Genomic DNA, 72,089 nt, shown 5'->3' with positions numbered 1-72,089 from the left:
AGGTTTATGAATCTAACCAATTATTTTGTTTAAACAAAGTGTTACGAATTTGCCCAAATCTTGCATTGGAGAATTCATGTGTATTACAATCTCCATATTCATCAAAGGAAAATCTGTGCTTTCATATTATTTATGCCATATCCATTAATGAATGAACCCCCAACACTTTTCCTTGATATTTGTTACTATAATGGTCAGGCAGATTATGGATGTTGTTTTATTCAGGAATATCTTGGAAACCTGACTTTAATATGGCAGGCTTGTTACACAGCTATAGCTGGATTTGTGTATTAGATTTGGTTCATAGTGAGGTGGTCGTGACTGAAAAGCCAGCCCAGTGTAGGAGGCGTAGGGCTACGGAAAGCCCCATCCTGCCTGCCAAATCTATCCCCACCTAACGTCTGTGTGTGTGTGTGTGTGTGTGTGTGTGTGTGTGTGTGTGTGTGTGTGTGTGTGTGTGTGTGTGTGTGTGTGTGTGTGTGTGTGTGTGTGTGTGTGTGTGTGTGTGTGTGTGTGTGTGGATATTATACATACAAAAACTCTCTAAATCTCTTTAATGTTCTAAAAGGGTAATTGCTCATTTGAAAAAAAAGAGAGATCATGTTGCAATCAATCAGGGTTAGGATTCTTCACTAATTGAATTGTAGTAGCATCAGTCAGTATAGGCTGACCTCAGGCCAGGGTGTGTGTGTGTAGTGTAATAGCATCAGTCAGTATAGGCTGACCTCAGGCCAGGGTGTGTGTGTGTAGGGCTGTACTGCATGACTAATGGACAGTTGTTCTCAAAGTGGGGTCCGGGATACCCCAAAGGTCCTTGAGAGGGTCCCCGGCAAAAAGGGGAATAATTTATTTTCACTATAATTCCATCCATAAGTAACACAATGACAGAATGTATGACTATTTTGGTCATGGGTTGGTCAGAAGGGGACCCTCGGACAAAACAAGGCCATTTACACCTGGCACTAACATGCGTTTTCTGTGATCAGATTGCAATGGGATAGTGCTTGACCACTTGAAAGTACCGGTGTAAACGCCCCCAAGACACATTGAGGACGGATTGCGATCTGATCGGCCGAACCACATCCAGAGGTGGTCAGGGTGTGTGACCACATTGAACACAAGTGTAAATGCAGTGTGTCCTCTCAAACCACATACAACAACAGTCACCACTGTTTTTCTGCTGCTCTACTCTATGGAGACCCTGGAGACACATATTAATGCCAGCTGTAAATGTAATCAGGTTAATGTGGTCAAGCAATCTGATCACAGATGCCAGGTGTAAACGGCCTCAACATCCGTGGTCTAATTCGTGTCAGTTTAGAGGTCCTTGACATGAAAAAGATTCAGAACTCGTTATAATAATTTCATAATATGAAACATTAAGTTATAGTAAATACTTCATTTATTATAAAGCATTAGTAAGTAATTTGTGCCTGGTCTTGTTTTCTTTTTCTGTTATGAAAATAATTTTGAGACTTGTGAGTTACTTGAGGTACTGCTGGAATGGTATACTTCAGGTATTGCCAGCCTCTCAATCTCATTTGTAAATGCTTTTTAAGGCATAGATAGTCCTAACTTTAGATGAGGTCACGCAAAATACTTAACTAACAACTAGTAAATGCTTTCTAACACCTTATTAATGTGGGGAACAGGCATTATAAATGATGACGCAAGTTTTTACCAACACTGAAATAATGCTTCATAGCGTGCAGTTATTATAAAGTGTTACCGAGAACGACTGTCATATAAGACACAGGTCCTGTTCCTTCTCCTACTGTAATGCAGATGGCAGCCTGCAGAAGCTAACAGTTAACAGAGGCTAAGCAGCAGAAGCTAACAGACAGCAGAAGCTAACAGCTAAAAGAAGATAACAGCTAACAAGGCAGCAGAAGCAAACAGCTAGCAGAAGCTAACAGGCAGCAAAAGCTAGCCGCTAACAGAAGCTAACAGCAAACAGGCAGCAGAAGCTAACAGCTAGCAGAAGCTAAGAGGCAACAGAAGCTAACAGCTAACAGAAGCTATGGGACTAGCTAGAGGACTACGGATGCAAATGAGCTTTTAGCTAAATCCGACATATTTACTGTTATCATATAGATGACTCTGTAGGCTATAGCTAACTGTTCATTAATGTGTACGGTCCTGACCAAATAAACAAATAAAGTAAAGTAAAGAAGCTAGCAGCTAACAGAAGCTAAGAGGCAACAGAAGCTAACAGGCAGCAGAAGCTAACTGAAGCTAAAAGCCAACAGGCAGCAGAAGCTAACAGCTAAGAGAAGCTAACAGCTAACAGAAACTAAGAGGCAACAGAATCTAACAGGCAGCAGACGCGTGTGGGGCGTTCCTCTTGCAGGTAAAGGCTGGTTAAAGCAGAAGCTAACAGCTAGCGTGTGTTGTGTATTCCTCTTGCAGGTACAGACTGCGTAAGCGGGCGGAGCTGGACTGTCTGGAGGAGGAGCTTCATGGGCTGGAGGGACAGAACCGCGAGCTGCGGGACAAGGCGGAGTCTGTGGAGCGAGAGATCCAATACGTCAAAGATCTGCTCATCGAGGTGTACAAGGCTCGCAGCCAGCGCCTCAAACAGGACGGCAGTGCCTAAAACACCAGCCAGGCTCCACCCACACTCAGCCTGTTCCTCATGATGAGTCTTGGCGTAGCACGCCGTATATGCGCTGCGGGCTCCATTCACAAAGGCCCTACATGTTTATACATGTAGCAATCACAATAAAACAACACTTGCCATATACACGAATCCGACGGCCAATTTGTGTAGGCTGCCATCTAGTGGGGACGCCATTACTGCGGGGGTAGGTCCCCGCAGCTAGACTGCTGCTGCTGGCTGCTGCAGAGTGCCAAATGATAACAGCGTCATGAGCTGGATTGATAACGTGAGACAGTAGCCCCCAGTTACTGATGAAGGTACGACCTTATTATGGATGGGGATAGTAATTATTCAAATTGTAAATAAAAATACCACTTAACGAGCCGCATTTCAAGTGACGTTATTGTTACACAATAACGTCTTGTGAATACACAAATTGGCCGTCGGATTCGTGTATACACAAGGTTGTTGTCCGTTGAGTCGGGCTATTCGTGTTCTTAAATATTGCGTAGTTTCTAATTCCGAGACATCATGAGTCATCACCAGTCATGCCCGAGCCTGTAATTTCAGTTCTTCCGGATGTGTAATTACGGGTTTCTACCCGTAGCCACAGCAGAGAGGGCGCTATTTCCCCGCTGGGAAGCGGAAGAACAACAATTTTCAATGGAGGAACACAAATGACAGGCTCTGGCATGATTACATCGGCTCGGTATCAGAAATGACGCAATATTTATGCGCATGAATTTCCCGGTTCGACGGACAAACAACCTTGTGTTTAAGGCAAGTGTTTTATTGTGATTGCTACATGTATGAACAAGCTTTGAATGGAGCCTGCAACGCCATATTGGGGTGCTCCTTTGAGACTATGATTGAGTGTTCAACGAGTGAGTAGTCGAATTCTGAGGCTACAACCTCCCCAACCAGCACGAACTAACCAATCAACAGCACCAAACTGGTTTTGTTTCACACAAATGAAATGGTAGTTGCATGATTTTGGTAGTTCTTTTCTAAGAAAAAATATTTGTTCCGAGAGGATAATCGAACAAACACATACCTTTCCAAAAAGAAGAAAAAGGGAAAAAAACCACACCTTTCCAAATGGGTGACTACACTATGTTCCAAGCCTTAGTGAGGTGGCTTCCAGAGGAGATGCCCAACTTGTCCGTGACCACTGTGAACCGAACTGCACTCACAGCCTCGTGATGACTGAGTTTGCGCTTGCAATGATTGACCGTTTACAAAATGCTCTTTTGAATTAGTAATAGTGATTGAATTTGCTTGTGGTTTTTGTGACTCGCATTGGCGGCATCAAGACAGATCCATAATATAATTATATTTTATTCTTTATTTTGTACTTTATTTTGTTAATTTACGCATCGTTTGCTTAAAACAATCAACTGAATAAAAGGGATTGCTGGAAAAGTATGTAACATGCTCTTGAAATAATCATCAAATGTCGCGAAACATTTAGAAATTTGTATTGCTAAAATGTTGAGTATTTATACACTTCTTTACCCCACTGAAATACCCAATGCATGTTTGATTTTGGAAAAGCATGTGCGATTGTTATTTGATGAAGGCGATATTCTGTTTACTGCATGGCTTCAAGATCTCCACCACGTCAATTTGCCCAGTTGACTTTTTATTCTCATCGACTGGCGACAATCAGTGAGTTTCGCCCGTATGTGTCCGTGTGACTCCTCCCCTCAGGTTTTGGTTTGGTGCTGTGAGAAACGCAGCACGTTCACTGGCTCTTTCCTTTCCTTCGCTCTCGGCTGTATTTGCGAACAAACAATCACCTGTTGACGCAACAATAAATAGTTGTTGGGTAACGGTACGACTTCATGGGAATTCTGTTTTCAATTCATCAATCGATGTGTCTGAAATTCAGGTCCTTTTAATACGAGATGTCAATGTTAGGAAATCCTATATACATCAGGTAAATTTCAGCCAAATAAACCAGTTATGTAGTATCATTCACTGCCGCCTTTGGACTGTTTTTCAATGCATGCTGTTATTATAACGTCATTATGATGCCATCCCACAGCTGTGCGACCTGTGTCAGAGACCACAGACAGACAGACAGACAGACAGACAGACAGACAGACAGACAGACAGACAGACAGTTTCTTTCTCCTCCTCTGAGCCAGAAATCTCCACGTCAGTAGCCCTTACATACACCAAACGTTTTGTTTCTAACTTTATTCTGAAGTTGTTGTTTGTTCATCTATCATTCATAGCCTGAATTTATATAACATTTTATTAGCAAAAATTATTTATTCTGCGAAAATTTATTTTTTAAATGACTATTGACAGTATTTTCTGATTTATGGAGTGATCAAAACGGATATACAAAATGCCCTCTGTAAAAACCTTTGGCTCTATTATGTCAACAAAATGAAACATGAATTTTGAACCGGGCTTTATCCAATGTTCAGATTTCTGGAAATGTACGCAAATTAGTGCATATTTAAATAGATAGTCCCTCATTTACATATTTAAACATACGATTTCAGAAAAATTGTAATACAAAAACTAATTGTCTTAATGAAAGTAATCAACTGGGGAAGCTTCATGGTGATAGCTATTAATTAAAAATGTTACCCTATTGACCTGGGGTGTCTGGCTTTAAGACACGGAGAGAAAGATAAGCCGTAGAGAGAGCACTCTCTGGTGCCCTGCCCCATGCTTGCTGATTCCAGCCCTCTTTTTGGCTGCATTGCAGTCAAACTCCCCGCCACTTCACAGCACTCACCACTGGGAGGCAGCCTATCAAAGCAGGCCAGGCAGGCAGGGGGTTTTGACTGGCAGCTGCCCAGCATGGCATCCACACCCAAAGCAAAAAGTCCTTGTCCAGAGACGCATGCGGTCACACACTGAGGGAGATGGAGACATAGTGAGGAGTGTTTGGCATGTTAGATAGTATATCAGGGTTCCCATGGTCATGGAAAACCTGGAGAAAGTCATGGGATTCCAGGCCTGGAAAAGTCATGGGATTTGATTGTGTATAATGAATTAATTGTTAAAGTAATAATCTGTGGATAAGCTTCCACGCATAGCACACATTTATTTTCTGCAGCTGTTGACATGACATAATAGGATTTTAGTGCTTCTTATATTTTACAGGAATATTGTTTCTATGGAAAATTCACGTGTTATTTCAATAGCGTTAATGTAAGGTGACAGTGACTCTAAAGCACTCAAATCCAATATAAAGAGGTGTGTCCGATTTGTCCAGTGTAGCAATCATTTCTAGTATAGACCCTTTTCACATCAGCTATTTTGACGTCTCAAAGCATGGTAAAGACAGGTGGCAGGGGCGTAGTGGAGGGTAAACACAAGTATAAACGCAGTTTACCCGCAGTTTAGCCACCTCTTCGAAACAAAGCGAGAGAGTTTGTTCACCTATTTTAATGATGGTTCCATTCAATTTAGGTGATCCAGTACCAGGGCCCTCATTAATGATATTGGTTACACCTGTGTTTACCCTGCTTTGGCATGTCAAAATGGCTGCTGCGAAAAGGGTCTATTGATTCAGAGATTACATGGTCATTCTGTTATATTATGGATCCTTGAAAAGCCATGGAAAAGTTTTAAATATTATTATCCATGAAAGTGTGTGGGAACCCTGTAGTATCATCTTTTACATGCTGGCTTTCTTGCTTATAGCGTACTACACTTCTGCACTGTGATCGATCCCCACGGGCGGAATGGACTGATATCAAGCTCCGACCGGCAGTCCACAGACAACACAAGTTGCCTATCTCATCTCCCAGTTAGTGGAGAGAGAGAGTGTGTGTGTGTGTGTGTGTGTGTGTGTGTGTGCGTGCGCGCGCGCGCGCGTGTGTGTGTGTGTGTGAGAGAGAGAAACCTCTTGGTATCTCTCCTAGCAGTCGTAGGCCTTTCAAGTGCATGAGGCAATATCACACAATCCTTGCAGAGTGAGAGGAGAGAGATGTGCAGGGAGCTATCAGAGGATGAACAAGTACTGGCTTGACAGACCATGCTGCTACATTTATTTATTTAAAAGCTATATCAATCTTTTTTGTCTGTTTTTTTTTGTTTTTTTTATATAGGTGCAATGTGAAAGAGTTTTGTAATACAAAGATGGGATCTATTTATATAATATCATCTAAAATAAACAAAAATACTTAATGTACTTTTTTTGCTATGTGTATTCAATTGGAAAAGTGCAACTGCGCAGACTCAAATCTGTGCAAATATATATTTTCAAGCTTTCGCTCAAGAGACCTTCAAGGCTCTGGATCCATCGACAGGAAACAAGTGCATGGAGGCAGCAGTATGGACCCATTTCACAGCAACCGTTCTGAGGTGGTAAAGCAGAAATAAAGCAGGTGTAACCAAGTCCATTACTAATGATGGTTCCAGACCTTTTAGGTATCCCAGTGCCAGTGCCCTAATTAATGTGATTGGTTACACCTGCTTTACCACCTTCTCAAAACGGTTGCTGTGAAAAGGGCTGAGACAACATCACTTGATTAGCCTTAATGCACAACACTTGTGTCACTCAGTAGAACTTGTGGCTAAACATTAAGGGAATTGTAGTCGTAGATATAATGGACTACAAGCCATACACGCAGTGTCCACAGTGACCACCAAGAAACACTGAATACATCAAATTTACAACAAAATAAAATGAAAACAATAGAGAAAATGCTACGTAAACTTCAGGCAGCAGGCAGACATCACATAACATAGAACATAATAGAATGTATTATAATTTATTCTTAGCAAAACACTCATGTTGAAATCTTCATTTAGACCCAGTGGTTGGGGGAAAAATATCCAAAACAGCTCTCTTTGGCATAACCTCCTGTCAACATCACCCCCTCTATAAAGAGCAATCTGCTCTATGCACTGGAACCTATAGTATAGACAGTTTTAACTCGACAACAATAACAATAATAACCCACCTGAATATCCGGTTTACTTCCTGTATACATAGCTGAGCGCAGGCTGATATTCAGCTCATATTAAATGTTATCGTTAGGCCGTGTCTCCGACAGACACATTAACAAGGTAGCCTATTTCGGTCTTTATCTTGTAGTAGTTAGTAGTAGTTGTTGTTGTTGTTGATGTTGATAGTTGCCATAACAACCACCCCTGTCGGAAAGACGTGCACACGCTGGGTAGGAAGCGTTGTTGTCCCGGAGGCGATATTGTTTTTCGGATGATGGCGAAGGCTATGCGAAGGCATAACCCGCCCCTCTCTGCCTCTGATTGGCCTAGCGTCAAACTTCCATCCAAACACATTCGCTTGGCTATCCTGCATTACATCTCTTTCTACAGTCTGTGGTCAGACCGTCAGACTCAGTGGGTCAGACAGACAGACAGCAGTTACGCTTGCTAGCCTGCATGAAAGACGCCAGTGTGTTTATGTTTTTAGTCATATCTATGGTTTATAACGCTGCCACTAATCAGAGGCAGAGGGCCAGGGGTGGGTTATGCCTTCGCCATCATCCGAAAAAAATATCGCTTCCAGTAAGCTAGCTAGCTAGCTAATGTTAGGACGTCGGGGGGGAGGAAGTCCATATATGGTCCATCCGGTCATGGGTCACAGGACATTACGTCATCTCAGGATAACGCGATTGGCTGGCTCAGATCTGTTCAAATCTGAGCCAGCCAATTGCGTTGTCCTGCGCCGTTTGGGACGTGTATAAAAGGCGCAACCAGAGCAGAGCAGAGCAGAGCAAGAAGAGGAGAGGAGGGGGAGAGGAGAGGAGAGGAGAGGAGAGGGGAGAGGGGGAGGGGAGGGGAGGGGAGGGGAGGGGAGGGGAGGGGAGGGGAGGGGAGGGGAGGGGAGGGGAGATGTAAATACAGTGTTGTGTAGTGGACAGGTCCGCCCATAAGGGGGGGTAAAGGGGTAAGCTTCCAGGGGCGTCGCCACTAGGGGGGGTGCTGGAACCAGGCAAAAAATAAAATGTTAACACTAAAATATATATATATATAATATAATATATCTCCCATCCTGAAAATGCGGCAACTAATTTATTTTTTTGCAAGGAGTCGAACAAATACACAAAACACAGCAGCAGTAACAAGGCATGCTTGGGCAGGAGTGCTCCTGTGGAAAATAGTGCCATTCTGATGTAATCCCCCATCCGACCAGTGCAGTGAGAGGCAGCAATGTGCCGCAAAGCATCTAGTCTGCCGGAAAGCCAAAAGAAGAAGAAGAACAACAAGGCAGGCTTGGGGCGGACCATTTTGCTTGGGGCAGCAGCGCAGGGACCATTTATGGTGTAACACACAACACAGACAGGTGATAGCAAACAAAACAAGACCGGTGATGGCAAAATGCCAGGAGCAAAATAAAAGTCAGGATGCCAAAATCGCAAGGCAAAACAAAAAGCAGGAGCAGGCAAGGGCTTTAGACCAAATAATAATCTGTTAACAAACTTTTTTCAGTCAGCTCCGAAAGCTGCAGCGTTGATATGAGTAAAGCGCGTGCGGGGGAGGGGGGGGTGGGGGGGTGGGGGGGGCATAGTGGCTGGACCCTTCCAGGGGCACTGCCATCTCTCTGGGCGGCCCTGGTAGTGGAAGCGATCATCTTGCTCTATAATGACCAGAATGGGTGTTGTTCAAACTGAACATTTATTTCTTCAACATGCTGCAGCAGAAAGGGAGATAAACAGCCGACACTATTTTCGTAGTTAAGCTATGAAGTAGCCTACTTCCCCCCGCAGCATCGTGACATTGAATGAAAGTATAGGCTATAATGGCTCGTTTGAGATGACTTCTGGCTCGCCTGGGAAGCAGGCGAGAGCAGCCGAGTGCAGTCAGCCAATTAGAGGCAGAGAGGGTCATGCCTTCGCCTAGCCTTCGCCATCATGGGAAAAAAAAGATTGCGTCCCGGAGCTAGCCTGAGAGGCTAATAAAAGCTACATGTTACAGAGTAAGCTGACTATCAGTACGTTATTGCACGCATAGGCCTATCTTTACATTTAAACGTTTACATAGCAAAAATAAAAAGTAGAAATAGAAGTAGGCTATGTCAGTGTTTTCCCCTGAATAGCTGAGAAAGTGGACACTGTCAATAGTTAGCACTGTGAAGCTGATACAATTCAGGTGGTGGTAATGCAACATTTAAGGATGCCAACCGCCATAAAACACAGAAGAAGAAGCTGAGAAAAAGGAAGTGCTGTGGGGTTGCAGGTGGTGAAAACCGTCTATAGGCCTAGGCCGAGTCTGATAGTGATTTTTTCCTCTGTGTATCTATCTATGAAATGGAGAATGTGGGCTCTGTCCACTGTTTGTTTCAAGTTCTGTGTTCGGCCACAGCTATGCCGTTTTACGGGTAATATGTCGCTGGTCCCATCTCCCCTTAGTCTGACCTCCCCTTAGTTCGACCACTCAATGTTCCGACCTATAATGGTTTAAAAGTAAACAAGACAACTTACGCAAATAATCACATCCCACACATGAGCGTGGCCCTGGGATATTATGCACAAGCTTGCCACAACAGTCTCCAAAGTTCCCAGTCATCTAGATTATAATGACACTAGTGTCTGTCTGTCTGTCTCTCTCTCTCAAAATCTAATCACTTCATCCTTGAGTCCAAGTCAATATGTTCCTGAGACATCGCGTTAACAAGCATGAAACAAGCGGTCGTGAGGTCACAGTGACCTTGAACTTTGACCTTTGACCACCCAAATCGAATTAGTTCATCCTTGAGTCCAAATGGACATTTGAGGCAAATTCTAAGAAATTTCATCGAGGCGTTCCTGAGATAGATTGATTGATAGATTGATAGATTGATAGATAGATAGATAGATAGATAGATTGATAGATTGATAGATTGATAGATAGATAGATAGATAGATAGATAGATAGATAGATAGATAGATAGATAGATAGATAGATAGATAGATAGGCAGACAGATGGACGGACAGATAGAGATATTAGGGAAATTCTGGTGTTACAGCGGCAGTAAACACACACAAACACACAAGAGGTAGGTGCCGGTGAGAACTTAGAAAAAACAGTATATACTGTACATACTACAATATATACATTTGACACAACTGCTAGTGATTGTCCACTGTGGAGCTATCATCATCATCATCATCATCATCATCATCATTTTATTTATTCATTTATTTGACAGGGACAATACATAAGCATTGCTACATTTAAATAAAGTGCAACCGATGCAGTGCATATAGGACTTCTAGCCAAAGCTCATTTGCAGCCTTTGTCCCTGGTTAGGCTTTTTGAAAATACATACAGTCGTATAAAACAATCTAAGACATAATTAAAACATGAGAAAAAAACGAATATGTCATAAAATGCACAATACAACAAACATTAAACAAACAACCATTACAGACAGTAATTGAGACAACAATGACTGAAAGGTTACATTTGTGAGCGACAAAAGAGAAAGATACAAGCCTGTCAGTGTTCACAGGCTTGTTTCTGTTTCAGGTATTGTTTTACATGTGTGTTCAAAACCTTCAACTCTGTCAGTTTGTTTTATTTCAGATGGTAATGCTGTGTTCCTCTTACTGAGAAAGATGATTGACCAAATGTTGTTCTGTGTTTTGTGGCTCTACAGTTTCCACTTGTTGCGCCTCTAGTTCTGATCCCACTATCTTGTCTGTTTACCAATTGACAGAGTATTTCTGGGGCAAGGTTGTTTACACATTTAGGAATAAGTTTTATAAATGAAAAGTCAACAAAACTGTCAAAACTTAGTAGCTTATATTTCTGTAGAATTTGGCAATGCTGCCATCTGGCTGCTTTCTTATGCATTACTTCCAGTGCCTGTTTATATAATGATCTAATGGGTGTGATTGTAGTTTGGTTGGCCTGGCGCCAAAGACAAATCATGCATAAACTGCTGTGCTGCCTTGAGAGAATTGAGATTTGTTTTGACAGTTTTGTACAACTTCTTAACATGTTTGTCAAACTTAAGATGAGAATTTAAAATAACACAAAAAAATGTAACTCATGAACCTCATCTATCTCTTTCTCATCAATCTTTATTCTGACATTTTCGTTGACTTTTCTTTTTATTGAAAAGCACAACACATCATAAAAGGGAGCAAGTGGGCTCTGTTTGCCTGCTTGTTTGTTTCAATTTTTGTCCCACTGATGATGTCACAATGTCTATGACATCATCAGCGATGTCATCAGTGACATCATTATTGACCAAAATCATCTTATGATATGTCATAGGCATAGGCATCACTAACTGGGTTTCCATCCAAATGTATCGCATAATTCAAGCGAATTTTGTGAAAATCCGCAAAATAAAATGCGAATTTATGCATGTTTCCATTCAGTTTTGTTTAGCGAGTTTTGGGAGTCGGCAGGTTGAGCAGTCGGTGGCGCTTCTCGTCAGGAGGAGGCGTAACGTGCCTGTGTGCCTGTAAGAGATCTCTATCAGCGGAGACCTGCTTTGATTGAGTCATCACCCGGTGATGGTGATGATCACCGTCCTCATCGTCGTAAAGTCGCCTTCAAAGCATGATGTTAGATTATAACGTTCTAGTTGTGTGGCTTAGCCTTCCCAAATGTTGAGGGTCGTTTTTTAGAATTTAATACATAGAATTGCGAACGTTACATTCAATTTCATTCAGACTGCCTGGCGCTAATCGCCACCATTTCCCCCTGGAGTTGCATGAGGCGGAAGTGAAGTCACATCTGGTACGTCATCGTTAATTCGCAAAATCTGTTTCCATTGCAAAAGTTCGCATCTTCCTATTGTCGATACGCTGATAAATCCACCCCCTCCAAGCGTAAAAACATTTATGCGATATTTCGACCTTTATTCGAATTTCTGGTGTTTCCATTCAAGTTTATATTCGCATTTTGGGTAAATGCGAATATCCAGAGGTGGATGGAAACCCAGTTAGTGACAAGACATCATCAATGATGTCACTCGAGCACTCAATGATGCCAAGTTGAGCAATTGTGCGCTGCGCATGCCAATACATGTAGCAGGCGAGGCCATGCGGCAGCCAAGCTGCAGGCAAGGCCGAAGTTGAGCAATTGTGTGCTGAGTGACGTCACTCGAGCACTCCATGATGTGATCAGTGATGGTCACTCGACCAATTGTGATGTCATCAGTGATGCGAATGTAACGGCGTTGTGTTGGTGGTCATTGCAGCAACCCATGTTAAGGGCTTGGCCCAGGGGTGGATTCGAACTGCCGACCTTCGGCTTACAGGGCGGACATGCTAACCACTTCACCAAGAGAGCTAGCTCCCTTGGCGGAGCTGATTAACGTGATTAACGTGCCTTTATACTGGGGGAGTGAGTTTAACCAACCTACTCGTTACCACTCGGGACTCAGGAGGAGTCACATTCATTCGGTTACATGAAGTTGAGCAAATGTGCGCTGCACATGCCAATAGAGCAGGCGAGGCCATGCAGCAGCCGAGCCGTATCCGAGACAGCACAGCGGCCGAGTTGCACATGCGAACCTGCATAGCGGGCGAGCTGCAGGCCAGAGGTGAGCCTAGGAATCGAGCCCGTATAGCGCGAGAGAGAGAGAGGAGTCTGCATGTATGGAAGTTATTATGGTTTTTGCGGTGGGCAGGAAAGACCTCCTGAGCTGACAGTCTCTGACGGAAAACACTCTACTTTCCAGCCAGTAGGTCATGTAGGGGGTGTGTCGTGTTGTGTAGGGGGTGTGTCATGTCGTCCATTATTTTAAGCAGTTTGTGCAACATCCTTCTCTCCACAACCACCTCTAGCGGCACCAGAGTCCCCAGCACCGAGCCAGCTCTCTGTCAGTTTGTTCAGTTTCAAGTCGCCGCAGGCCCGGTTTTACAGGGGTGCAATAGCACGCATTGCACCCTTATTTGAATTGTCTGCATGCACAGTTGAAAAGAGTGGTTTTTTTTTTTTAATAAATGCTGCAGCTGCACACTTACTGTTTAAACTTGAATTATAATCAGATGTGTAGTGCTATCTAGAGAAGTGGGGGAACGCACCTATATGGGGAACATGCACACGCACAGGTCCCAAGAACCCGCACGTTCACGTAGCCTATTAATTAATTAATCGTTCGGGCAATCGCTTATATCAACGAATTAAACGAGCAAACTCACGGATTCCTCAAGTGCTGCAAACCACTGACACACGACTTAACTTATTGTGTCCTCTATAAACACTGCAGAAGTAGCCTGTGACATTTGCAGCTCAGAAACTAAAAGACGTAGCCTATATGGGCACAGCAGAGCAAACTCAGCAGTCAGTTATCAACACAAACAGCTAAACAATCTCTCAACCAGCGATCACACAAGTTGCACAAGGCATTGATCATCATTTGGCACGGCGGCCGGCATTTTTAGAATTTTGTGGCGAATTCTGGCGATGCAAATTGCAATGGGGTGATTAACTCTAACTTTTGATTCAACCATGTTGAAAAGAAACACGCTTTTAATATTGTTTCATCATGCTTGTAAACGTACCTTTTTAGCAGCTGGTCCGAAAAATGAAAGGATGTTTGGCTGCCTTTTTCATATTTACTTGTTATAGTGAGGTAGGCTACTGGGGGAAAAAATATATTTTGATGCTGAAAAACCCTGTTTCAGTATAGCTTTTATTAAACTGAGGTTTCCCCCGCGCTGTAGCTAGTTAAGGTGGAATGTTTCCTTATTCCTTCAAGCCACGAGTTGATGCTGTGTGAATCATTCAGCCCACCTTAAATATAGGACGAATGACAACATTGCCAAGTTTCACTCGTTTTATTGGCTTGACATGCACACACACACTGACACACACAAAACACCCCTTGGAGAAGTATGGGAACGCCGTTCCCCACGTTCTACCGGGACTACACCTATGATTATAATTGTTGTTTTTCTTTGTTCTTACTTCTTTGATGTGAATTTATGGCTTTTTGGCACCTATATGTAACCTTTCAAGGTTGAGATAATTGTATTATCATTATATGGTCCAAATATTTCAGTAAAGTCAAGTCAAGTCAAGTCAAGTCAAGTCAAGTCAGGTTTATTTGTATAGCACATTTCATACACAGATGCAGTTCAAAGTGCTTCACATAAAATGGATGACATAAGAAAAAATAAAAAAGAGGATAAAATAGACATTTCATAACAGCTTTGTCTTTATAGTTTGGACGCCAAGCATACCCTCTACTGGTACCTTGCGTCTTCTGTTGCCCGTACATGCCACAGCAATGGGTTTGCATAAAATCAGATAGAGGCAATTCAAAGTGCTTCACATAAGATGGACGACACAAGAAAAAAAGAGAATAAAAGAAGAGGATAAAATATACATTTAAAAGCATCACAACAGAGTAGTTGCAAAAATAGTTAAAAAAAACTTACAGAGGAATAAAACACATTTTCAATCTGTCAGCAGTTAAAAGCGACGGTAAACATAAAAGTCTTTAGTCTATTTTTAAAAGTAAGTAAAGTTGGGGCAAATCTGATGTCTTCAGGCAGATTGTTCCGGCTAGCAGAAGCATAGTGGGTGAATGCGGCTTTCCCATGATTTGATTTAATCCTAGGGACAGTTAGTAAGCCAGACCCTGCTGACCTGAGAGGTCTAGACGGTTCGTAGCGTGGGAGCAATTCAGCTATGTATTTTGGGCCTAGGCCATTAAGTGATTTGTAGACTAGTACCAGTATTTTAAAATCTATTCTATGACACACTTTATGACACAAATAACATTTGACATGTTATTTTACTAAAAATAATGCATTTTACCATCATTTTTCAAGTGTCATAAAGCACTTGAAACACTTGAAACACTTGAAATATTATTGCTTGGCTGGTATCATTCTACTTGAAATGATGGTAAAATGCATTATTTTTAGTAAAATAACATGTAAAATTTTTCGGGTGGCCGGCCGCCCGGGTCGACCCGTGCATGTGCCCTTCCTATCTAGGATGCATCCCTAGTCATCTCGTTCTGGAACCGGCCCTGAGTCGCCGGCTCTGATGCTGCTGCCCCAACTGGTGGCAGCAAAGAGGATTGCACTGACAACAGACAGATAAAGATCAAATATAATGCAAAGATAAAAGATATGCAACATCTTGCTGCACACATTGAAGGATCTAAGCTTCCTCAGAAAGTAGAGTCTGCTCTGTCCCTTCTTGTATCCAGCCTCGATGTTGCATCTCCAGTCCAGGTATTTGTAGCTGTCCACCCTCTCCAGCTCCTCAGCCCCGATGGAAACAGGGTTCGGCTCAGTCCTGGTCCTCCCAAAGTCCACAACCATTTCCCTCGTTTTGGACACATTTAGGAGGTGTTTTTTCCACATGGTAATATATAATAACAAATATACAAATATCAAGATGAGATATATGCAATATACTGTATCATAAGGATGTAGAGACATTTGAATTGACAGCATATACACCAAATGTGCAAACGTGTCTAAAGTTCCCATTAATAGATCCACATGAACACAGTGCACATTGCACATTGCACATTGCAGTGCACATTGCCTGTGCAATGTTCCGTTCCAGGATGTCTTTCATGGGATTCCCTCACTCACCACCAGGTGTCTCTCTGAGCTTAGGAAACCACTTCACTGGGCCTGAGCCTCTCTCTCTCTCTCTCTCTCAATTCAATTCAATTCAATTCAATTCAAAAAGGCTTTATTGGCATGGAGAACATAAGTTTACATTGCCAAAGCAAGAGTGCAACAAAACAAAAAGTAACACAATTATAACCGAAAGGTTAGCACAAAACTATAATAATAACGATAATAACAATAATATAAACTATAATGTTAGCCTGTTATAATACAGAGATATGTAAACATTTCGGTCTTGCAAACAAATATGTACATAGGGTAGGTGACAAAGTTTAAATGTTTAAAAATAGGATAAAAGGAGTTGAAGATATCTGTACAGTATGTGTATGTACAAGATGTGCAGATCTCTCTCTCTCTCTCTCTCTCTCTCTCTCTCTCTCTCTCTCTCTCTCTCTCTCTCTCTCTCTCTCTCACACACACACACACACACACTTTTCAGAACCTATTTTTGGGGGGATTATACTTTTTTAATAGCTTTTTCAGTGTTTAAATGCCCATTCCATAACTTCTGACTCTTACTGACACCGGTGCCCATTAGAGCAACTGCAGGCAGCCTACACTACACTAAACTACACTACAGTACACACTTTATACACCAGGCACAATTTAATACTACAGACAAATACATCCAAACAGTGTTGCAAATGTGACATTACTGTCACATAATGTCACTTCCAATGGACCATAGCCAAAATCAACATTGTGAGTGACATTTGAACATTTTTTGTTCATTTAGATGAAAATCTTTGAGATTATAACTTTAAATCAGGATTCTGAGAATAAAGTCAGAATTCTGAGATTAAAGTCAGAATTCCGTTTCAGACTTTGTTTCAAGATTTTTTTTTTTTTTTGGGGGGGGGGGGACTGAAATGTACCCGGGCCAGGGCCCGTGTGGCCCGGGCGGTTCCGCGACCTATGGATGACATGACAGTAATAGATAGATTTACACAGTAGCAGCATATTATATTTTCCCCTTCCTCTTTTTATTATTTTTTATCAAGCAGTAAGTTAGCTCACAAGCCAGACAGTTGTTGCATTGTATTACGCGAGCCAACACGAGTTTAGAGCGGGCGGCCACGATATGCGCGGCGGACACAATCTCCGCAACACTGGGATATATGCAACGTCATCAGCTGCACGTGATTACAGACGGCAAGGATGTGCAAGTAGCCTGTCAATTAAGTTCAAGTTATCCGGGTCTTCTAGTAAATTCGGCGTGCAAATGGTCCACCAAGCAGCGCTATTTTTTCATATTAATGTTTCATGCTGCATAGCCTGTAATTTTTCCTAATAAAAACTGCGACCTTAAACTCCCACATTTTTTAACTGAATTTGGAGCGTAAATCGATGGCTGAAGGCGAGCTCATTTTTAAAGCTAGAGTGGTGCTCTTTATACCATTATGAAAGTAGAAGAAATAAGGAATCGATTGGGACCAATGTCAACCTAGCATGTCGGGAAGGGTGTTAAATAACGCTCCAAAGTTGATTAATTGGAATGTAAGTAAACAAGTAGGCTATGTTGATAGAGGGGAAGCCGGACACTCTGGTTCCAGATGCAAGAAAGTGTAATTTAACTCTATTTGACAACAGTTTCGGCCGTAGCCTTGGTCAAGTCTCATACAAACACAGTGCAAGACAGCCATTATAAAGACAGGTGGGCTGATTGAATGGACAACACCTGTCCTGTGAAAGCACACCTGAGTGTGATTACAATGACATCATAGGATCAGTCATGCAGACAGTAATAGGCTACATTTAGACGTCAGTAGATTAATCAAAACATTGATGTCACAGGTAGGCTGTATACCATAATATATCATGAATCTATGTGAATAAATAGATTTATATAAATAGTAATCACAGCCTAATGCATAGAGATAAATCCTGAAGGGGTCATCCCTATGTTCCCCGGGTCCTATGTTCCCCGGGTCCTATGTTCCCCGTTTTTGTGGGACCGGGGAACATAGAACCCTTTCTATGAACTTAGGTTTAGGCGTGGGGGTGGGAGAGGTTAGGTTTTGGGTTAGGGTCTGGGGGAGGTTAGGTTTAGGCATGGGGGGAGGTTAGGTTTGGCGTGGGGGCTGGGAGAGGTTAGTGAAAAATGGGGAATATAGAACCCGGGGAACATAGAACCCGGGGAACATAGACATGATCCCATCCTGAAACAAGAAGAAAAAAGAAGAAAATAGCATTTGTGTAAGGGTTTGTGGACTACACACAATCTGACCAACTCTAAATTGTGTGTCAGCTGTTTCATCCATTTTATTTTTCTTCAATCTGCATTGAAAATGTGCAAAAATTCACCAGCTTCTCGCAACAGTTGTAGCCTAAGCCAGTGGTTTTCAAAGTGGGGTCCCCAGCAAAAAGGGGGGATAATCTATTTTCACTATAATTCCATTCATAATTAACACAATCTAAGCTAGTGTAGAAGTGAGTAACTAAGCTAATAATAACCATAACAGCACAAATAATTGACAAAAATCTCAAAATAAATATATGGTATTTACTCTGAGAAAATGAAATAATGAGAAAAGGAACAATTATTGCTGGTTAAAACTTCTCTGCCACCTGGGACCCGTTCCTGGCCTACCTTGATGAGGTTAGGGGTGACAGGTTCCTGGCCTACCTTGATGAGGTTAGGGGTGACAGGTTCCTGGCCTACCTTGATGAGGTTAGGGGTGACAGGTTCCTGGCCTACCTTGATGAGGTTAGGGGTGACAGGTTCCTGGCCTACCTTGATGAGGTTAGGGGTGACAGGTTCCTGTCCTACCTTGATGAGGTTAGGGGTGACAGGTGACTCGCCCCGGCTGGTTGCTCGTGGACCCCTTGCGTGGGATCCTTTGGACAATATCTCTTATACATAAACACCTCAAGCAGCTTGTAGCACCACGTTGTAATATTGAATGTTGTTGTTTTTGTTTTTTGTTTTCTCTGTCTGAGCCTGTTCATGTGTTTTGTTTGTGTTTAGAAGAAATTTAAATCAAATATTGAAAAAAATAAAAATTAAGAAAAAATAAAAAATAAAAAATGCTACCAGCTTCCACTGGTGATGAGCTCAAAAATCGCCGATGTCATACAGTTCTAGTTCAAGACCGGTGGCCAGGTCATCACTTTTTTTAATGTATTTATTTGAAGAACAGCACATTAATGAACATTACTGTAAATGTGCCAGTGTTTTAATTTTCAACTGCTGTCCCTTGGAACTCAGTTCAAATTGCCAGTGCCACACACACACACACACACACACACACACACACACACACACACACACGCAGGCACACACACACACACACACACACACACACACACACACACACACACACACACACACACACACACACACACACACACACACACACACACACACACACACACACACACACACACACACACACACTGACAGGAGTATTAAGATAATGTCTTTGATGGTGGGAGGAAAGGGGAGCACCCAGAGGACACCCACACAAACATGGGGAGAACATGCAAACTCCACACAGAAAGGACCTGGGACAGACTGTGCCCAGTGGCGGATCTAGGCATCTGGAGGCCCCAGGCCAAGCCACGAAGGAGGCCCTTCCGGGACCCCGTCCAATTTTTTTTTTTACCTTTTTGGACGTATTTTTGCTATATTTAGAGGCTGTTTGAAGTTACATCCCCCCTCAGATTCAATGGGCATGATCCTCTGCATCCATTGTTCTCCCCCTTTTTAAATCCTTATTTATCTAAGAAAGACCTACCTGTAATTTCTTCTTCTCCTCTCTTCACCAGTACAGTCTTCACCACACCAATGATGTCCTGTAAAAACAACACAACAAAACAGATTCTGTTCAACAAATGCACCCACTGTGAAATCTTATTTTCATAAACAATATGATCTCTGTAGGGTAAGATTGTACTTTATTGTCCATTCATTTGGAAGATTATTGGTTGTCATCATTTACCTTGGATTTCAAGCAGGTTCTCCGATAGTTGAATTGAGCATGGTCATGTCTTTTATCTTGTGTTACTAAAGTGACACACAAGACAATAAGAGGTCAATTGTGTGGAGACACAAAAACAACTGTTAAAAATGTTTACCTTTTATCTTTATCTTTGGCTTTGGCTCATCCTCTCTCATTCTCTTTGTGAATCTTGTAATCTTTATATCTTTGTCACTTGTCATATTTATATCTTTATCTTTGTCACTTGTAATCTTCATAATCATATCTTTATCTTTGTCACTTGTAATCTTCATATCTTTATCTTTGTTCATTCTTCACTAGAATCCAAAACAGGCGGCAACAAAAGCACAGAGCACTGTCCTCCTTTTCACTGTACACAAGCCAGGACCTGTTGATCTTTTCTCCATTTTTCATGTTGATGTAATAGTGACTGCTTGTGAATCTGCGCCCTTCTTGATTTGGGGGAAATATTCTGTCCTTCACCTGAACTGGTCCTCTCTGCACTATTGAGCAGCGCTCTTTGTCTGACAGCTGTTTTGGCCAGAGTGCTGGATCATCTTCAATAATACAAGTTGAAGTGCTACTCACTGGTTCTGGTTCGCTAACGTTAGCAGCTCCGTCCAGCTCCTGCTCGCTAATTTCGTTAGCAGCAGTTAACCTCGCGTCACCAGGCTCTTTCTCGCCAGGTATAGGCTCTAGGCCCTACCTGGCCTAGAGCCCGCCCTAGACAGGAAGGGCAGCGTTTCTAGCTCGTCAACTTTTACGTTAACTTGACAATTTGACACAAGTATCAGAACGGCAAACAACAAAACAAAAGATGGACGCACCGAACAAACTTTTTGAAGAAGTTCTTGTAGAAACATTGCAGATTCACAATCTCACATCTTTTAAGCCAATACAGAAGCTTTGCATCAGACAATTAATCGAGGAAAGAGACGTCAAGCTAATGGCAACAAATACGTTTTTTGGCGCACGTCCTTCCGGTGTTCATTCTGGTTCCATGGTTTACGCCCCCATGACAAAAAGCGTGGTGAAAGGTGCCCAGACTAGCAGCAGTGGCAGCGTCTTGCTCCCGCTTATCAATAGGGCGCAGCGGCAGCCTTGAAATAGGCTGTTAGCTTAGGCAGTTTTGCAATGAAGTTTTCCTTCACCTCTTTTTGAATCACCGCTGGGGTACATTCGTTTCATGTTTACTATTCGTTTGAGTTCTGTTCCTATTTACTTCCTACACAGGGAGGAGTGAAGTGATCATTGGTTGGTAGACATGCCGGGGGCCCTCCTTCCCCCGTCACACCAGCCAATCCGGCAGTAAATTCATGGAATAGTCCAACTAGTGGGGACTGAGGGGGGGGGGGGGCCCTGCCCGGGACAGCCATGATTCATAAATTTGTGGTTCTGATGCAATTTTAGCACGGACTCGGGAGATACTAAAAAATAAATGCTCTGGTCTGCGAGGCCCTCTAGTGGACGAGGCTCCAGGCGACTGCCTGTTCGGCCTGGTTCAAGAACCGCCTCTGACTGTGCCATCCGTATAGTGACGTATATCACCGATGTCATATCACTGATGATGTCAGAGACAGTGATGAGGTCATAAATCTAGACAGTTCTAGACAGCTCACCCTGGTGGCCAGGTCACTACTAATAATGGCTCCATTGACACCTATGACTGACTACTGGCTTTCCCTTACCATCATGGATGTGACCAGGGGCGGACTGGGATAATAATTCAGGCCGGGCATTAGATACCAAGCAGGCCAGGCCGATACGGGCCGACGTGTCGCTGGCGAAAAATTTGGGTCGTTTGAAGCCCGATTTGGGCCGTTTGAAGCCCAATTTGGGTCGTTTGAAGCCAGATTTGGGCCGTTTGAAGCCCAATTTGGGCTGTTTGACGCCAGATTTGGGCCGTTTGAAGCCCAATTTGGGCCGAGTCCAATTTTACAATGAGATGCACCCACTTTAACCCTGAAGTGTAATTATTACTTCAGACTAACTAATAAAGTAATAAAACCACTAGTAAACCAGTAGGCGACGCCTGGCCTGCTGTTCAGTGAGTGGCCTGACTGCGGGCACCAATTTTTTTTTTTTTTTTTTTGCAGGCCAGGCTACCGGGCATTTGACCGACGTGCCCGATTATGCAGTCTGCGCCTGGATGTGACTACTAATTTTCCCAAGGCAGGCCCGTTGAGAAACAGAAAACCGTGCTATCATAGAGGCCCTATAGTCCATTTCTTTTCACAGTTAGGTCTGCCTAAGCAGGTGCAGCATGACAAGGGAACTAATTTTGTGTCAGGTGTTTCAGGAGGTTATGGTTGAGTTGTCCTATGCGTATCATCCAGTCTCAAGAGGCTCTGAAATGTTCTCACCAAACCTTGAAAACCAGGCTGAAGACTTACAGGGTTCAGTATCCAGGACTGGGATATGTCCATCTCATTTGTACTGTTTGCTGTGAGTGAGTCGACAGCTTGTGTTTGGTCATGAAGTGAGAAGCCGAAACCTGGTGAAAACGATGTAATAATAATAATAATAACAACTTGGATTCATGTAGCGCCTTTCAAGAAATCCAAGGATGCTTTACAATAAGTGTGTCACACAATGACAAACACATGTTATCAGTCGGTGATGTTATCAGTGATGTCCCTCAAAGCAGTCTGAGAGGCTGGCACAGGGACCTCAAGAGAATAGGCAGCTGGAGTGTGGCTGGGCCTCTGTACCTGCTGCACCCACTGCCAGGTTGCATGGAATAGCTGGTGTTGTGCACGTGTCTGCTTTGGCGGTCAGGGGAACCTCATACCTCTTTGAGACACTGAAAACACAGCAGGTGGTGCTGATGCTGAGTATCAGCACCACCTGCTTTAACTCATTCCCCGCCATTGACGTATTTTGAACGTCATTTAAGAGACAACACTTCCCCGCCATTGTCGTCATAGAACGCCAATCCGCGTTTTGACCGGTGTGCAAGATAGATGGCGCTCTTGGCCACCTTATGAAGTGCTACCATATATACTCCTAAATGTCGTCCACAAGCAAGAGTTATTGTCCAACAAAACCAGCCAGTGGAAAAAAGCAGCGATCTCCCTTCATGGAGGAAGCTCCATAAAACACATCCAGCCTGGTGCCTCAAAGCAGCGCAACAAACACCTTTGCCCCGAGCTCCACCAGTGACTGTCACACAGACTCGTGACAGTCACTCAAAGCTGAAAGATTTCTTTCACAAGTTGGTAAACGCACATACATCCCTTCTCCTGTCAGATTAGCAATGTGCTTTGTGAACCCTCACATAGTGTACATTTCACCCAACAAATAAATCTGCCCCCAGACCTCCTCCGCACATCCAGACCTCCTCCGCACATCAAGCACCAGACCTCCTCCGCACATCGAGCACCAGACCTCCTCCGCACATCGAGCACCAGGAAGCACCAGACCTCCTTCGCACATCGAGCACCAGACCTCCTCCGCACATCGAGCACCAAACCTCCTTCGCACATCGAGCACCAGACCTCCTCCGCACATCGAGCACCAGGAAGCACCAGACCTCCTCCGCACATCGAGCACTAGACCTCCTCCACACATCGAGCACCAGGAAGCACCAGACCTCCTCCGCACATCGAGCACCAGACCTCCTCCACACATCGAGCACCAGGAAGCACCAGACCTCCTCCGCACATCGAGCACCAGACCTCCTCCACACATCGAGCACCAGGAAGCACCAGACCTCCTCCGCACATCGAGCACCAGGAAGCACCGGTGCCCCGGGCAAGATGGGTGTGACCGGCCACGGGGTGAATCTCCCCCTCGTTTCGCTGCACAAAGAGGCATTTTTCCTCAACTCTCTGGCGAAAGACGGGCATTTTCGGTGAAAACGACCTACATTCAAGTGTCGATAACTAAAGAACGGAAGAAGGCAGAAACAAACTCTCCCCTACGAAAGTAGAGGCTCTCTTCTATCTTTTGAGATATTCGCTGTTTACATAGTCAATAATAGTCATGGAAGAAAATATTCTGTGGGTCCTGGAATATCACGGAAAACGCTCAGAAACCCTGGCGCTGGCTGGTGACTTTTCCTTTGGAACTCTGGCAGGGAATGAGTTAAGTACTTATGAGCACCACCTGCTCACCTGCACTTCTTGAAGAACTTGGACATCAGAATTGCACCGTAGTTGTTGTTGTCCTGCTTAGATATCTCTGGGTTTGCCGACAGTGTCTGCTCTTGTTTCCCCTCCTCTCTCCACACCTCTGCTCTCCTTGGCATAGATGTCTGCTTCCTCAGGTCCCTAGACTCTTCCCCTGCACTCTGCTCATTGCAGAGCTTCTTCTGTGCTTTGAGCTGTGATTTGACCGCTGGTAAAACTGTGAAGCCATTAAAGGCAAGCACTATGTCAGTGGGTCTGTGCGTCTGTTTATTATACCTAGTGGGCCTGTTCTTAAACATGGGGTGTTTTGAAGCCAGATGGTGAGGCAGGGGAGATGATGGCTGTTGATGCAGTCTGAGGTTCTCTTCCTTGACTATCTTTGCTCTGTTGAAGATATGTTGAGTGGTGGCCTGCATGACAAATACTGAGCACTCTGGAGCTGATGCAGCGCTGGGGCTATAGGTTCTGGCCCGGAGACTTAATGGTGTGGTCCTTAAGCTGCTGTCATGGGGGTCCGCATGTGGCTCGCAGCGGTAGTCAGGACACCCGGCTGAGCTGTCCACGTTTGAGAGTTTGAGGTCAACACACAAGGGGCAGTGGTGGTCTGGCTCGCCGGTCTTGGGTTTCTTCCCTTTCTTCTGAGGCAGAAACATGCACCCCAGTGGAGTGACTCTGCACCAGCCCCGGGCAGCCTCTTTCCAGCTGAAGCAGTGATCCTCGTAGGGCTCCTGTTCTTTCAAGAAGTTCTCCTCACTGATATCTAGCAGGGCATGGACGTGCTCCTGGCCTGGTGTCATGCGAGGCTGCTGGTCCCCAGCTGCCTGGTCAAATTCTCCAAAGGTTGCCATTATATAGTAGAATGAGCAGGCCTAGTTCACGGTGAGATCAAAAAGGGTCTGAATCCACCATGCATTTGTATTAGTGTATATCCACACTTTAAACTCCCCTTAACAGACATTGCATTCATTACCGGTACTACTTATGTCTCTGCATAGAAGGATTTATGACATCACTGATGATGTCACAATGTCATCAACTGACAACTGACATCATCAGTGTCTGTCATTAATCACTGATAAATCACTTATGCATAGTGACATCTCTGATGACATCACTCACTGAGTGACATCAGTGATGACAACACTCAGTGAGTGATGTCATCAGTGAGTGTTCTCATCACTGATGTCACTGATTACATCACTCACTTTGATGACATCACAACATCACAATTGCTCGAGTGACATTACTGGTGACATTACAATAGAGAACAGCAGGAATGAGTCCAGAAATATACTTCCGGGTTCGTCAGGGGAAAATCGGTCTTTTGCCAATTTGAATTGGAGATTTTCCAGAAAGCTGGGAGTAAAGGCATCAGAGAGAGGCATAAAGTCACTCTTTGTCCAGTTAATTGCATATCCGGACAACTTACCGAAGGAGGTGAATAATTCTAGAAGATTTTTCAGAATTATGTAAGTATAAAATTACATCATCGGCATACAAACTAATATGTGTTTCAACACCACCGACCTTCAGGCCTGCGAGGCTGCGTATTTTTAGGACAAGGTGCTCGAGCGCAACGGCGAAGAGGGCCGGCGAAAGATGGCAACCCTGTTGGACTGATCTGGATGACTTGTCACCGTTGGTTATAACTGAACATGTTGGACTAGCGTATAATAAGCTTTACCCAGGATATGAATGATTCGCCAAACCCGAATCTGCGCAGGACCTTTAATACACATTTAAGCAAAAAATCCCCCCTGACAAAACACATTCGCTACAGACGAGACGCTACAGACAATACTTCTTATATCTCAATGGAAGTTCTCAATATGATACTCAAGGCCTGATGATGCTAAGGCCTTTCGCTGTCAGATTCTGTGTATAGTGAATGAGTGTGTCTCTTATTTCGGTGGAAAGCGGTGAGTAACGCCGGTAAGCTGTGCCCTAAGTCAGTGAGTAACGCCGGTAAGCTGCCTAAGTCAGTGAGTAAGCCGGTAAGCTGTGCCCTAAGTCAGATGATGTGAAGAAATGGGCTTTCAGGCAGGATTGCGTACTCTCACAGGTAACGGTTGCATCAAACCCTGCTGGCCCTGGGGAATACACAGGTGACTGTTTTGTATTCAGGTATGCTGGCTCAGGCAAGCTCTAACAAATCCAGCTAAGCTTCTGAAGTATTTGGAATTCACCTTGTGAATGAATGTACAGTATGTTTAAAGGCCGATTATGTAAGATTTGAAATAAATGTGCACAAAGTGTTTATTTTTATTTTTTCTTACTGAGTGAATGCTCCATAATGTAGCTTAAAGAATTAGAACAGGCATGTCTCTCTGCTTCCACCCATTCCTGTGCTGTGTGAGCAGACTTCGGCTCCTCTTGGGGGCGAGGTTTCGCGGGAAATCGTTTCTGTGATTCACGAGCCTGCCTCTCAGCGCTTCAGCCATTAAATACACCAACGAAGAAGAACACAGGCTAATGTTCCGTTAGCTAATGCAGTCAACGAACATCAGCAACATCTGCTTGCTGAGCATCTGTCTTCTGATCTCATGGCCAACTCCACACATACTGCATAGAAACATGCCTGTGCTATTTAAGAAAAGATTCAAGAACTGTGTTGTGATTAATGACTGCACCGCATTCTTTATCGACAGACCTTTTAACCTTAGGGCAAGAGCACAAACATGGTCTAACTATTTACATCACAACACCCTCAAGGCTCTAATTGGTATTCCAACCTATCTTCTATATCTCTCAAATGTGCGGTGGGAGAATATCTGATAAGGAGATCACAGCACATCAGTCCGCTTTTTATTCTCAAGGACAATTCTCAAGTCAAATGGAAGTTAATGATAGTTGACTTAGGCTCAGGAGCAGGGCCAGGCCTCAACCACTTCTCTAACCACGCCTCTAACCACACCTCAATTACCTGGCAGGTTACATACCTGGTGAACCTGTCCTGCCGTTTGTCTCAGATCGTCTCAGTTCTCTCGACCCACCCTCCCTTCCCTTCATCCTTACCCTCAATCCTCATCCCTTCATCCCCTCATCCCTACCCTCAACCCTCATCCCTTCATCCCTCATCCCTACCCTCAACCCTCATTCCTTCATCCCCTCATTCCTCATCCCTCATGCCTACCCTCAACCTCCTAACATCCTCATTCCTTCCTGTCAAATTCGGTGCATGTCTCTCTCATGTCTCATTCCCAGGATCTGTCTGGTGGGGTCTGAAATCAGCTCGGACGTAAACACGCCTGAGAAGCAATCCACTCGGGCAGCTCATGCCGAGACGGAACCCCCAACGCTGAGTCTCCCTCTGCCCGGTCTTCAGTTCCTCCTCCCAGACCAGACAGATGTCAACGGACGACATATCCATGCACCCTCACCTGCACCTCAACACATACACATTTCAATCTTCATTAAACTTCTAAACGATATATTGTTGTGCCGTGGTCCTTGCGAGTGAAGGACACAGTATTGAAGAAAATGTGTCACGACAGGAGGGACTGCATCTGTACATCAAACGAGGTGACCAGGCTGACAGACGTATAACTTTCCTTATAAGTTTAGAATTAGAAAAACTTGGTGCCACTTTGGTCATGCCCCCAAAGGCAGGAAGCAACTCCGAGGACAGGCAGTTCAAGAGGGCTCGTCAGTTGTCTGCCTTGTGCATACATGTTGAGAGAGCAATCGAGCGAATCAAAATATTTGCCATTCTGAAAAACACCCTACGTCTTAGTCTTGTCCCATTAGCCAGTGATATTTTGATTGTCTGTGCTGCCCTGTCCAATTTGAGGCCAAAGTTTATTCAATGAATTTAGGGACTTCAAGTAATTGTAATTTGCCTTACAATTTGCATGTACTTTTGCCGTCATTAGTTATTTGAGAAAGCACATACTGATATGTAAATGAGATTTTGTAAATTTCTTTTGATTTCATGTGAATCATTCAGTTTCTCTCTATGCACACATTCACAGTTCAGAGCTGGGCTGAAATGGTAAACTACTTAGGTTTGTTAAACAATACATGACAATTTGTTGACATTGTGTTGCCCATGGATTAAATTATATTAACATGTAAAAGGACCATTGTCATTTGTTGAACTTTTGATATTAATCATATATTATATTATACATTTCATATTAACTATTTTACACAAAGCTGCAGTTTATTCATTATTACACTAAGTTTGGCTATTCATATTCTTTTTAGAGACATTCATTTCTCAACACTGCACAGAGCCAGATAGATATTTTTCTTTTGAGTCCCACGCAGCTCTAATGAAACTCCTTCACTGAGCAGGTTTCACTGGAACAGATGATAGTTTTGAATATAGATTTGGGTCTGTTGCAGGAACACATTGCTGCACCGACTCCCGCTGGACAACATTTCTGGGATCAGTTGAGTCTCCACAAACCTAAACAAATGGAGAGTTTAAAATGCACCCATGGGTGCAAACTCTGCCAGCCTCATGCAGTAAGATATTTTGTTATGCAACACCTGGCCTGATAGAGCAACTATGCAGCCTAATGTTTTCATATCATATATCAGCCCTTTACCTTTACACCTAAAAGTGAACTATCTCTTCATCTCATAAAAACACATTTTTATTTGTTTGGTTTTAATCTGACAGAAGTAGTGCTATCTGTAGGTTAAATGGTTAATACAACCTATATGAACAGATTGATTACGTATTAATAGATACACAGGTTTTATGGACTTGAAAACAGACTTTAGAAAACAGTCTGGACAGATTGAAAATAGAACTATTCAAAGAATAAACAAAAACCAGCAGTACACATTTCGAGGTACATTGCATATGGCATAGATTAGAATAATAATATTCAACTGCAAGTCTTATACATCTTGCATTATGCACTAAAGTAGCAAACAGTATCCCTAGTTTAAAGTCTCATCAAGATGAGTCAAAACCAAACCATTTAAAGTCCAAAACTACCTCTGGCCAACCAAGTGGTAATGCAGAACATCTCCTTATGAGTGTGAAAACAGATGATAAAGAATAACAATCGGATCAATGTTATAAAAACTTGGTACGCTAAAAACAACAGCGCTCACTTTCAAAGGGGCTGAGTCACAAAATAATGTCTATAAAATCTGAAAAAATGACACAGCAGCCATCCCTCTCACCACACGATACTTATAACACCACACAGTACTTACAGTATAACTTGTAATGACCTCCAATCCAAAAGTCACAAAGAAATCCAACAGGAATGCTACCTCACTGGCTCCAAAACAAACAGACAGAGCCCATCTGGAAACTACTCTTTTTGGGGGACACTTTTTCAGAATGCTATATGAGGGATCAAGACGGCTTCAACAGATTTCCGGGTGCAACTGCTGTTCATTTTAAACAGCAGTTCATGTTGAAACCGTGCCCTCTTTGAACTCTAACTGCTCTTTCATACTTTAAGCTAGAGTCCATTTAAACTTTAAACGAGTCACGACTATCATCTTAATTCAGCTTTAATTTATCTTTTGTACTGTTTGAGAAAGTGCAGTTTAAGTTGTATGCATTTTTCTGCTTTTAAATGGGACCATATGGAGCCAGACTTGAGTGTCTAGCAGGCTGTACTTTTAACTAAGTTGACACATTATTAAAAGACAACTTTAAGGGCGTTTTCACACTGGGAACGATTGCTCTCGTTCCATGCCAGAGTATGGAGGACTCATACCCCACCGGCTTCCCACCCGCAGACACGGCCAATTGTGCCTGTAGGAACGTCTGACCAAGCCGGAAGTACCGCTGCAAGTACTCTATTTGACAACTACTCTATTTGACATGTCCAGTAGCACCCCCTAATGGCTCCAAACGCTCATAGTTTCCAAGTGGGCTCCATCATATTTGGAGAGCATTCGCATTCCTACTGAATGTTACAACTGGATTTCCAAAGACTTTTTGACTTTTTGGGGCAACTTGTTACTTCAATGTAACAAACAATGGAAGTTTCACAGAAACCAGCTAATGGGCACCTAAAAGTCCTATGCAGAAGATCCATAGAAACACCTGATGGCAAGTCAGGCATTTTCATCTGGCACAACACATCAGATGCTTTACATAAGCAGCTTGAATTCATGCTTGGAGCAAAAGAGCCCCACTCATTAGGGTGAGGGCTTCCCAACCACACAGGTTTAACACCATGGCAAGTTCAAGCCTGAACAACTCAGAAACATTACTGTCAGGTCTCCAATACAGAGGATCACACACTGTCGTTTCAGCAGAAACAGATGTGCTGAAGGATCAACCAGTTCTAGGTGACATAGCTCCCCTGAGGACGAGAGAGAGACATGGATTAATGATCACAAGTCACAATCAAAAACCTCTCTAAACATCCACATGCCTCAAGACGGTTCCAAGACAAGTGTCGACAGACCGCGGCTTTACGAAAAGTGTCGGACAACACTCAGGCATTTAGGTTCAAACGACGTATCAGGAGACGTCTGAGACGCACGCGCACGCACACACACACACACACACACACACACACACACACACACAAACACACACACAGCTAAGGTAGCTATACTGTAATCAAGTTGACATGATAGTAAATTAACGGACATACTCTTAAAGGGATAGTTCTAATGTTTGGAAGCCCAGCCCTATTTGCTACTTATACCAATGATGATGTTGATTGGTAAATTCCTTTCTCAGCACAATCCATCCTCATACTACATACTACTGTAGCTCCAGATAGTTAGCCACAAAGCAAGACAAGGTCAATGGGGTCACGGTCCTGTCTGTGCAAGCTGACTGAGACTCACTGAATGTGGAGGACATGTCAGTGAGCCTGGGACGATAGCAGTCCACCTCGTGCAAATGTGTCAATTTGCGTTACAGGTGTTTTGCCGAGATTTGCACCCCCGCCGCCAAATGCATCCCCACCTCACGGGAGCATATTGTAATGATTTATACAGAAAGGCAACTATTTAAAAATGATATAATTGTCTAGGTAGATGTGACCTTCCTGTTTTTAAGTTAAAACAGCACCAAAATATGACGCAATTCTCGGCGGGGATGCAGAACTCGGCACAACACCAGACGCAGGCGCAAATTGGAGCCGTGCCAAGTCATCTGCTATTCTCCGTGCTCCGCAAAATAGCATCTGCGGGCGGCGCAAATGGGATTTGAGCGGTCTTAACCACCAGAATGAATCGCAGGTGTGGCCTGGGCATTACATCAATCAAACTTTCCCGTCTCGCAGTCCCTTTAATACAGTTTGCGCAATGCATGCTGTAACTCTCTCGATGCGTATTTGGATATCTCACAACAACACCATCACATCATATACCTGTTTATATACCTGTTAAAAAGTTTTCTCAATCCATTTCCCATTAACCCGTCTTTGCGATGTGATAAAAGTTTCTCTGTGAATTATAATTGATTGCCTCACTGAATTATCTGCTGTTACCCAATTTTAGCAGCAGAATTTGATGTCCAGGGGCCAGTTGCACCAAGTGGTCTTAACTATGCCTGGTCGTAACTCCTACGTCGGTCTTAGTTAAGACCAGTCTTTAGAGTGGATTTACGCCTGTTGCACCAACAGGGCTTACGTCTGGTCTTAACTATGCTGGTCGTAGCAATGCGTGTGAATTGCCGGGGAATGTGCCCTGATTGGCCCAAAAATGTGCCTCGCGCCGTCACCCACTACTGTATGTGCGTCACTACACCCTCCCTCCTCCCACCCCCCTCCTCCTGTGGAAGCTCTGGGGGAAAATGGCGGCGATTAGTGCCAGGCAGTCTGAATGAAATTGAATGTAACGTTCCCAATTCTATGTATTAAATTCCAAAAAACGACCCTCAACATTTGGGAAGGCTAAGCCACACAACTAGTTCGTTATAATCTAACGTCATGCTTCGAAGGCGACTTTACGACGATGAGGACGGTGAGGACTCAATCACAGCAGGTCTCCGCTGATAGACTACCACGGAGATCTCTTACAGGCACAAGCACCTTTACGCCTCCTCCTGACCAGGCGTAATATTTACGACCGGTCTTAGTGAGAAAAAGGCTTACGCCCTATTGGTGCAACCGGCGTAGCTGTTAGGTGGTAAAGTTACGACCGGCTTAGCTTAATACCAGTCATAAGACCACTTGGTGCAACTGGCCCCTGGTGTTTGGCACATCCGTGTTTAATGACCTATCTAAAAGGAATTCCCCTGCACTGCGCTGCAGCGCGGACAATAAATGGTGCGCTCAAGTGCAGCGGGGTGCTTTTGCGCTAAGAGTTGGTTAAGAGATGCTTTTAGGTGCTCTTAAAATTGCATGCACGCAAATAATTTGCAGGCGTTTAGCGGAGGAATACGGTAGTCCTACGGTTGGGAGGAAATGTAGTGCCGAATGAGAGGGCTGTTTGACGGTAAAGTAAAGCGCTGAAAATTGTCAAAATAGAGCATACATGTACACTGATATTGATTTGTTTAGGTGGGCATTGTTTTAGGTGGCTAAATTATGTTTTAGTTCCGGGCCCCCTGTACTAGAGAGACAGAGCTCTGGTGGCTGCTGCTTCAGAGTGCTGGGTCTCGATACACGGTGTGCTCAGCATCCAGAACGCTTTACCTATTTCAGTTAGTGTATGGAACTAGCTGATAGGACCCCACTTCAAACAAACCGAACTCTCCCTTTAAGACACTGTCCACCGACACTTGTCTTACAACCGTAAAACAGCCTTCAGTAATGTTTATGGAGAAAAGTAATTATTATAAACAGTCACCTAGTAACAAATTATAATGAAGTACAAAAGAAGCTTGACTGCAATACATTGAAAAATGCAAAGCCAAATCTGACAATATTCACAATAGTTGAACAGAGATTGAAAAACATGTAGTATAGTGTAATATGCAACTCAGTTGCATATTATTATATTATTATTGTATATATTTACACTTTACTTTTACACAGTTGCAGCAACTGACATACTTTCAGATGCATGTATTGTCACAGCCATTGCAGTTAAAAAAAATAGTAGAGCAAAACTAATAATTAATTTCTTGTTTTAGTGCACTGCTTATGATGACGTGATGGATGTACTCTTTAGTAAAATGTCCTCTATCTGTGTTGACTTCTTTGAGCTGGATGACTATGAGAGGCTTGAGCTATGTTTCAGGAGGGGAGTCTTCCTCATCACAATTGTATCTGTCAAGCATGGGAGCAAAGACAGAACTTCTGTTTAGAAATGGATGTATTGGTTTTATATTGCTGCTGTCCGGCCCATTGCTGTGTTACGACTTGTATTTTAAATGTATCATTGTTGTGTTGTTTATTGTTGTGTTTTATTACTGTGTCTTGTAAACCCATGGGGGTTGGGCACCTAGAGTGCATGACATGTAAATCAATCAATCAATCAATCAATCAATCAATCAATCAATCAATAAGCAGCTAGTTATTGGTGAATATGTGCACCTTAACACAAACTTTTACCAAAACACTCTGCTGTGTTACCAACTTCTCAAACCACTTACCTTCTTTATGCTGGGTTTGGAAACCACTCCTTGCATAAACTGGTCAGATTCCTTTTTGTAGGCCACTTCAAAAGCATTCTCCTCATAACCACAACTCTGAAAGACAGCCAGTCAAATGTTGAGACAGAGCTCAGCTTGTCAGCCTCAAGCTTTGCTTCTGTCATACAGGTCATACACCACAAATGTCCTTTGAGGAATACGACCATGTTTGATTACATTTCAATCAACGTGATCATGTATGAATGAATGAATGTGTCTAATCCTCCCTGATGCTGCCAGATTGTTTTTTTTCACATAACCATCTGGGAACGAGTCGTTCGGGCAGGAACTTTAAAAAAATCCCTGGCAGGTGATTGGATGAACCATCTGTCTATCATGTCTATCACGGGCTTGCTCTCGCTGGTGTAAATGGTAAATGGACTGCATTTATATAGCGCTTTTATCCAAAGCGCTTTACAATGTGCCTACATTCACCCATTCACACACCGAAGGTGGCCAGCTGCCCCGCAGGGTGCTGGCACAGCTATCCAGGAGCAATTTGGGGTTCAGTGTCTTGTCCAAGGACACTTCGACATGCGGACTGGAGGAGCCGGAGATCGAACCACCTACCTTCTGATTGGTGGACGACCCGCTCTACCTCCTGAGCCACAGCCCACAGCCCACACACCTAAAGCCTGTCTGGCTGCCTCATTATTATTAATTAATACACAGGACAAGATGTTACTATCCCTTGTGCCAAAATCCGAGGAAAAACACATTTAGAAGCCCAATCCAGAATAAAACAAGCTAACAGGCTAACAAACTAATAAACAAGACACAAATCACCAGTTACCTGCCCTAGCCAACAGCAGTATGAAGCATGTCATTGGGGTTTTCAAGTGGGCACCTTCCTTCACCGACGTTTCGTTAAGTTAGGCCCACGACACCTCAAGAAGGCTTAACGGTGTAATCCAGCGTCCTGGAAACACCCCCCTCCATGCTACCACCGCACAACTGCATATTACCTCACTATCTAAGCCTAGCTATCCAGGTCGGTTCGGTATGACATTCCTGACTACACCACCACTGTCAATGATTCAGCCCTGTTGATGCGGACCGTTAATCATGACCAACAACAAACAATCCCTAACTACACCACCACCGTCAATGATTCAGCCCTGTTGATGCGGACCGTTAATCATGACCAACAACAAACAATCAATCTGACCTTAGCGAGCTCCCCAGCTAGCATGTTTCCTCCTTATCCACAGCCATTTACTTGCTCGTTCTGCTGCCTGAGACATGTTGCTAACCGCAAGTTTCAGGCTCCGTCCCCGAATGCCCAACTCAGTTAGTAAAGCAATAACGGACTTTGCCACAAAACCACGGCAGCCCACCTCTACAGGCCGCACTCGAGCCCTCCAACCTCGCTGCTCTGCCTCTGCTGCCATTTCAGCATACCTAGCTTTCTTGCGCTCATAAGCCTCCTCAACTCGATCTTCCCACGGGACTGTGAGTTCGATAAAATAAACTCTCTTCTCTACCTCAGACCACAGTAACAAGTCCGGACGTAGCCGGGTGCTAACTATATATGCTGGGATGACTAGCTGTTCATTCAAGTCAACCCTCATTTCCCAGGCTCCACCTACACTTAGCTGCCCTAACTTGTGCCTGACCTTAATTGGTCTAATCTTTTCTCCCTCACGTACAAATTTGATCTGTCTAGTCTCTTTGCTAGCAACTAGAGAATTTACTTCTAGCCGCTTTTCCTCAACTGCAGCCGCCAAACATTTCAACACCTGGTTGTGACGCCAGGTGTATCGCCCCTGGGAGAGACTGACCTTACACCCTGACAGTATATGCCTCAATGTACATACACTAGAACACAACGGGCAGGCACCATCCTCGCCCAACCACTGATTTAAGTTCTGGGGAGATGGCAGCACATCATAAGTAGCCCCTAGAATAAATCTAATTCTGCTGGCCTCCATGCTCCACAACTCTCTCCACTTCAACTTTCTCTTCTCTACACTCTCCCAGTTCACCCACTGCCCTTGCTTTGCCTGCGACACTGCCTTAGTACATCTTACTGCCTCCTCTTGCCTATGTACTTCTTCCATCTTCCTCTATTCTATTACTGATGCCTTGTTCCACACAGGTTTCCCTATGCACAACCCTAAGCCTCCACGCCCATGCTGCACCTGACCTATGATATCCCTGTGTCTAAGAGCTGACTGTGCTTGCTGTACTGCCTCCTTTGGGTTCCACTTCCTCCCTGTTTTAACTGTGGGCGCTACACTCCTAACCACTGGATCCTTTGACTGAGTCAGAGTCATTTCCAGTCTAACCTTAGCACACTTGAACTCCTCTGTCAGGCTAGATAATGGCAATTCCAATATGCCTTTCCCATATAAGGCTACACTGCTTAGGCAGCGTGGGACTCCGAGCCATTTTCTAATGAATGAGTTAATCATCCTTTCTAGCTTTTCTACCTTTGAAAGGGGAACCTCATACACTGTCAGTGGCCACATCAACCGAGGCAACAATCCAAACTGCAAACACCACAACTTTAACTTTCCTGGGAGCCCTGACTTGTCTATACTTGAACTACCTTGAATCATTTCCTGCCTCACCTCCTCAAACTGTCCCTTATCACTGAGACTTGCATCATACCATCTTCCCAAACTCTTGACTGGTTTCTCTAACACTGTAGGCACCACCTCATCATTTATAACAAACTTCTTACCTACTACCCTCCCTTTAATGATTGAAATACTCCTGGACTTACTTGGCTTCACTTTCATTCTAGCCCACTGCAGATTACTATTTAACTTATCCAACAATCTGCTAGTACATGGAGCGGTTGACGTCATAGTCGTCATGTCATCCATGTATGCCCTAATTGGAGGGAGCCGCAGCCCTCCCTGCAGCCTTTCTCCACCCACTACCCATTTTGAAGCCCTAATAATGATCTCCATTGCCATGGTAAAAGCTAATGGGGAAATTGTACACCCTGCCATAATGCCTATCTCCAGCTGCTGCCAAGCTGTAGTGTACTCTGCTGTGGTAAAGCAGAGTTGAATATCTAAGAAGTAGGCTTTAACTAAGCTCTTTATACTACCTGGCACTCTAAAGAAATCAAAGGCCTCCCATAACAGACTATGCGGCACTGACCCGAAAGCATTAGCCAGGTCCAAGAATACTACATGCAGGTCTCTCTTCTCACGCCTAGCTGACTGGATTTGGTGCCAGATCATGCTGGTGTGCTCTAAGCACCCGGAGAAGCCGGGAATTCCAGCCTTTTGCACCGAAGTATCTATTAGCCTATTCTTTTCTAGATAACTAGACAGCCTCTGTGCCACAACACTAAAGAAAACCTTCCCTTCAACATTAAGTAGACTGATAGGTCTAAACTGACTTATCTCTAACGAGTCCCTTTCTTTAGGAATGAAGATTCCCCCTGCTCTACGCCACGCCTTAGGAATAACCTGCTTCTTCCAGACTACCTTCATCAGCTTCCATAGAAACTGCAACACATCTGGAGCACTCTTATAGAGTAGGACCACTGGTGGTTCAGATTCAAACCTATAGAGCCCAAGTCACGCCCTCTTCCGGGTTAGGCATACGAACCAAGGGATTTCATCCGCCATTTTATTTTCCATAAACATTTCGTAAAATGCTTATAAAAATAGTTTTACTTGGGCAAACCAAGTGATTCAGATATATTTAGAATCAGGAGAGACCATAGAAGGTTTCACTTTTTTTTTTTTTACCTTTTTTAAAGTGAAAGATTTTACTTTCACTTTAGGGCTGTCATGATACTACAAATTCTAACTTTGATACCAATGCCCAGGACAATATCGATATATCGATACTCCATACCATTTTCAATACGGTTGCAAAATGTATGCGTATTGTATTTTTGTGTGTGTATTGATTCACTTCCAAGTCTAGTTTTAGTTAACTTTGACGATGCGTTCTCTAAGTTTAGTTTATTTTCATTTCGATTTGTTGATTTTATTTGGTTTTTGGTTAAATCTTGGTATTTTCTGCCTGTATACAGGACACAATTTGTGTACATGTATGCACTGAAAGTTGATTCTTATGATTTGAGTGCATTGATTGTTATACTACCTACTCTGCTCTGAATTTTGGACATAGTTGGATAGCCATCCATAACGTTGGATAATTCCTAGATTCCTACACATCCCTAGATTGTATACTTTTTCATTGATAAGACAGAAAGCACTTGCAAGATTTACATGTAAAAGAGAAGGGAGGCCTGGATCTTTGTGGCTAACATGGAGCCACTGACCGTGGTGTGAAGGTAGCTGGCCATCTGCAGCAGACACTCGAGGGTCTCCGTCATCTGCTCTCTGCGGAGTGTGTGGAGTCTGCTTTCCCCGGGGGAAGCACTCTGCTCCCACTCACGTATTGTGGCGTTCAGAGCCACGGACGCACACTGGAGAACACTCATCCCTGGAGACACACACGCACACGCGCACGCACGCACGCACACACGCACACACACACACACACACACACAACACAGTGAGACTGTGTTGGTAGTGACAGGGAATAGCTAAACAGACCCTTTTTTGAGAACGCTTTACTTGAGGGTGCAGTATGACAACTGACATGACACTGGCTTTACCATGCCATGACACCTGTGATGAACATGACATGACACTGTCATAACCATGACATGACACTGTCATAACCATGACATGACACCTGTGATGAACATGACATGACACTGTCATAACCATGACATGATACCTGTCATGAACATGACATGACACTGTCATAACCATGACATGACACTGTCATAACCATGACATGACACCTGTGATGAACATGACATGACACTGTCATAACCATGAAATGACACCTGTGATGAACATGACATGACACTGTCATAACCATGACATGACACTGTCATGAACATGACATGACACTGTCAGGTCTGTCATGAACATGACATGACACTGTCATAACCATGATACAACACCTGTCATGAACATGACATAACACTGTCATAACCATGACATGACACCTGTGATGAACATGCCATGACCATGACATAACACCTGTCATGAACATGACATGACACTGTCATAACCATGACATGACACCTGTCATAACCATGAAGGGGCATTATGAATGTTTATGACTGTTGTCATTAAGTGTCATTGGGTAAATTATGTCATTGTTAATGCAATGTAGACATGGTTAGAGATGCCTCTCAACTTACGACCAAGACAACATAAGCTGTCAATGTCTTTGTTATGACAACTTGACTTTATCCAAGACACTGTAATGGGAATGCAGTAATGACATCTTAATGAAAGGTTCAAATTGTACTACTGTACTTGAGGTCAACGAAAACACTCATTTAACAGTGTAATTGCACTTGATGGCATCTTAATTCATGCTATGTCATGTTTATGACAGGTTATGTTGTCTTGGTTAATGTCACTCTTGTCAACTTCATTGACAAGAGTGGAGCTGCCTGCCAAGAATCATGCCATCTCTTGTTCCCAGTCACAGCAGATAAGTAGCTAAATAAAAACCCTGTATCAGACCCATGGTCAACAATGAGACACAAAGTGAGGTTCCAGTATCTTTTGAGATGAAGAAATAGATGAGGTTACAGTACATACCATATTAAGAAATAGATGAGGTTACAGTACATACCATATTTATCAGTGGCTTCAACATCAACGTACACACCGTCTTTCATCGCATGTTTCAGAACCTAAAACAGAACATAGCATAATAGTAAGTTTACAGACATATAGGCTATGAACAAAAATACCTACAATATACTGAATTCAAAAGATACTGTACGATAGACCAATAGATTTTTGTCCTGCAAGTTTCTGACTGTAACATTACACACGCTTTGACATGCAAAAGAGTTGCATAAGAATAAATTTCATAGGAATACATTTTTATCATCTGAGTCATGTCAAATTACAACAATTTGAATGGTTTCAAAAACCAACTGAAAAAATAGTTGCTGAGTAACTTAGTGCAGTGTAGCCTATAGCTTGGAGTCTGGGCTGATATTAAGATTATGTTTTTGTATTATTATGTCTTTTCTTTGATCATTTTTATACTGCTATGCTTAATTGGGTGAGTGATCAACTCTGATTGATCTGTGCTGTATGTCTTGTTTCCATAAGACCAGGAACCATGATGTAAATAAGTGCTTTGCACTTTCTCATGTTTCTATCTCTTGGATGCTGTCTTTTATTATCCTCAATAAAATTATTCATTCATTTATTCATTCATTCAACCACTGATGGATGCCATTGTTTGAGTTGTAATGATGAATGTACTGACAAAACTGACTTTAAACCATAATGACTGGTTAAGAAAGCTAGAATTGGGCTTCATCTTTGTATACCTGAAATACTTGCTCCTTTTCTGAATCCAGGTGTGACATTGTTGGGCTTTGGTACGAGCATGTTTGGTTATTAACATATAATGATTAATAATAATAATACAATTATGAATATTCATAAAATACGCTGGGTAAGGCCAATGTACATCTGGAAAGGCCATGGCATCCCCTCAGTGATGCCACGGCTGCGTCACAGGAAGTCCTCTGGTCTTGTCCAATGAGAGACCAGTGTTTGGATTCAAACCAAATCTCGCACCCAGGTGAGATTTGCAATACTTGTGGGTGTTTGCCACGGTTTCCATTGTTCTTTGTTTCAATGCTGGGGGAAGAGTTCAGGTGAAGGATTCTGGCTTTAAGGGTTCTACACACCGGGGCAACGGCAAAGAACTAGTGGCAATGAAGGCAGACTGTAACGTCGCCTCACATCGCCTCAGCCTGTGCCGGTGCCAAAGATGTGCACTTGAACACACCCCACTATTCATAGCTTTCAAGGGGCGTTACGTGCTGCCGGGAACGCCCACCTGACGGTCAAAAAAAAAACTTGTTCATTCCGCTGCCAGCCGAGTCGACTAGTTTCTCACGCTGTGTTTGTTCAGCCGTTTGTACACACGTCTTTGCGGTCAACATTTCATCAAAGGTAAGCTCAAGTAACGTTACAATAATGATTAAAATACCCCGTTAACGTTACTTGAGCTGACTTTGATGAAATGTTGGCCGCAAAAACGTGTGTACTTTGATGGTAGAAAAAAAGCCATTTGCCCTCCCCAGCGACTGAACCACGTCTAATCGCACAAATCCACAACCTCCTCCAATGTGAATTTTCTTTCTCCGACGGGATTCTGTAAAAGCACAAGCCAGGCGTGTCTCCTCATCGGTTAGTGCAACCGATAGCACAACAGGTATCCGGCATTTTGGCTGAACAAACACAGCGTGAGAAACTAGTCGAGGCGGCCAGCGGAATGAACAAGTTTTTTTTTGACCGCCAGGTGGGCGTTCCCGGCAGCACGTAACGCCCCTTGAAAGCTATGAATACAGCCGACAGTTAACTAGCACGTCCTAGGATGAAACAATGCAGTTAACTAGCACGTCCTAGGATGAAACAATGCAGTTAACTAGCACGTCCTAGGATGAAACAATGCAGTTAACTAGCACGTCCTAGGATGAAACAATGCAGTTAACTAGCACGTCCTAGGATGAAACAATGCAGTTAACTAGCACGTCCTAGGATGAAACAATGCAGTTAACTAGCACGTCCTAGGATGAAACAATGCAGTTAACTAGCACGTCCTAGGATGAAACAATGCAGTTAACTAGCACGTCCTAGGATGAAACAATGCAGTTAACTAGCACGTCCTAGGATGAAACAATGCAGTGTGCCAGCGTTTGCCTAGCTAGCATGTCACCACTTAAAGTAAACCGTTTCCTAATATAGCTACTTAATGCAGGCCTCTCTGTGTTTAGCCCATGTAGGCCTCTCTGTGTTCAGCACATGTAGGCCTCTCTGTGTTCAGCACATGTAGGCCCCTCTGTGTTCAGCACATGTAGGCCTCTCTGTGTTCAGCACATGTAGGCCTCTCTGTGTTCAGCACATGTAGGCCCCTCTGTGTTCAGCACATGTAGGCCTCTCTGTGTTCAACACATGTAGGCCTCTCTGTGTTCAGCACATGCAGGCCTCTCTGTGTTCAGCACATGTAGGCCTCTATGTGTTCAGCACATGTAGGCCTCTATGTGTTCAGCACATGTAGGCCTCTATGTGTTCAGCACATGTAGGCCTCTCTGTGTTCAACACATGTAGGCCTCTATGTGTTCAGCACATGTAGGCCTCTATGTGTTCAGCACATGTAGGCCTCTATGTGTTCAGCACATGTAGGCCTCTCTGTGTTCAGCACATGTAGGCCTCTCTGTGTTCAGCACATGTAGGCCCCTCTGTGTTCAGCACATGTAGGCCTCTATGTGTTCAGCACATGTAGGCCTCTATGTGTTCAGCACATGTAGGCCTCTATGTGTTCAACACATGTAGGCCTCTCTGTGTTCAACACATGTAGGCCTCTATGTGTTCAGCACATGTAGGCCTCTATGTGTTCAGCACATGTAGGCCTCTATGTGTTCAACACATGTAGGCCTCTCTGTGTTCAACACATGTAGGCCTCTATGTGTTCAGCACATGTAGGCCTCTATGTGTTCAGCACATGTAGGCCTCTATGTGTTCAGCACATGTAGGCCTCTATGTGTTCAGCACATGTAGGCCTCTCTGTGTTCAGCACATGCAGGCCTCTCTGTGTTCAGCACATGTAGGCCTCTCTGTGTTCAACACATGTAGGCCTCTCTGTGTTCAGCACATGTAGGCCTCTATGTGTTCAGCACATGTAGGCCTCTCTGTGTTCAGCACATGTAGGCCTCTATGTGTTCAACACATGTAGGCCTCTATGTGTTCAACACATGTAGGCCTCTCTGTGTTCAGCACATGTAGGCCTCTATGTGTTCAACACATGTAGGCCTCTATGTGTTCAACACATGTAGGCCTCTCTGTGTTCAGCACATGTAGGCCTCTATGTGTTCAGCACATGTAGGCCTCTCTGTGTTCAACACATGTAGGCCTCTCTGTGTTCAACACATGTAGGCCTCTATGTGTTCAACACATGTAGGCCTCTCTGTGTTCAGCACATGTAGGCCTCTATGTGTTCAGCACATGTAGGCCTCTCTGTGTTCAGCACATGTAGGCCTCTATGTGTTCAGCACATGTAGGCCTCTATGTGTTCAGCACATGTAGGCCTCTCTGTGTTCAGCACATGTAGGCCTCTATGTGTTCAGCACATGTAGGCCTCTATGTGTTCAGCACATGTAGGCCTCTCTGTGTTCAGCACATGTAGGCCTCTCTGTGTTCAGCACATGTAGGCCCCTCTGTGTTCAGCACATGTAGGCCTCTCTGTGTTCAACACATGCAGGCCTCTCTGTGTTCAGCACATGTAGGCCTCTCTGTGTTCAGCACATGTAGGCCTCTATGTGTTCAGCACATGTAGGCCTCTATGTGTTCAACACATGTAGGCCTCTCTGTGTTCAGCACATGTAGGCCTCTCTGTGTTCAACACATGTAGGCCTCTCTGTGTTCAGCACATGTAGGCCTCTATGTGTTCAGCACATGTAGGCCTCTCTGTGTTCAGCACATGTAGGCCTCTATGTGTTCAGCACATGTAGGCCTCTATGTGTTCAGCACATGTAGGCCTCTCTGTGTTCAGCACATGTAGGCCTCTATGTGTTCAGCACATGTAGGCCTCTATGTGTTCAGCACATGTAGGCCTCTCTGTGTTCAGCACATGTAGGCCTCTCTGTGTTCAGCACATGTAGGCCTCTATGTGTTCAGCACATGTAGGCTTCTCTGTGTTCAGCACATGTAGGCCTCTCTGTGTTCAGCACATGTAGGCCCCTCTGTGTTCAGCACATGTAGGCCCCTCTGTGTTCAACACATGTAGGCCTCTCTGTGTTCAGCACATGTAGGCCCCTCTGTGTTCAGCACATGTAGGCCTCTATGTGTTCAACACATGTAGGCCTCTATGTGTTCAACACATGTAGGCCTCTATGTGTTCAGCACATGTAGGCCTCTCTGTGTTCAACACATGTAGGCCTCTATGTGTTTAGCCCATGTAGGCCTCTATGTGTTCAGCACATGTAGGCCTCTCTGTGTTCAGCACATGTAGGCCTCTATGTGTTCAGCACATGTAGGCCTCTCTGTGTTCAGCACATGTAGGCCTCTCTGTGTTCAACACATGTAGGCCTCTATGTGTTTAGCCCATGTAGGCCTCTATGTGTTCAGCACATGTAGGCCTCTCTGTGTTCAGCACATGTAGGCCTCTCTGTGTTTAGCCCATGTAGGCCTCTCTGTGTTTAGCCCATGTAGGCCTCTCTGTGTTCAGCACATGTAGGCCTCTCTGTGTTCAGCACATGTAGGCCTCTCTGTGTTTAGCCCATGTAGGCCTCTCTGTGTTCAGCACATGTAGGCCTCTATGTGTTCAGCACATGTAGGCCTCTCTGTGTTCAGCACATGTAGGCCTCTCTGTGTTCAGCACATGTAGGCCTCTAAGGTAAAGTAAAGGTAAAGTCCCACTGATTGTCACACAATGTGTGAAATTTGTTCTCCGCATTTGACCCATCCCCTGGGGGAGCGGTGAGCAGCAGCGTGCGCCGCGCTCGGGAATCACATGGTGATTTAACCCCCCAATTCCAACCCTTTGATGCTGAGTGCCAAGCAGGGAGGCAAACAGGTCCCATTTTTATAGTCTTTGGTATGACTCGGCCGGGGATCGAACTCACGACCTCCCAGTCTCAGGGCGGACACTCAGACCACAAGGCCACTGAGCTGGTTCTGTGTTCAACACATGTAGGCTTCTCTGTGTTCAGCACATGTAGGCCTCTCTGTGTTCAGCACATGTAGGCCCCTCTGTGTTCAGCACATGTAAGCCTCTCTGTGTTCAGCCCAGCTGGCCACTCCCAACAACATTAATTGAACGTCTAATAGCCTACATAACACACTGTCATGTTGACAATGTGATCATGTGGCGTCCCAAAATCAGCCATGTGTCATCCAGGATGAATCACAAAGCCAGTTCAGTAAGACAGTTGAAATATTTAAAACACTCAAAGTACACGGTATAATTACAGGATGACATGAAAACACAAGCTCTGAGGAGCTGGGGTGCCTCACAAAACCGGCTAAGTCAGTTTTTGCCAGAGTTGTTTGTCTATTCACAAACTTTGCTTACTGAGTCCACTGAAAATTACGGCGTTTTGACGCTGATATAAATATACCTGAATTACGAGTTAGGGTAATTAGGTTTTTCTTTGTAGGATTTGGGTTGCCAGTTAGGATTATTAAATTAATCTTGAGAGGAACCAAACTTTGACATGTTCTGATCTGGTGAATGTGGCTTTGTATCATCACCCCCCCTTCCCACCCACACATTAGAAATCAAAGTTCTTACCTCCAGAACCCGGATGTAGCCCTTCTCAGCGCTGAGGTGGAGGCAGGTCTTTCCTGAGCCGTCCCTCTCATTGACACTGGCTCCTAGATGGATCAGATCTGCCACCATCAGGTGCTGGTTGTGCTTGGCAGCCAGGTGAAGGGCAGTCTGGGAACAGAAGGCCCTTAACAGTAAACTACCACTCGTCCATTAGGAGACATCATCATGCTAATTTGCTTGCGATCTTGCTTGTAAAATGTGTTCAAAGTGTCTGTTCAACTACAACACTGTCATTCTGTAGCATCTGTCAATGTGGCAGCAGTAGTAGTACCAGCATGCCTTTAGATGTTGAATAGATGTTTATATCTACCTGCACGGTGCAGGCTGCACCACCGTTGAAAACCAGTGTAAATGAAGCACACCAAAACGAAAGATGGCGCCATTCATTCCCTCAAGGGATTAGTGATTTTCCAGTTGCAATAATTAATCCAAATTCAACCAGTGAGAACTTGCACTTGATTTTTTTTTACGTGAAATGTGCTTACGCTACAATCCTTTGGCCATTCATTTACAAAGTATCTTCTCATCTAAGGTAACAAAGTAACTTCTAATCTTCTAAATCGCAAATGTAAATAGCAAATAGTAAATGTGTGCAGGCCAGGCCTTACCAAAAAAGCACTTAGGCAGCTACAGCTCATTCAGAATGCTGCTGCCAGAGTTCTACCAAGACTAAGCGTCTTTGAGCATTAGGAAAAGCGCTATATAAATCCCATGTATTATTGAGAAAGCTGGACATATGCCAGTGTGTCATACAATTGATTTCAACATGCTGTTACTTGCTCTGCTATTGCCGCTTTATTATTATTATCATTATGATCATTATGATCATTATTATCATTATCATTATTATTATTATTATTAATAACAAATTATTGTTTACACAATTATTTTTATGTTATACTGCATTGTGTTTCAAAAGTAAAGGGGCGTTTTTTCTGTTAATAAATAAATAACTAAATAAATAACTAAAGATGAGAATTAAACAATAGTCTCTGTAATATGCAATATGCTATCACAGGAAGTGATCATATATGACTCTTAATGGGATGCACTTGTAAAAATTCTTGGCATTCTTTGTACATTTTTTGTTTGACTTGCAATTAGTAATTCATGCAATTTTACTTAATTTCATCATAATTCTTTAGAAAGGTTGCCATAAATCTAAGCGTTTTTGGTTGCAATAAAAAAAAAGAGAGAAAAATCCTCGAGGGGCAGATTTATACAGTATAGAAATGATACAGGAACAGCCCATAAATTGTTTTTTCTTACCATCCCCTCAGAGTCTTTGAGATCCAGGTTGTTGAGTGTTGCCATCCTTTTGGCGATGGCGTAGCTCAGCGCCCTCCTGCCCAGACACACCACTCTGTGGAGAACTCTGGAGGGAGAAGAACACTGATCAGACACACCACTCTGTGGAGAACTCTGGAGGGAGAAGAACACTGATCAGACACACCACTCTATGGAGAACTCTGGAGGGAGAAGAACACTGATCAGACACACCACTCTATGGAGAACTCTGGAGGGAGAAGAACACTGATCAGACACACCACTCTGTGGAGAACTCTGGAGGGAGAAGAACACTGATCAGACACACCACTCTGTGGAGAACTCTGGAGGGAGAAGAACACTGATCAGACACACCACTCTGTGGAGAACTCTGGAGGGAGAAGAACACTGATCAGACACACCACTCTATGGAGAACTCTGGAGGGAGAAGAACACTGATCAGACACACCACTCTGTGGAGAACTCTGGAGGGAGAAGAAAACTGATCAGACGCCTGCAGCTGTATTACCCTGTAGAAAGATATTTTTTTTATCATAAAGGAACACCCTAAAATCCAAAATACATTTTGTAGTACTAGGGTAGTTATCCATCTAGATAACTACCCTGCCTTAAGGCACGCGCAAACAGGTGCGCAAGCGTAAATAGGGGATATCGCCTGTACAATGGTTTTTATATCTTATTCTTATGTTAACTTGATGTTTATCACAAACTAATGTCAATTTGTCTTTGATACTGACTGGCTTATTAGACGTTTGAATTTTTAAAATTAGTGCAACAGAATGTTGTCTAACATGTTCCAGTACTGTGGGCCGTCCCATTGTACTGTGTAGTTCACTCCTCACAGTACTGTGAGCCGTCACATTGTACAGTGTAGTTCACTCCTCACAGTACTGTGGGCCGTCACATTGTACTGTGTAGTTCACTCCTCACAGTACTGTGATCCGTCACATTGTACTGTGTAGTTCACTCCTCACAGTACTTTGGGCCGTCATATTGTACTGTGTAGTTCACTCCTCACAGTACTGTGGGCCGTCACATTGTACTGTGTAGTTCACTCCTCACAGTACTGTGGGCCGTCACATTGTACAGTGTAGTTCACTCCTCACAGTACTGTGGGCCGTCACATTGTACTGTGTAGTTCACTCCTCACAGTACTGTGAGCCGTCACATTGTACTGTGTAGTTCACTCCTCACAGTACTGTGGGCCGTCACATTGTACAGTGTAGTTCACTCCTCACAGTACTGTGGGCCGTCACATTGTACTGTGTAGTTCACTCCTCACAGTACTGTGAGCCGTCACATTGTACTGTGTAGTTCACTCCTCACAGTACTGTGGGCCGTCTCATTGTACTGTGTAGTTCACTCCTCACAGTACTGTGGGCCGTCACATTGTACTGTGTAGTTCACTCCTACCTTTTTCAAAGCCACATCTTAAGAGCATTCTTGCTGCCTTGTTTATTGTGATCTGTACTCTCCTCATATCTGTCTGAGCTGCATTACCCCACACCGCACAGCTATGATTCATGTGACTATAGAGGCTATGAGATATTACCTTAAGACTGTCACCCAATTCACCCAACCATACCTGCCATTTTCATCACTCTTTTAGAAAGATCTGTAGTCTGGGCTGTCCATGAGAGATTGTTTTGTATTTTAACTCCCAATAATTTGACTTCTGAAACCTCTTTAATTTGAACACTGCCTAAAACGGTCTAAAACCGCCTATGTTTCAACCTTCTCAACAGTGACGTTTCTTTTGTAAAAATATGTATATTTGACTTTAGGGTGATGATACAGTATATCAGTGATAATCAAAAACTTTTTTTTTTTTTACAGTGCACCTGAACGTAACATGCAAGATACCCGCTGAATAAGTGTCCAAATGTTCATGTCATTCTGGCCAATACTCCACTTCTGTTATTGTATTTCAGTATGGAATATGGAATATCTTTCAATAATCTATGATTTAGCTGCTAAATTGTCAAATACCGCCGTCTGCCCGCTACCCAGGCACTTATGTATGTATTAAACCTAACTAACTATCCGGTGTGCACAACATTGTCAGACTAAACTCCGGCTGACACCCCAAAAACCTACAATCCGCTACAGAAAAATGTATATTGTTTGTTTATTAACTGGCCCCTCGCCTTCTATCATTTCACGAAAGTGGCCCCCGGGCAAAGCAAGTTGAGTATCCCTGATGTATATCGTATCTGTTGACTGAGGTACAACAGGCACAGTAAATCAACTTGTATACGTCACTATATACTGCATGGCAATGCTGCAGTAGATGAATCTCTCCATTCCACCATCTTCCTTCCATCTTACATGTGCTCTTTGAGATGCCTGTCATAACCACCTACACCCTGAACATCTTACATGTGCTCTTTGAGATGCCTGTTATAACCACCTACACCCTGAACATCTTACGTGTGCTCTTTGAGATGCCTGTTATAACCACCTACACCCTGAACATCTTACATGTACTCTTTGAGATGCCTGTCATAACCACCTACACCCTGAACATCTTACATGTGCTCTTTGAGATGCCTGTCATAACCACCTACACCCTGAACATCTTACATGCTCTTTGAGATGCCTGTCATAACCACCTACACCCTGAACATCTTACATGCTCTTTGAGATGCCTGTCATAACCACCTACACCCTGAACATCTTACATGTGCTCTTTGAGATGCCTGTTATAACCACCTACACCCTGAACATCTTACATGCTCTTTGAGATGCCTGTTATAACCACCTACACCCTGAACATCTTACATGCTCTTTGAGATGCCTGTCATAACCACCTACACCCTGAACATCTTACATGTGCTCTTTGAGATGCCTGTTATAACCACCTACACCCTGAACATCTTACGTGTGCTCTTTGAGATGCCTGTTATAACCACCTACACCCTGAACATCTTACATGCTCTTTGAGATGCCTGTCATAACCACCTACACCCTGAACATCTTACATGCTCTTTGAGATGCCTGTTATAACCACCTACACCCTGAACATAAGAAACATGTGCTCTTTGAGATGCCTGTCATAACCACCTACACCCTGAACATCTTACATGTGCTCTTTGAGATGCCTGTCATAACCACCTACACCCTGAACATCTTACATGCTCTTTGAGATGCCTGTCATAACCACCTACACCCTGAACATCTTACATGCTCTTTGAGATGTCTGTCATAACCACCTACACCCTGAACATCTTACATGTGCTCTTTGAGATGCCTGTCATAACCACCTACACCCTGAACATCTTACATGCTCTTTGAGATGTCTGTCATAACCACCTACACCCTGAACATCTTACATGTGCTCTTTGAGATACCTGTCATAACCACCTACACCCTGAACATCTTACATGCTCTTTGAGATGCCTGTCATAACCACCTACACCCTGAACATCTTACATGCTCTTTGAGATGTCTGTCATAACCACCTACACCCTGAACATCTTACATGTGCTCTTTGAGATGCCTGTCATAACCACCTACACCCTGAACATCTTACATGTGCTCTTTGAGATGCCTGTCATAACCACCTACACCCTGAACATCTTACATGCTCTTTGAGATGCCTGTCATAACCACCTACACCCTGAACATCTTACATGTGCTCTTTGAGATACCTGTTATAACCACCTACACCCTGAACATAAGAAACATGTGCTCTTTGAGATGCCTGTTATAACCACCTACACCCTGAACATAAGAAACATGTGCTCTTTGAGATGCCTGTTATAACCACCTACACCCTGAACATCTTACGTGCTCTTTGAGATGCCATATGTCATAACCACCTACACCCTGAACATCTTACGTGCTCTTTGAGATGCCTGTCATAACCACCTAAACCCTGAACATCTTACATGTGCTCTTTGAGATGCCTGTTATAACCACCTAAACCCTGAACATCTTACATGTGCTCTTTGAGATGCCTGTTATAACCACCTAAACCCTGAACATCTTACATGTGCTCTTTGAGATGCCTGTTATAACCACCTAAACCCTGAACATCTTACATGTGCTCTTTGAGATGCCTGTCATAACCACCTACACCCTGAACATCTTACATGTGCTCTTTGAGATACCTGTTATAACCACCTACACCCTGAACATCTTACATGCTCTTTGAGATGCCTGTCATAACCACCTACACCCTGAACATCTTACATGTGCTCTTTGAGATACCTGTTATAACCACCTACACCCTGAACATCTTACGTGTGCTCTTTGAGATGCCTGTGTCATAACCACCTACACCCTGAACATCTTACGTGCTCTTTGAGATGACTGTGTCATAACCACCTACACCCTGAACATCTTACATGCTCTTTGAGATGCCTGTGTCATAACCACCTACACCCTGAACATCTTACATGTGCTCTTTGAGATGCCTGTTATAACCACCTACACCCTGAACATCTTACATGTGCTCTTTGAGATGCCTGTCATAACCACCTACACCCTGAACATCTTACATGCTCTTTGAGATGCCTGTGTCATAACCACCTACACCCTGAACATCTTACATGCTCTTTGAGATGCCTGTGTCATAACCACCTACACCCTGAACATCTTACATGTGCTCTTTGAGATGTCTGTTATAACCACCTACACCCTGAACATCTTACATGCTCTTTGAGATGCCTGTCATAACCACCTACACCCTGAACATCTTACATGTGCTCTTTGAGATACCTGTCATAACCACCTACACCCTGAACATCTTACATGTGCTCTTTGAGATACCTGTCATAACCACCTACACCCTGAACATCTTACATGCTCTTTGAGATGCCTGTCATAACCACCTACACCCTGAACATCTTACATGTGCTCTTTGAGATGCCTGTCATAACCACCTACACCCTGAACATCTTACATGTGCTCTTTGAGATGCCTGTCATAACCACCTACACCCTGAACATCTTACATGCTCTTTGAGATGCCTGTCATAACCACCTACACCCTGAACATCTTACATGTGCTCTTTGAGATACCTGTTATAACCACCTACACCCTGAACATCTTACATGTGCTCTTTGAGATGCCTGTCATAACCACCTACACCCTGAACATCTTACGTGTGCTCTTTGAGATGCCTGTTATAACCACCTACACCCTGAACATCTTACATGTGCTCTTTGAGATGCCTGTTATAACCACCTACACCCTGAACATCTTACATGTGCTCTTTGAGATGCCTGTTATAACCACCTACACCCTGAACATCTTACATGTGCTCTTTGAGATGCCTGTTATAACCACCTACACCCTGAACATCTTACATGTGCTCTTTGAGATGCCTGTCATAACCACCTACACCCTGAACATCTCATGTGCTCTTTGAGATGCCTGTCATAACCACCTGCACCCTGAAAATAAGCATGACAAAAACTCTTTGATGAACTTCAGCAAAAGTGAAAAGAAAAGTCTCAATCTAATATTTCCACTGGAGACACCATTAGCTAATGCCCTGCTTTGTACTGTCACATCCTTTTGGGTATTGGATTCCTGTACAACAGGTTATGATATCAACTCTATTATATGTGAGTGACCGTGTTATTGTCTGGATCACTGTCCTGAAGATATGAATAGTGGGTGTAACCATGACAACCCATGTTCCATCCTGCTACATAGCAATTTTAAACAGCGTAATATTATCAAATGAGAAATAACCGCCTCACAGTGGTCTGCATCTGCCAAGAAGTCAAGTTGCAGTTTACATTCATGTCTGGCAAAATACGTACGCGTCACAGTGAAGTTGACCTTTGAACTTTTGGATATAATAATATAAACTGTCATCACTTCACCATTTTATCCTATTAACATTTGTGTGAAATGTTGTCATAATTATCACAGGAATTCTAGAGTTATGGCCAAAGACGTCTTTTACGAGGTCACGGTGACCTTGAGCTTTGACCAATCATTTCCTCCTTGAGTCCGAGTGGACATTTTGTGCCAGATATGAAATCGAATTGAACAATGTAACACCACAGACTTGTATGGTCGGGAATTATGTAGCCTAATAAAACCATGACAAACAAATTCTAATTTTTAAATCAAGGTGTGTGTTTTTTCTGCAATGTAGGCTATAGTTGAAAGTCAACGTGGCTTTCTGAACAGGGAAGAGTGTGTGCGCGCGCGAGGTGTTGGAGAGATAGTGACAGCAGACACACCTGCTATTAGGTGGTCTTATAATTGTGTGTTTAACAGGTTAATATGTTGAACTTATGAATTGAACCAAAACACCATTTCCTCATTTTGTGTGTGAATCTCCAGTGCTCTGGAGTTTGTTGTGTGTAAACGCACCCACCGCGGGGACCTCGCTATATGTGCGCATGCGTGCAGCTCCAGACACAGTCGGATGGGAAATGACAAGGAGATAAGCTGCGTCGTGAACATCTCCGCCTGAAAACGCTTGTATATAATTGTTTAATTTGTTAGTCACATTCTTATTGAATGCCATCATATTAAAGTTACCGCTCGTTGCTTAGGGAGATGCCATTACTGTTTTGCCAGTAGACTCCCCGGAGGACCCTTTTCACAGGGGTCATTTTGTGCCGAAAAGGCAGGGTAAACACAGGTGATGATTGGAAGTTGGAAACCTGTGCACCTGTGTTTACCCTGCCTTTTCGACACAAAATGGCCCCTGTGAAAAGGGTCTATTTGCCCGCTTACATTGTAATTTCATGAAATCGACGTGGGCGGCTGGAAAGTCCAGAATGATCCGTGAAGCGAAACCTACATGTAATGTGAGATGGGGTGATCAGGATGCTTTACACATGCAGATACCACACAGACATATTGTGAGCGAACTTACGTCCTGCCGTGTCCATCTTTGGTCAGCAGGACTGAATCAGAGATGGCCTTCAGATGGCTTTCCTCTCTTTGCAGCTGAGTCCAGAAGAAAGCAGTGCTGTTCTCGTTCCAGCTCTTGCATTCCCCTCCTCCGCCATCGCTTCCTATCTTCATGTCTTGGTGCAGGTCAGAGCTGGGTGAGTGAAGGCTGCCGTACATGGAGTCAGGAGGGGACAGGGCCTGGTGGTACTCTGTCGTGCCTGGTGAGTAGGTCACGCAGGATTCAGGGCTGGGGCTCATTTCATCCGACTCATCGCTGTTGTACCCTGCACCTTGGTAACATGATCGGGCATGCAGGCACCCTGCACCTTGGTGAGATGATCGGGCATGCAGGCACCCTGCACCTTGGTGACATGATCGGGCATGCAGGCACCCTGCACCTTGGTGAGATGATCGGGCATGCAGGCACCCTGCACCTTGGTAACATGATCGGGCATGCAGGCACCCTGCACCTTGGTGAGATGATCGGGCATGCAGGCAGTGGTGGTTGCTTCTGTCATGTTCATCAGGAGGGCTGCAGAGGCCAGCTAAGTAGTAGCCTGCTGTTCTGGCTATCTGCCTCTCTGGGTCATACTTCAGGGAGCAGCTGTACACATGTGGCTCTGACGCCCATGCATTATGAGTGGGCTGGGGGGAGTGCTCGGGAGACACTGGGAGCTCGCGGGGGGAGAGCGTCTGGGGAGGGGAACTGTAGGCGTTGCCGGTCTTGAGATCCTCCTCCAACACCTCCACGATGATGGCCAGTTCCTCCAGGCTCTGTGTGGGGCGTTTTCTCTGAAAGTCAAAGACAGTCAAGGTATGCGTGGTAATTTATGCGTCTTGCTCACAACTCACACGTGATTTGCTCCACTCTGAAAGCCCGCCTCCTGCACAGAGCTGGATGAACCTTCTGAGGGAGGGGGGGGGGGGGGGGGGGGGTCCAACACTCACCTTGCTAGTTCGACGTTCTGCGCAAGTATTTACTCGTTTCTTGTCTCCTGCGGAAGAAAGAGACTTGTGAATTTCCACTCTACACAGATGTACATAAGTATACAGTGTTTGCTCCTCGAAGAAGTTTGGTTGATGTGTGAATAAGTTTGTTCTGCTTCCTCCCGTTGACAAATACAATGCTGCTTCACTGTTTGGAGTTGGTAAACAGCACCATGTCCTGGAGCTTAATTCAGTCGGGAGAGCAAACACTTCAAAGACGTTCAGTGCCATTAGCCTGAGGCCAAAAGCATTATTATACCCACAGTGTGATGATGGCTTTAGGTTTTTACTAACCCCACACACACACACACACACACACACACACACACACACACACACACACACACACACACACACACACACACACACACACACACACACACACACACACACACACACACACACACACAACACACACACACGCGCGCACACACACACACACACACACACACACACACACACACACATGGCTCTAGGTTTTTACTAACCTTTGGATCTTTTCCCACAGTCCTGTGATCACGGAGCAGGAAAAGAAAAGAACAGTTGCATCAGTTAAAGATCTCTTCTGACATACAGTATGACATATATACTGACATATATACTGACATACATACTGACATATATACTGACATACATACTGACATATATACTGACATTATGACAATGACATGCATACTGTAAATCATCATAGTGGGATTATAAGTGGGCTGGGCGGGCTTCTGTCATAAAGCACCCTGGAGCAACTGCTGTCACTGTAGGTGCTTTGCTTGAAGGAACAGCGGTTTAGATTTGATGTCTTTGACAAACAGTTCAAATCTTGACTGTTTTGCCTAACAGACAAACAGTTGATGTTTAAGGAACACCAAGAACGCTGGGAGCAAAAACCCTGGAACATTTTCGACACTTTAGTTGAGTGTAGAAAACGGCGTGGGCTGCTAGACGCAGCACGTGCTTTACATTCAGTTTGGCAAGATAAGGACAGCTCTCAGTGCTCTTCCAAGCAAACTGTGGTGCGCTTCATTAGGAGGGAGAACATAGGCCTAATGGGACAAGAAAAGTGGAAGTTAATACGGCTCTAAAAAAGCCCACAGTCCAAAAGACTGTATCTGTATCTGTATATACTGTATATACATGTTTGTTTTTAATTTAGTTTTTAAATTAGAGTAGGCTATTTTTATTTTATTTACTTATGCTGTTTTAAAACCTCTTTAGCATGTGCAATAATCTCCTTAAAGCACTTTATTTTTTAATTTACTACCTTTATTGTCGGTTGTCAGTACTTCTCTTGAAATTGCACTATTTGTGGGCTAGATGCAATGGTCATTTGGTTTCTGCCGTGCCTTGTGTATTGTTTAAATGACAATAAAGCTGAACTTGAACTTGAGGAGGTGAAACATCTCGCCAACTGAAAGCCAGCATAACAAACCGCATATGAGAGCACAATAAAACACAAGGATGACACCTACCCTCTAGCAACACACTTTATCCAACATGCTCATTCAGACATGTTTCTGGGTGGTTAAAAAGTTGAACCCTCCACGCGTGGAGGAGACTTTGATCCCAAGCTTTTTACAAGTGGGTATATCACCATAACACGGTCTCTCCTGCACCTTTGATTGTGCTATGTATTGACTTTTCTATTTGCCTTGTTGTATATTGATCTGTATCAGTGTTTAGCTTAATGATAACATGATTATAGAATTAACCTACATACTATAGGTGTACACCATCCTTTATTCACCTTATTCTTTGCCCATATACAAGGACACTTCTGCATGATGTCATTTTGTAATCGTCTTTCCGGTTCCAGACACGGAAGTAGAGTACGCCTACCGCAGTCATTTAGACTTGCCAAAAAGCTGTTTTCAAGCTAAAAAACAAACTGTTTTAAAGTTTTAATATTTTTCGGGTGAGAATGTAAATTTGACCAGTTTATCAGAATAACGCCTATTTGGAAATATTTCACGAGCAGCGAGGACTGGCTGTGTTGCCCGGGTTGTACTAGCTATTTGTCAAACCCTACTGTAGTTAGGTTACTGGCAGTGAGAAAACACTGTCGACGTGCTTTTGTAACTAACGTTAAATGCCGACCGGGTACAGCCATCGGCTCCTCGCAGCAGTAACGCTATGAACATGTAACTGAAGTTGGCCGCAGTGTAGCTTAATTCTGAATGTTGCCAAACTTCAATCATTATTATAGTGACGTTTTGTTTTGAAATTGGCCGCCAACTAGCGCTGAACCGGAAGAACAAATACAATTGCGTGTAACGCGGAAGAGTGAAAAAGTGGTGAGTGGTTATTTTTGTTTTTGATTTCAGCTCTACCACACCTGTGATCAAGCAATCATGATGTGAACCTTGACCCCTTCCTATATATTCCAGAGGTACTTAGACCATTTGTGCCTGAGGAAGAGTTTATACTCCAAACGCGTTGCAAGTGGTCTGCATGTAGCCTATATCAAGCCTGTTTTGTGTTTGAAAGCCTACAAAATGCTATAAGGATGCATATTTTAAGACATTACAACTATTTTTGCTTTATACAGTAGCTTCCCTCTTCATCATTTATATTTAGAAAATCTGACTCATCTAAAGAAAGCAACACCAAAACGCAAAGGTTTATGGGTAATAAGGAGACAGATATTGACATCTGAGAGCCAGCAGTTGCTCATGTGTAGCCCAACATAACAAGATGAAACAAGGACACAGTGTAGTCTGGACAGCTACTTCTTCATGTGTTCTTCTCTGGTAGGAGCAGCAGAGAGAATCAGTTATGGAAAAGAGCACAGACACGGCCATTATGCTGAGCTCAGTTTGGCCTCCCGCCACCAAAAGCTCTAATATTGCAGGGAGACATGTTACCAAAAATTGAGTAGCGTCAACAAACAATTTGTCATGAGAGTTTTGTGGTTTAAGTCGATTTGGAATTTGGATAAAAGCATTTTCTAAACAAAGGGTTCCCAAACCCCCAAAATAACGGTGCCAGAGGGTCGCGACCCCCCACTGTCCCCGGAGGTGGTTGAAGCATGCAAACTTTGCGCGCACATGAGAATTTCGTGAAGAAAACAAACAAAACGTAACAATTATGGTTCAAATGTGCTCTTTTCAATAGTTTTTTAAATTGTATTTAACACATTTTGTAGATCACACATTCTTTGGGCCAATTTCACACATTCTGGAAATCATCTCGCGACCCACCCAGTGGTGTCCCGCGACCCCCCGGGGGGGTCCCGAGCCCCACTTTGGGAACCACTGTTCTAAACGATGTAATGTAATGTAATAAAATGTAATGTAATAAAATGTAATGTAATAAAATGTAATGTAATGGTTTGCTTGTAATAGAGCTCAACAGTGACCGCCCACTTCTGGTTCCACAAGAAATTTCCCCATTTATTTTCTCCATTGAGATTTAGAAAACCAAACCAACCAGTCAGCAGATTAATCGTGGGTGAGCATGAAACATTTGACTTAGACCAAAAACTAAAACTAAAAATGTGGGGAAAATTAATACATTTGGCAATGTGGACAAAGAGCACCCATGCGGGTGGCCTGACGGAGCCGGACTTTTTTTTAAATTAGGGCAGATTAATTGCCCTAATTGCCCTAAGGCTGAGGCTATAGTTCAGTGATGATGTAATCAGTGATGTCATCAGTGATTATGTCACCAGTGATGATGTCATCACTGATGTCATACATAGGCATTGTGACATCATTGTGACATCACTGATGATTTCATCAGTGACACAAACATACGAGAGAGAGACTGAGGGAGAGGGAGAGAGAGGGGGCAAGAGTCTGAGGGAGAGGGAGAGAGAGGAGAGGTAGAGACTGAAGGAGAGGGAGAGAGACAAGAGGGAGAGATACTGAAGGAGAGAGAGGAGGGAGAGGGGGAGAGACTACAGAGACTGAGGGAGAGGGAGAGAGGGGGAGAGAGACTGGGAGAGGGAGAGACTGAGGGAGAGAGAGAGGGGGAGAGAGACGGAGAGAGAGAGAGAGGGAGGCAGAGGCTGCGCATGCGAGCGAGGCTGCGCATCGGCCAAGCTGCGTATGCGAGGGCCAGCTCAGCAAGCTGCAGGGCGGGCGAGTGCGCGAGATGCCTAGTATACATCAGTCACCAGTCACCACCCATCCACCTAGGCGCCATCGTGCCACTGTGCACCATCGGCTCATACTATAACACAGTTGCTCGAGTGACATCACTGATGACATCACAAGAAATGCTGGAGTGACATCACTGATGACATCCCAATTGCTCAAGTGACATCACTGATGAGTGATGACATCACAGTCATGACACACAGTGCTGCCAGACACCACTTACCCAATTTTAACTAAAAAAAAGTCTATGGAGAAAATGAATTATCTTGTGGAACCAGAAATGTGAAAAAGGGGGCGGTCACTGTTGAGCAAAACACAGCTCAACAACTTGTGATGATGTGATCAATCCCATGTATGTTTAGCTGTGACCAGCAGCTCTGTAGGTTGTAGGTCCCCATCCTTTGGTGGCAACAGTTTTTGTCCTATGAAATTTGGCATGGAAATCATGTCATGTATGTGTGTGTGTATGTGTGTGTGTGTGTGTGTGTGTGTGTGTGTGTGTGTGTGGTGTGTGTGCATGTGGGGGGAGTGTGTGTTTGTGTTCATGGTAATTGGCGGGGGAGGGGGGGTGTCAAATTCCCAAATGAAGGGTAGCTGGGGAAGGACCCTTGCCACCTGGGTCGTGCCCCTGCCTTTTCTAAGTTCCATGTTGACTAATATCTCGTTATGACAGAGTTCACGTGAGCAAACACAAGATGAGTTCATATAGGCTGACGTGTTACCTGGAAGTCTTGAGGGTCCCATCCCTGGGCTAGGCGAATGTTTCTCAGCATGTCCTTTACTGGCATCTTGACACGGACTCCCAGGTATCTCTTTTCACCATCATAATTGGAGCATTTGGGGTCTAAAGGGGAACAGTGTAGAATTGTGAATACCAGGGGCCGGTTGCACAAAGCAAAGTTAAGATTTACCATAAAGTCTGAGTTAAGGTTTCCTCAAAATAAAACCGGTTGCACAAAACACCCCTTAAGTCTCTCCCCCGCCAGGGTTTCTGACCATTTTCACTAATCTTCCAGGAGCCACAGAATATGTTCTTCTATGACTATGTAAACAGCGAATGTCTCAAGGGAAGGAGGAGAGCCTCTACTTTCATAGAAAAAAGAGTTTTTGCCTTCATCCGTTCTTTATTTGTCGACACAAGAATGTGGGTGCTGCTTTTCACAGAAAACACCCCTCTGTCTGTCCCCAGAAAGCAGAGAAAAATGCATTTTGTACCGGGGCAGCGAGGGAGGGGATTCACCCCGTGCTCAGGGAGGGGAGATGCAGGTGGCGCTCTCGTATTGCCCGGGGCTCAGGGAGGGGAGATGCGGGTGGCGCTCTCGTATTGCCCGGGGGGCGGGTGCTTCTGGTGCACGATGTCTGGAGGACTGGGGGCATATTTGATGGCTACATGACCCTTATCAAATTCAGAATATTGTCATTTTCCGAATAATAGTGGAATATTGTGTGCATGTAAATGTAGTCATTGTGTTTCAGAGGCTCTAGCAGACTCATTTTTAAAGCTAGAGTGAAGATACTGATATCCTGCCTGATGCATCCAGTGGTGCCATGCTAGCATGTTGCATGTTGGGAAGGCGGGTAAATAACGCTCCAAATTAGGCTAAATACTGCCGAGGCATGGCCAAGTTCAAAGGGACCCCTTGATCTCTTACCTCAAGATATCTGAATGAGAATGGGTTCTATGGGGAACCCTGATTCTTCCCTTTACAGACATGCTCACTTTATGCTAATCCCATGCAGTTTTTGGCACACATTTCTTTTCTGCATGCAGTAAACTATAAATGTGTTATTGTTGCCTTCTATTGGAATATTCCTGCATACTGGCCTGAAGTCCCTAAAAAGTATTGGAATTGGAATTGTATTCATGTGTGATGATGTTAGTCCCCAGTAGCCATTTCATTGTGATAGCATTTTTCGAAACTTGACCTCATGTATTACATGCTTCTGTATGTATGTGTGTTGAGCCTGTACCCACTTTAGCAATACGTTTATGCTAATCTGTGCTCTTTATTGCCACAGTATTTTTTTGACATGTAAATTGGAAGGAGGTGCGCAAAGGAGGGAAAAGAAGCAAAAGAAACCATAACAAAAAAAAAAAAAAAAAAAGGAAGGTGAGTTACACCTGCTGCTCAGCTGGAAGCCTCTGAAGGCTATTTACATATGAAAGAAAGGGTTCCCATCGATCAGTACATTTTCCAACAGCACCTTTTAGGGGCACTTTACACGAGGACGGTTTCCTATGGAAACGGGGAATCATTTTATCGTTAGTGCCTCCCGTTAAGACGGCGACGGCGAATTCGCGCTCAGGAAACGACACATTTTGAAACCACCCTCTAGAGTGGGATTGTTGGTGACGCTTCCCGCTGAACGCTCCATGTAATCGGTTAGAAACGATAGTCTTCCCAGAAACTCTGACGTGCCTGCACACGCGACAGTGAGAACTTCTTTTTTTCTAGTTTAAGGAAACTCATGTCCTCTAACCATGAAGCTGCTGACCAGGTGATTTCCAAGATAGTAAGATTCTCCTTTGTGCGAAGTGGGAGGAAAAGGCAATTATGTCTATGTGGGCAAACTGTTCCATCTCTGAAAGTCAGATTTGGTTTGAGACATTAGGCGGGTGAAATTAGCAGATAGAAGCGCAGAAAAAGAGTTTCCCTTTCTGTTTTGACCAAGTTTTCCGTGCTCGACGTACAGACTTTTAGGCGGAAGCATTTGAAAATTGCGAGAGCCAACCGTCTTAAGAGAATAATTGTGACAGATCAGGAGTGGAAAACCACATTGTGGGGTCTTGACTTTACATGACAAGGCCTTTGGACAATAATGCAGAGCTTTACTGCTAGATGGGGAACACTCAATATGACAGTGCCATGGAGACAGCTTCAAAACTAATGTTTAGGTTATCATAGGGGGGATTTGTGGGCTTTGGTGCTGATATAAACGACTAAGCCCTGTGACAGCATCATCATGTATCAGGCTCTGGCGCAGGGCCTCCTGAGCTGTTGGGCCCCTGGGCCTCGGCCCGGTTGGCCCGTTCAGTAATCCATCCATCCATGGGTCAATCATATTTCAAAAAGACAAAAGGAAGATAAAACAAAATAAGGCGTTTCCCTTTTCCATCAGTTATCTTATCCGCCATCGCATACACACACAGACACAAGCATTTATGGTAGCATAATTCCTTTGAATGTGAGCAGATTAGGTGACGCATTTCCTCATAACCTTCAGATGTGTAGGCGGCCTGAACTTGAGCCAAGAAAGACAGTCAGGATGCCATGTACATTCCTAAAGTTACAGGAACGCCACACTCCATGTAAAAATCTGGCACAATGCTGCATGTTTATGGGCAGAGGTACACACTTTGTAAAACATGACTTAAAATCTTTCAAGAACCGATAGGACCCACTCTTCAAATCTGCGTGCATGCAATAGGCTGTACAGACAGTACAAACAGACAGTACATATTCCATTGCTCCCCAGTTCGTCTTCTCAATGCATGGGCGGCAGACATAAAAAGTAACCAGTAATTACTAGGCTTGGGCGATATCCAAACTTATTGCAATATTGTTCTGCCCAAATTTTTGGCATCAAAGAATAGAGAACTCTTGGTTGGTGCAGCCTAACCGGTGCCGCGTCTATGTGCCGACAGGCCGCAGTGCCGACAGGTCGCAATGCCGATAGCCCACAAGCAGAACCAGCTGAGCGAGGCGACGTGCAGCGTGTCGGTGGAGCTAACCTCTCCCAGCCCCCACGCCAAACCTAACCTCCCCCCATGCCTAAACCTAACCTCCCCCAGACCCTAACCCAAAACCTAACCTCTCCCAGCCCCCACGCCAAACCTAACCTCCCCCCATGCCTAAACCTAACCTCCCCCAGACCCTAACCCAAAACCTAACCTCTCCCACCCCCACGCCAAACCTAACCTCCCCCCATGCCTAAACCTAACCTCCCCCAGACCCTAACCCAAAACCTAACCTCTCCCACCCCCACGCCTAAACCTAAGGGCGGCATTGCGGGTGGTCGGCATAGCGGGTGGACCCCAGCCTAACCATGCTAATTGACTGGTTATTATTTTGTCTGTCTTACCTTTCTTACCATCCAATGCCAGTACGGTCAGCCCGGGACTAGGTGTGTCTGGCCCAGCTCTAGCCACCCTCTCGGTCTCATCTGTCCCCAGCTGTGTGTCCCCTGGCAGAAGAGACAGGCCACCTCCAGTCCCCCTCACTGTTGTCTCATCTCGCGTCCCAGGCTGTGAGTCCTTTCGTTTAGATCGTCCCCGCATTGCGTGCAGCTAACCAAGGTGAAAGAAAAGGTCCAAAGTGTGAATACAGCGTATCAGTGTAACAGTGTGACCTGGGAATAAAGAAGCCCACAGCCCTCTCTGCCTCTGCCTCGCTTCAGCGTCAGATAGGGGCTTAAATCTTCCAGCTGGGCGGAAACCACTCTGCTTTAGTGCTGAGCTCATGTTCACTGACTCACAGCACCAGTTTTTCCAGGTTATTACAGCTCACTCACTCTGTGTCTGAAAGAGGCAGGTACAGCGCTGCCTGGCTCAATTTCATTTCCTGAGAGACACCCGGATCCTCCTAGTGGCACTGGCAGGTAGTGTCGTCTCATGGAAGTTTGTGGAATTTCAATGGAACCTCAGTGGCAGCTAGTGACATTTCAGTGAGAGCTAGTGGCATGTCAGTATAGTGGCACTTCAGTAGCAGCTAGTAACACTTCAGTGGAAGCTAGTGGAACTTCAGCTAGAGCTAGTGGAACTTCAGCAGCAGCTAGTGGAACTTCAGTAGCAGCTAGTAACACTTCAATCAATCAATCAATCAATCATTTATTTCACTCTAGACCACAATTGTGGTGTGGAGTACATTACATGAAACATAAACAATATTGTTGTGCATGGTAAACAGTTCACAGCAGGGATACAAAACATAATGTGTAAACACAAATGTATACATATACATATAGCTTATAACTTAAGAGGAAACAAAACAAAACAAAGAATTATTTGAAAAGAGGTAATGCAGAAATCAAAAAGGCACCAAGTTTATATAGTAACTTTTGCTTGCATGTTTGGAATAAAAGTATACATTTGGCCATGGATGGGTGATTAACATAGAATTTAGGCAATAGCTTTTTTCTAGCTTCATCAATAGTTTGGTTTTTACATTCAAAAATTACATGGAATTCGTCTCCTAGGAAGTCTCCAGTACACACATTACAAAACCGTTTGCTCCTCTCTAGACCTTTGTATCTACCTATTATCTTTGGTATTCTGTTGTTGGAGAGTCTAAGGTTACATAACGCTTGACGAGATTTCACATTTTCACAAAATAAGTACTTTTCGAACTTGAAAACCTCCTTAATTTCACAATAAAAGTCACATGAAGACATACTCTGAAGCTCCCAGTGCCAGGTCTGAAGAAACTGGTCTTTTAGCCTCTGCTCGACAAGCGTCTTAAGCCATTTGATATTAAGGAATTTGATATACTGATACTGAATTTGATATACTTCAGTAGCAGCTAGTGGAACTTCAGCTAGAGCTATTGGAACTTCAGTAGCAGTTAGTGGAACTTCAGTAGCAGCTAGTAACACTTCAGTAGCAGCTAGTGGAACTTCAGTAGCAGCTAGTAGCACTTCAGTAGCAGCTAGTGGAACTTCAGTAGCAGCTAGTGGAACTTCAGTAGCAGCTAGTGGCACTTCAGTGGCAGCTAGTGGAACTTCAGTAGCAGCTAGTGGGAATTCAGTGGCAGCTAGTAGAACTTCAGTAGCAGCTAGTGGCACTTCAGTGGCAGCTAGTGGAACTTCAGTAGCAGCTAGTGGCACTTCAGTAGCAGCTAGTGGAACTTCAGTAGCAGCTAGTGGAACTTCAGTAGCAGCTAGTGGCACTTCAGTGGCAGCTAGTGGAACTTCAGTAGCAGCTAGTGGCACTTCAGTAGCAGCTAGTGGAACTTCAGTAGCAGCTAGTGGAACTTCAGTAGCAGCTAGTGGCACTTCAGTAGCAGCTAGTGGCACTTCAGTAGCAGCTAGTGGCACTTCAGTGGCAGCTAGTGGAACTTCAGTAGCAGCTAGTGGAACTTCAGTAGCAGCTAGTGGAACTTCAGTAGCAGCTAGTGGAACTTCAGTAGCAGCTAGTGGCACTTCAGTAGCAGCTAGTGGCACTTCAGTGGCAGCTAGTGGAACTTCAGTAGCAGCTAGTAGCACTTCAGTAGCAGCTAGTGGAACTTCAGTAGCAGCTAGTGGAACTTCAGTAGCAGCTAGTGGCACTTCAGTAGCAGCTAGTGGCACTTCAGTGGCAGCTAGTGGAACTTCAGTAGCAGCTAGTAGCACTTCAGTAGCAGCTAGTGGAACTTCAGTAGCAGCTAGTGGAACTTCAGTAGCAGCTAGTGGAACTTCAGTAGCAGCTAGTGGAACTTCAGTAGCAGCTAGTGGCACTTCAGTGGCAGCTAGTGGAACTTCAGTAGCAGCTAGTGGAACTTCAGTAGCAGCTAGTGGCACTTCAGTGGCAGCTAGTGGCACTTATAGCAGCTAGTGGCACTTCAGTATAGTTGCAGTGTAGCAGCTAGTGGCACTTCAGTGGAAGCTAGTCACACTTCAGTGGTAACTCGTTTAACTGTTGACTGTCAGCATTTAGCTGCTAAATGTTTGACCTACCTAGCAACAACTACGGGGGGCGCAACTTCGGATCTCTCAATTATGTTTAAACCTGTGTTTACACAATTACGTTTATATAAGAATTTTACTCTCGCAATAATAAAACGGAGGATTAGTAAAGAGTGTATTTTTGTTCCTTCTTATTTCAAAACAGGCAAAATCATAACCTCCTTGGTGGAACTAATTACATTGTAAAGAAGGGAGTCCCGCACACCATCCAAACTTGCAATTAGGAATTTATTCTGTGACGTTTCGGTCACCGACCTTTAACAAAAAAAAAAAAAAAATTGTTTGAAAAAGGTCGGTGACCGAAACGTCACAGAATAAATTCCTAATTGCAAGTTTGGACGGTGTGCGGGACTCCCTTATTTACAATTGATGGACAATTCTCTGACGCACCTGCCCGAAAAAGAGATGTGCGGAGCTCTCCTTCTAATGGAACTAATTACATAAAATGAAGGTAAAACAAAAACTAGAAGGTGGTTGCTCAACAACCATTGTGAAAAGAAAGCAGGAAATGTCATCCCACATTGTACCTGGCTTATTTAGATGGGGCAAACCTGATAGGGCAAACCTGAGAGGCAGAATGCACACATTGTACCAGCACATTCACTTCCCCACGCGAGGCAGTAACACACTGGACAAATGTTACTCAAACATCCGACATGGCTACAAAGCCGTCCCTCGCCCCCCTTTCGGCAAATCGGACCACGCCTCCATCCTACTTGTACCCAGGTACAAACAAAAACTAAAAAGACAACCCCCAGCATTCCGAACCGCCCACTGCTGGTCAGACCAATCAGACGACATCCTGAGGGACTGCTTTGACCAAGTGGTGTGGGAGGAGTTCAAAGCTGCAGGAGACCTGGGCGAGTATGCAGATACGGTGTCATGCTTCATAAAGAAGTGCACCGACGACATAGTCCCCACAAAAAAAGTCAAAATAATGCCGAACCAAAAGCCTTGGGTCAACAGCGACGTCAGGGCTGCCCTTCACGCCAGGACCACCGCCTTCAGCTCTGGCACAACTGACCAATACAAGCAGGCACAATATGCCCTCCGGACCGCTATAAAAATAGCACGTAGAGATTATGGAAGGCAGCTGGAGTCAAAACTGGACACTAACAACCCCAGACACCTGTGGAGAGGGCTCCATGCTGCCACAGACTTCAAAGAGGTGAAACGACAGAACCCCAGCACGTCACCCACCCTACCGGACGAACTCAACGCGTTCTACGCTAGGTTCGACCCCTCTGCCAGAGCGCCTCCCCTCCTCCCCCCCCCCCTCTCCCCCTCTCCTCCCCCCCATCACCCCCCCCTCCCTCCTCCCCCCCACCACCCCTCCCCTCCCCACCCCCCCTCCTCTCCTCCCCCCCCACCTCTCCCCCCCCATCACCCCTCTCCTCCCCTCCTCCCCCCCCTGCCACCTCTCCCCCCCCATCACCTCTCCCCCTCGCCGCCCCCCCACCACCCCTCCTCCTCTCCCCCCCCCAATCACCTCCCCTCCCCCCTTCCTCCCCCCCACCCCCCTTCCTCCCCCCCACCCCCCGATCACCTCCCCTCCCCCCTTCCTCCCCCCCACCCCTCAGCACCCGCACCCCCCCCCATTCCCACCTAACCACCAACCCCACCCACCCTCCACCCCCCACAGACCGCCCCCTCACCATCACTGAGGATGAAGTGTGCCGGTCGTTCCTGCGTATCAACCCACGCAAGGCGGCCGGCCCGGACGGCATCCCTGGGCGGGTCCTCAAGGCCTGCGCCCACCAGCTGGCAGCCGTGTACACAGACATCTTCAACCAGTCCCTCTCCCTCCGACGAGTTCCCTCCTGCTTCAAGGCAGCAACAATCATCCCCATTCCCAAACAGAAAAAAGTGACCAGCCTCAATGACTGGCGCCCTATAGCCCTCACACCAATAGCCAGCAAGTGCCTTGAAAAGCTGGTCATATCAAAGATCCGTCCCACACTCCCCCCGGACCACGACCCGCTGCAGTTTGCATACCGCCCCAACAGGAGCACAGCGGATGCAGTGGCACACGTGCTCCACACCGCCCTGTCCCACCTGGAGGGGAAGGACACCTATGTGAGAATGCTGTTCGTGGACTACAGCTCAGCATTCAACACCATAGTACCCTCCAGGCTGGTAAGCAAACTCAGGGACCTGGGACTAAACACAGCGATGTGCGACTGGATCCTGGACTTCCTGACAGACCGCCGCCAGGTGGTGAGGGTGGGCAACCTCACCTCCTCCCCGCTGACCATCAGCATAGGAGCACCCCAGGGGTGCGTCTCCAGCCCCTTCTGGTACGACCTCTACACCCACGACTGCGTGGCGACTCAAACTTCAAACACCATCGTGAAGTTTGCAGACGACACAGCAGTCGTGGGGCTGATCTCGGGGGGCGACGAGACGGCCTACAGAGAGGAGGTGAGGGTCCTGGAACAATGGTGCCAGGACAACCACCTCTCTCTGAACGTCTCCAAGACCAAGGAGATCATTGTGGACTACAGGAGAGGGGGGGGCACACCCCCCCCAATCACCATCAACGGCACAGTGGTGGAAAGGGTGGACAGCTTCAAGTACCTGGGAGTCAACATCCACCAGGACCTGACCTGGGCCGGCCACACCGCCACTGTTGTCAAAAAGGCCCAACAGCGAATACACGGACTCAGGCGCCTGAAGAAGTTTGGGCTAAGGAAAGAAATCCTCAGGGACTTCTACAGAGGCACCATTGAAAGCCTGCTGACTGGCTGCTTCACCGCCTGGTACGGGAACTGTACCACCATGGACCGCAGGGCGCTACGGAGGGTGAGGCGCGCGGCCCAGCACGTAACAGGAGACGAGTTGCCAGAACTGCACGAACTGTATAACCAGCGGTGCCTCAGGAGGTCCCTGAAGATCATCAAAGACACAAACCATCCCCACAACAGCCTGTTCTCCCGGCTACCCTCAGGGAGGAGATACAGGGTTCCAAAAACACGCACAAATCGCTTGAGGAACAGTTTCTTCCCGCAGGCCACGAGACTCCTAAATATGCACAAATAGTGCAGTAGTCGTACCGCAGTACCGTACTGCAGCTGCTACTATTACGGATGCCTAACGTTTAATTGTAAATTTAAGTGTATGTTTAATAAGGTGCCTAACGTTTAATTGTAAATTTAAGTGTATGTTTAATAAGGTACATGCTATTTGCACATGTATGTATAAAACGTCGAATTTGGAATGTCTGAACACGTCTAACGTATGCACATGACATGTGCACCTATGTGCAATGAATATGCCACTGTCGTATAAGCCACCGACTTGTCTTATTGCTTATAAGATGCCTATTTCTTATTGCCTTATTGCTGTCTTATTGCTTATTGATGCCTATTTCTTATTGCCTATTACTTATTGCTGTTGCCTATTTGTACTATGTCGTAAACGGAGTCCACTGCACAAGAATTTCACACGTGGTACTTGTACCATGGAGTGACAATAAAAATCTTGAATCTTGAATCTTGAATCTTAAAGGTAGCTAAGAAAGGGAACATGAATAAGACATGGCATTTGAACCAGCATCAAGATCCTTCAGTAGGCGTATTCTCCCCCAGGCACATTGAGGGGCACCTCATAATGAACCCTGCTGCCAAAAAACACAAAAGAAAAGATCCTCAGAGCCAAAAGGCATCTGAAGATTTTGGAGGGCAGACCTAATACCTCTTACATAAAACTCCCCTTTTACACAAGGTTCTGACCACTATCCATCCATCAATCTTCAACCGCTTATCTGGGATCGGGTCGCGGAGGTAACAGTTCCAGCAGGGGACCCCAAACTCCCCTTTCCCTGGCCTCATTTGCAGCTCTGACTGGGCAAGGGGGCACGGTGGCGCAGTGGTAGCGCTGTCGCATCTCATCAAAAGGGCCTTTCTGTGTGGAGTTTGCATGTTCTCCCCGTGCTCCCCTGGGGGGTTTCTCCATACAACATCGGTATGGACCCCCACTAAAAACATGCAGAAGATCGTCACCTGACCAGCGACGACAAAGAACTGAAGATGTTCCACAGGTGCTGTACACTGAAAGCTGCCCACTGCTCCTGGCTGCCCCCCGGAGGAAGGACATGTCTCGATGGCATAAATGCAGAGACAAAATTTCACGGCACCACTCAGCGCGTGTGTGTGTGTATGCCGCCGCCTCTGACACAGCTTTCGCTTTGGGTGTACTGTAGAGATTGGATGTCCCTGAGTAGTGACCCCATGACCCCATACTCCCGCAGCACCTCACTGTATCTCCCGAGGAACCCGGTCATAAGCCTTCTCCAAATCCACAAAAACACATGTAGACCGGATGGGCATACTCCCAGGCCCCCTCCAGGATCCTTGCAAGAGTCAAGAGCTGGTCCATTGTTCCACGACCAGGACAGAATCCGCATTGTTCCTCTTCAGTCTGAGGTTCGACTATCGGCCGGACCTTCCTTTCACCACCTTAGACTCGACTTTCCCCAGGAGGCTGAGTCATGTGATGCCTCTGGCTCACACCGTCTGGTTTTTGAACAGGGGAAGCACCACCCTGGACTGCCACTCCTTTGGCACCAATAGAACTTTCAAATACAGCCTGTACTGGCCAGTAAATATCACCCATCTCCAATTAGCCTATTTCACATGCCATCCAAATCACCCATTTTGTGTCTAAAACGCAGGAAGTAAAGCAGGTGCAAGCAGAACACTAATGAAGGTTTTCAAATTCCAATCCATTTAGGTGTTCCATTGCCGGGGCTCTAAATCAATGTCTTGTTTGCACCTGATTTCTCTTCTGATTTTTGTTTACTTTTTTACTTGACTAAAATCTGCAATAACACTTTAGCCTTTACATTAGCCTTTACATTAGGGGAGAGCGGGGTTGTTGTCATGTGGGTATCTTGTCTCAGTTGCTGTATTTCTGAAACGAAATATTTTAGAGCAAAAAGTCCAAATACAAAAATATTTACTATATAAATATTACATTGAATTGATTGACATTGAATGCTACAGTCTAAGTCAAAACACTAACCTAAAAGAAGCAGTTTGTATAGCTGAAATAATGAAAATACATTTGGATATTTTAGTGAAGATCTGTGCTCAGCGAAGCGTCCTTTGTCAGGAAAACATGGCTGGGGCATGTCGTCACATTCATTTCTAGCCATGCTGTCATAACTACATTACATTACATTACATTACATTACATTACGTCATGCAGACGCTTTTATCCAAACTATCCCCCCCACCCAAGGTGTAAATAATAAATCATGAGAAGAGCAAATTTGTGTGTGTTTATGTCCATGTTTACTGCCAGTTCCACATCACCTTATATTATCTTGAATAGGTCAACCAGGCATTTCAAAGAGATATGCGTTTGGGAAATCCTAACTTTGTTTTATGCACATGTTATTGAAAACATACACGTCAAATACTTTATAAATGAGACCAAATAAATGCATTTAGGCAGAGATAACAGGCTGTCTCATTGTTTGTATTCCCTCTCAGTAAGACAATATACACATTTGCGACCTGTGGGTCCCGACCCAGTCTTTGGGAAACACTGTTTTAAATCACTCTGTCTGCCCCATCTGTGCTGAGAGTCTAGCTCCGGCCCTGGTGGGTAATGTATATGGATATATTCTTCTAGCAACTTCATTCCTATCAGCATAGTGGCAGCCTGGCAGGAGTATTATACTTCCTTCCTATCAGCATAGTGGCAGGAGTATTATACTTCATATCAGCATAGTGGCAGGAGTATTATACTTCATATCAGCATAGTAGCAGGAGTATTATACTTCATATCAGCATAGTAGCAGGAGTATTATACTTCATATCAGCATAGTGGCAGGAGTATTGTAGTAGAATAATAGGAGGGAAAGAGGTAGTCTCGCCCTCAGGCGGAGTAGAAACCTTGTAGATGTGTGAGGGTTGAAAAGAGAAAACAAGCTGGAGCTTGTTGTAAAATCACCTTTCCTTCACTGCACAACTTAGTATGATATTTTGCTAAGAAATGTCCTGCTCTGATCACAGCAGGCCTCACTTGATCTGGATCAGTGTTGGGCAGATGAGTTACTTGCTCTGGATCAGTGTTGGGCAGATGAGTTACTTGCTCTGGATCAGTGTTGGGCAGAGGAGTTACTTGCTCTGGATCAGTGTTGGGCAGAGGAGTTACTTGCTCTGGATCAGTGTTGGGCAGAGGAGTTACTTGCTCTGGATCAGTGTTGGGCAGAGGAGTTACTTGCTCTGGATCAGTGTTGGACAGAGGAGTTACTAGCTCTAGATCAGTGTTGGGCAGATGAGTTACTTGCTCTGGATCAGTGTTGGGTAGATGAGTTACTTGCTCTGGATCAGTGTTGGGCAGATGAGTTACTTGCTCTGGATCAGTGTTGGGTAGATGGGTTACTTGCTCTGGATCAGTGTTGGGCAGAGGAGTTACTTGCTCTGGATCAGTGTTGGGCAGAGGAGTTACTTTATCTGGATCAGTGTTGGGCAGATGAGTTACTTGCTCTGGATCAGTGTTGGGTAGATGAGTTACTTGCTCTGGATCAGTGTTGGGCAGAGGAGTTACTTGCTCTGGATCAGTGTTGGGCAGAGGAGTTACTTGCTCTGGATCAGTGTTGGGCAGAGGAGTTACTTGCTCTGGATCAGTGTTGGGCAGATGAGTTACTTGCTCTGGATCAGTGTTGGGCAGAGGAGTTACTTGCTCTGGATCAGTGTTGGGTAGATGAGTTACTTGCTCTGGATCAGTGTTGGGCAGATGAGTTACTTGCTCTGGATCAGTGTTGGGCAGAGGAGTTACTTGCTCTGGATCAGTGTTGGGCAGATGAGTTACTTGCTCTGGATCAGTGTTGGGCAGAGGAGTTACTTGCTCTGGATCAGTGTTGGGTAGATGAGTTACTTGCTCTGGATCAGTGTTGGGCAGAGGAGTTACTTGCTCTGGATCAGTGTTGGGCAGAGGAGTTACTTGCTCTGGATCAGTGTTGGGCAGATGAGTTACTTGCTCTGGATCAGTGTTGGGCAGAGGAGTTACTTGCTCTGGATCAGTGTTGGGCAGAGGAGTTACTTGCTCTGGATCAGTGTTGGGCAGAGGAGTTACTTGCTCTGGATCAGTGTT

At 44.6% G+C, this 72,089-nt stretch overlaps 2 protein-coding genes across 3 annotated transcripts in view; one reads left to right on the top strand and one right to left on the bottom strand.

Annotated features, from left to right (window-relative positions):
* atf5b (activating transcription factor 5b) overlaps positions 1-4,553 on the top strand; it is an 8,030-nt gene extending 3,477 nt beyond the window's left edge. Inside the window, exon 4 of the mRNA XM_083637636.1 lies at positions 2,410-4,553. Within this exon, the coding sequence (XP_083493762.1) occupies positions 2,410-2,596 (187 nt within the window). The 3' untranslated portion in view covers positions 2,597-4,553. The remainder of the gene's footprint in view (positions 1-2,409) is intronic.
* A 24,271-nt stretch (positions 4,554-28,824) lies between these two features.
* Positions 28,825-62,702, bottom strand: LOC310777613 (uncharacterized protein). Of its 2 annotated transcripts, none has more exons than XM_083637986.1 (11): positions 62,409-62,702; positions 59,048-59,169; positions 54,720-54,741; positions 54,193-54,239; positions 53,225-54,036; positions 46,360-46,465; positions 45,052-45,198; positions 39,364-39,424; positions 37,982-38,145; positions 33,688-33,783; positions 28,825-30,493 (listed from the first exon to the last, which is right to left on the bottom strand). In XM_083637986.1, exons 1-11 carry the CDS (start codon positions 62,602-62,604, stop codon positions 30,476-30,478), a joined length of 1,791 nt encoding a protein of 596 aa, XP_083494112.1. In that variant the 5' UTR covers positions 62,605-62,702; the 3' UTR covers positions 28,825-30,475. The 2 variants fall into 2 exon arrangements, with proteins under 2 accessions (XP_083494112.1, XP_083494113.1); XM_083637987.1 differs by having other exon boundaries at positions 62,418-62,702.
* Between the last annotated feature and the right edge of the window lie 9,387 nt (positions 62,703-72,089).

The sequence above is a fragment of the Poromitra crassiceps genome (assembly GCF_964638095.1).
Source record: "Poromitra crassiceps genome assembly, chromosome: 5".
NCBI classification, from domain to species: Eukaryota; Metazoa; Chordata; class Actinopteri; order Beryciformes; family Melamphaidae; genus Poromitra; species Poromitra crassiceps.
This window is presented reverse-complemented; position numbering and strand designations above follow the sequence as displayed.

Coding starts and splice junctions, on each gene's coding strand:
- LOC310777613 (XM_083637986.1), bottom strand. CDS start 62,604: ATGCGGGGACGATCTAAACGAAAGGACTCACAGCCTGGGACGCGAGAT. Junction 46,466..53,224: donor AAAGATGGACACGGCAGGAC/GTAAGTTCGCTC, acceptor TTCTCCCTCCAG/AGTTCTCCACAGAGTGGTGT. Junction 39,425..45,051: donor GCTACATCCGGGTTCTGGAG/GTAAGAACTTTG, acceptor GTTCTGTTTTAG/GTTCTGAAACATGCGATGAA.